General features: G+C 36.0%; 1 protein-coding gene and 1 pseudogene across 2 annotated transcripts in view; one reads left to right on the top strand and one right to left on the bottom strand.

Annotated features, from left to right (window-relative positions):
* Window positions 1-14,764: 14,764 nt before the first annotated feature.
* On the bottom strand, window positions 14,765-58,697 carry LOC143637838 (thyroid receptor-interacting protein 11-like). The gene is made up of 7 exons (XM_077105121.1): window positions 57,987-58,697; window positions 57,069-57,266; window positions 37,815-38,480; window positions 35,838-37,697; window positions 17,561-18,226; window positions 16,568-16,765; window positions 14,765-15,556 (listed from the first exon to the last, which is right to left on the bottom strand). The coding sequence occupies exons 1-7, from the start codon at window positions 58,695-58,697 to the stop codon at window positions 14,765-14,767; spliced, it is 5,091 nt and encodes a 1,696-aa protein (XP_076961236.1).
* A 9,382-nt stretch (window positions 58,698-68,079) lies between these two features.
* The window catches only part of LOC143379575 (aldo-keto reductase family 1 member C4-like), an 18,883-nt pseudogene continuing 14,873 nt past the window's right edge, over window positions 68,080-72,089 (top strand). The window contains exons 1-2 of the transcript XR_013088484.1: window positions 68,080-68,169; window positions 71,751-71,918. The product of XR_013088484.1 is annotated as an aldo-keto reductase family 1 member C4-like (transcript). The remainder of the gene's footprint in view (window positions 68,170-71,750; window positions 71,919-72,089) is intronic.

Genomic DNA, 72,089 nt, shown 5'->3' with positions numbered 1-72,089 from the left:
ATGTAAAATACATAAGATATTTACCATTAAATAAAGTCAAGCATATTGTGAGGAGGGAAATGAACATTCTTTTTTTTTTTTTTTTTTAAGTTTTCAAAGTTGATTCAGAAGAAATTTTTGTCCTTCTAAGAGATGTTTTTGGTAAGAAAACTGGGTTATCACCAAACATTGAAATACTATTATGAAAAGGGTTGACAGCTCTGATAATTCAGAAAAAGATAAATTCCTTAAAAATATTCAGTACTCTGTTGAGATGCTGGTTCTTGTGGATGAGAATCCTAGGTTACTCAAGTGTGGCACCCTAGCCTATCAGTGCTAATTCATCTCTTCAATCAGTATATATTTTTTGAATGATTAACAGGTGTTTTGGTACTACTAAGACAGAAGAAGTAGGCTGGGAAAAGTAAAAAAGCCCCAGATAGCTTAAAAGAAGGCGTTTAAATTGACACAGGAGACTAGAATTTTATTCCCTACCCTGGTAGAAAACTATTATCTATTTGGGGACTGTGTGGTTTGAATGATCATTGTGTAATTGAATTCAAGTGTATTAACTGATTTCTTATTTCGAATACTGAAATCAAATAACTGTTTAAGAGATAAATATATGCAAAGTACACTGAAAGTGCCATTTGCTGATTTTATTTTTTATTGACATTGTTACCTAAATATTCTGCACTTGGTCTGCTTTATAAAATTTCTCCTCAAAAATTAAGGTAATCTCAGATTTACCTCTGAGTCACCCTACCTTTTACATAAAATTTATCCTAAATTTTGGTAGAAGAGGTCTTGAATTATGCATCCTACCCATAGAAAAAGGATCTCAAAGTCCTCTTTTACTTTTGTATTCTCCCAGATTCTTTTAGTCCAAGCTGGTGTGGTTCTTTTAGAAAACTTCAAAAGTTTTGTATGTCAGTTTGTAATAGAATCCTTTATTTAATTCACCCAGAAAACTCTTTAAAATAAATCCTTGTTTCTTGCAATCTTTGTAAGCCTGCAGAAGGAACATCACCTCTAAGATTCTCAGATATCCTACTGTGTAGTCACAGAGGTAGGATAGACATGACCTTAAGATCCTTACAGGGGCTTTTGCCTCTGAAAGGATCTGTGAGATGTCCTTTTTAGTTATTTGGGAGTCTTCATATGAACTTCATCTTTTTTTTCTGTTTAATTATTTATTTATTCTAATTTGTTATACATGATAGCAGAATGCAATTCATTTCATATTACACATACAGAGCACAATTTTTCAAGTCATTGATTGTACACAAAGTATTTTCACACCATTCGTGTCTTCATACATGTGCTTCAGGTAATGATGTCTAACTCATTCCACCATCATTCCTACTACCTTCTCCCCTCCATTTCCCTTCCTCCCCTTTGCCTTATGTAAAGTTCCTCCATTTCTCCCATGCTCCCCCCACATCGTCATTATGAGTTTCATATCAAAGAAATCATTAGGTCTTTGGTTTGGGGGATTGGCTTGCTTCACTTTGCATTATATTTTCCAACTTCATCCATTTATTGGCAAATGCCATTATTTTATATTCAATGTTGAGTAATGTTTATTGTGTGTATATAAACCAATGTTTCCTTATCCATTAATCTCCTGAAGGGCATCTAGGTTGATTCCAGAGCTATTGTGACTTGTGCTGCTATAAATATTGATGTGGCTGTGTCCCTGTAGTATTTTGTTTTTAAGTCCTTTGGGTATAAAGCAAGGAGTGAGATAGCTGGGTTGAATGGTGCACATAAACTTAATCTTTAAACTATGTTTTCCTTCACTATCTGAATTTGATCTTTGTCCAAAGCCATTTCTTAATTTTAGAATCATTTGCTCTCAGAGAAAAAAACCTGAAAAAATTAAAAGTTATTAATTTATTTTAAAACTTACAAGACTTGGCATCTTTAGATTAAATGGTTTATTCCTTATCTTCTTTTTTTCTACAACATAATTATTGTAGACAGCAAGAAGTCAGATGATATTTTCGATACTCCTCCTGTTACTATGATATTCTCATTTATAATGTTAAATTGCATAAGCATGATTCATTTTTTATATTGATCTTTTTGAAAGCACAAAATTTTGATGTTGTTGAACAAGCCTACTTTGTTTTGATTTAATAACATTAATAACCATTTTACTTTTAATTTATCTTGAACTATATCTTATTGTCTTTTTTTCTGAGTTATCTCCCTCAGAGCATTTAGTTAAAAAATTTCAGTGGGAAACCATTTTGTCACACTACTTATTTATTTTAATAGTTTATAAATATAATTCTCCAATTTTGAGATTACCAAAAGAAATTTGTAACTTTTAATTTTTATTGCACTGTTGAGAATGTGATATTTATCAAATGTTTCTTACAAAGAAAACTTCTAGGTACATAAAATACATTTAATAAATTGAAAAACTTGCAGATAAATTACACTGTATTATATTCTAGTCCATATCTTTTTTTAAAGCATTCAAATTTGACAGCTCAGCCAATAATGTTTAATTCTCATTTGAACTTTTTAAAATTGATTTTTAATTAATATATAACAGCAGAATGAATTAGAATTTATACATATAGAGCATAAATTTTTCATATCTATGGTTCTATGCAAAGTTTATTCACTCCAATTCATATTTTCATACATGTACTTTGAATAATAATTACCATCACCTTAATTTCCGTAAAAAAATTACTTGTAAAACTTGTAAAAATATTAATAGTATTTCTTAGGTCAACAAATGTTGCATACAATACAGGATAGTAGTGCAAAGAAAAGGGAGGTCTTAGAAACAAACCGTCTAGTTTTGAATCTTAACTAAGTTATTATTCATAACTTGATCTTGGATAGATTTCTTGATTTTCCTAATCTGAAGTTAATTCATCTGTAGAGCTCAGTGTCATTGTAAAAATTAACTATAGTGAATATAAAATGCCTGGCACTTTATAGCTTGTAGCTCTTATGCTTTTTCTAAGTTCTCACAATAGGTACAGCACTTTAAAATCATGTGTTATATTTACCTGGAATTTAAGCCTCTGGTTCTTTTGCTCTCGTAATGTAGACATAGAATGTGCAACTATATAGGGCCAATATTATTACCTTACTCCAAAAGTATACTTTTAACACTGACAACGTTCTTGGTACTATCTTAGCAAAGGACATTGTGAGGAACAAACAGACATAAGTTCTGTCCAATTAGAAAACTAATTTAGAAGAAAGAAAAATAAGTGAATAACTAGATGAATAAGTACATATTATAAAATACACTCTACTCAAAATGTACAATTACTGCAAGAAAGCAGAACTGAAATGCCTGTGTTGCAATAGATTGTCCAAGAAGAGTCTGAGTCAATGAAATATAATCTGTTTCTTGAAGCATAAGTATGCTTAACACGTACATTAGAAATTATATTAGAATTAGAAATTATATTCTATGTCTGTCTTACTGTAAATCAAGTTCAAAGCAAGAAGTGTCACTTTGATATCCGTAAAACAAATTACTTGTAAAACTTGTAAAAATATTAATAGTATTTCTTAGATCAACAGATGTTGCATACAATACAGGATAGTAGTGCAAAGAAAAGGGAGGTCTTAGAAATAAAACGTCTAGTTTTGAATCTTGACTAAGTTATTATTCATAACTTGATCTTGGGTAGATTTCTTGACTTCCCTAATCTGGAGTTAATTCATCTGTAGAGCTCAGTGTCATTGTAAAAATAACTATAGTAAATATAAAATGCCTGGCACTTTATAGCTTGTAGCTCTTATGCTTTTTCTAAGTTCTCACAATAGGTACAGTGCTTTAAAATCATGTGTTATATTTATCTGGAAAATAAGCCTCATAGTGTTCCTTTGCTCTTCTAAAGTATACATAGAATGTGCAACTATATAGGGCATCTGCTCTCTTATCTATTATGTAAATGCTTAGTATAGTGACATAAATGTTATCTGTTGTTGTTTAAACAGTATAAAGGATACATAAATTTTGGCTTCTATCTCAGAGCTGAGAGTGTTAATCTGTAATCCAAATAGAAAGGTGGACAAAAGACAGGTGAAGGGTACTTGCAGTTGGTGGCCCAGGTGGCTCCACAGAAAGGTGAATTGGATCATGAGGTCTAACCTCATCAGTGGATCAATCCACTGATGGGTTTATAATTTGACAGGATTATTGGGAGTTGGTAAAAACTGTAGGCAGTAGGGCATACATTTGTTACCAACTCCCAATGGGAGGGTAGGTCATTGGATTTGATTCCCTAGAAGGGGATATCTCATTCCTCAGATCTTTCTTTCCCTCACTTTTTTTTTTTTTTTTTTTTTTTTTTTTTTTTTATCTCTATGAGGTAAGCAGCTCTGTTTTGAAGCCAGGCTCCCTGGCTTGTTGATGTTCATTTTCTCCTGGTGTCTTTAAATATTCTTTCCCTTATACACATCTATATTCAAATTTCACCTTATAAGATTTCCAATCCTAGCAAATTAGAAGTCATCCTAATAATCTCGTGTTAATTTAATCCTCTCTTTAAAATGTTTTCTCCAAATACAGATACCTTCAGAGGCACTGGGGATTAGAACCCCAACATATTAATTTGGGGCAGGGACACTCTTCAGCTTATCCCAGAAGAATTTTTCTGTTTATCAAATCTCAAATGGGAAATGAAAAAAAAAAGTACTCTAAAGGTAACTGATAAAACCATTATGTGCAATGTGTGGGGCTGGTTAGTTATTAAGTAACAAAGACATGCAAATACATACATAGAGTACACAATAGATACAACCATTTTCATTAGCCAAAAGCACATCGCCTTATTTAGAGAAAATGATAGAGCAAATGAACAAAATGTCCTGAGTAACTTTTATGTATAGACCATTGCTTTCAACTACTATCTCTCCGTCTTTCTCTTGCTTTCTCTTTTCTAGTCATGAATTTGAATTATCAAGAAAATATTTAAAATAGTTCAGAGAGTTAACCCTTCTGAACCACAGAGATCATTTCTTTTTTTAAAAATTTTTAAGGAAACATTAAGCATTTTACAATTTTGTCTCTGTCTACTCTATTTTAAGTCTCTTAAGAGCATCAAATATATTTTATGTGTCATGGACTCCAAGAGTCTTACACAGTGCTAGCTTAGTAAAGACACATGAGTGCTAGTAAATATTGGTTGGATAAAATGATGAATAATTTCAGATAAGTTAAGTCAGTCATTCAGGAGAATTATCAGGAGATTTCAAAACACAATTTTGATTGCTTTCAGGTGAGCATTTGATTCCCCTACACTGTTTACTTACATTGAATTTTTGAGTCAGTAGTTTTCTTTGTGTTATGAACTAAAAGTGAAAAGGAGAATAAAGAGAAGTCACTTGAACAATTAATCCTATATAAAGACATGTGCTTAGTCATCTTTTCTTACTTTCCGACTATAATTATTATGATATTATTATTATTATTATTATTATTATTATTATTATTATTATTACTGGTGCTGGGCATTGAACCCACGGCCTTGTGCATGATAGGCAAGCACTGTACCAGCTGAGCTATATCCCCAGCCACTTTCTGATTATTATAACCATATTCATTACATGATATTATTCTATACAGATTTACCCAGAAAAAAAAATTATAATCCTTTCCATTGTATTCTACTACAACTATAATCTTACCTATTATTTTAAAATTTGAAAAATGTTATGTAATTGTCTGTTTCACTTTGTTTGAGAAATTTATATTATTTGTATCTTTGGCAATTTGAAAGTGATTCTTAAATTTTACTCATAATCATTAACTATAGAATGGTATATATGCATTGTAATTTTATTCTATACACTTCCTAGGGTATCTTGCTAAAGGGTCCTCTGTAGGAAAACTAACATTTAATTTAAAAATGCTCTTACTACTTGAAGAAATCACTTGGTGCTTGGCAATAGCACTCGGTACCTATGAATATAGTTAAAATAAGAAGACATATAGTTTTTTTGAAGACGATATAAAGATGACTATAACGATCTGAAAAGATGTTGGAAATCATTAGCATTAGGGAGATGCAATCTGAGACCATCTTGAGGCATCATCACACTTCACAGGTTAAACAAAGAAAACCAAAGTGGTAATACCAGATACAGATGATACAGGACGCAGAGAAACTGGATCTCTCATACCTTGCTGGTGAATACTGAGAATGGTACAGCCACTCTGAAAACAGGTCACTAGTTTCTTAAACAAGTAAACCTACCCTTATCACAGGGCCCAGCTCTGACTCTGGTGGATGTTTATTCCAATAAAAAGGAATGAAATGTTCACCCATGCAGCAACTCAGGTGAATCCCAAGGATATCATGCTGCATGGAAAAAGGCCAATCTCAAAAAGTCATATAGTGCATGATTCCATTCATAAAACATTCTTGAGATGACAAAATTATGGAGAGGGAGAAAAAGTTAGTGGATAGTGATGGGGGTGGTGTTGGCAGTGATGTTGTAAAAGGGTAGCAAGAGGGAGGAGAACTGGAGGACATTATATTAAGCAAAACAAGTCAGGCACAGAAAGACAAATACTGCCTGTTCACACTTACATGTGGAAACTAAAGGTGATCTCAAAGAAGTACAAGAAAGAATAGTGGTAACAGAGCCTGGGAGAGGCGTGTGTGGGTGTGTAGGCAGAGGATGATTAACAGGTGCAGGGGTGCAGATGGATGGAATGACTCCTTATTTTGTGTAACATGTAGGATAACTACGGCTCGCAATAAGTAATATTTCAAAACAGCTAATAATGAGAATTTTGAATGTTCCCCACACAAAGAATTGGCATGTCCTCTGTGAGAGATATGCCCATGACATGATTATTATACATTGTATTTATATATTGAAATGCCACTGTATACATATATTACATGCTATGATTACCATATGTAAACTCTACACATACACACAGACATACACACAACAGAAAATAGAAAGTGGAAAGAGAAATTTTAGTGGTAATGGAATAGTTCTCTATCTGGTTTGTATTGGTCACTACACAGATGATACAATGTCATAGAACTACAACACATTGTTCTAACATTGGTTGGTCTTCCTAGTTTTGATATTGCACTACAGTTGTATAAGAAGAAACCATTGGGGAAACCGAGTGGAAGGTACATACTACTGTTCTATACTTCCTTGAACACTTTCTGTGACTCTATAATTTTTCAAAACAACAAAAATCCCTTCACTTATTTCTTCCCATCTTGAATTGAGTTCTAAAAGAGGCAATACACTATTTTCTCTGTCTTTCCTCAATGCAATTTTCCATTATTTTATGTTACCATTGTTACGTTCTGGTGGGTTTCAAAACTCACTAGATTGAGCTTTCTCAGCAATGTTTTCTGCTTTTGTAACAGTAAATACAATGTTATGAAGAAAAAGTTTTGCAATCTCTGTACTCATATAAGGCTAATTAATACACAGAACATAGTATGTTCATTCAGGAAACAGATATGCTTACATAGAAGGAAAATTTATTTTTAAGATAAACATTCAAAATATTGTATCAAATAGCTGAAGTAGTGATAGCTATCTATTTTTAGAAATATATAAATCCTCGCTTTTGACAAGTTGGTTATACTCAAGACATTACCAAATTGTAACTTGCTTTCATATTCTATATCACATATTTAATGTGAACAGAAAAATAAACAGGAATAAATTTTCAATTTATTCCCCAATCAAATGAAACACTATACAATGAAATGCTTTGCATTTTCATTTGTTGCACAGATGTGTCTGGAAGAAACTTGACTTGAAATCTGGGATATCTAGCCATCAATTATTCTCAGTGTGATACAGAGGATATACTTTTTAACTACTATTTTCACTGCTAAAGGATCCTTGAAAGCACTATTCAGGGATGATTGGGAAAATTTTTGAAATAAACAGTGAGATATTTATCCACTAGAGATACTTGGCTTAGGTCACAAGTTTAGAGAATAAACTATCAACTGTATACCAAGAAATCTAATTAATTTATGATTTTTCCTTATAAAGACTAAGGGATCACCTTATTTGTCAAAATTCTTTCAGTCTCTCACAAAAACTAAAAAATCAACATCCCAAGGAGAATTCTGATAGAACACTTAAATTGTTAAACATTTCTGCATATGAACATATGCTCTAAAAATATTTTTATACTTCTCTCTCTGTATAGATTTGTTAAATGACTTTATGAGATAAAATATAAAAAGTGTTCCTGCAAGAAACTTTTTAAAACTTATTAAGGCCCCTTTCTATATAATACAGCAACGTTTATATTATTACTTTTATCATCTTCAATTCTTGGCTATTCTTATGTGCAGAAGTATATATTTTAGCAAAACTATTTCAACAAATACTTTTCCTTTTAGCTTCAAGTGTATTATATACTTTACATGGAGCTTAAAGTGCTGTATTGTTCTTGGAGCTGTTTTTCAGTCTTTCTTTTCCTGATATTATATGCCCCTTAATAAATTCCATGAGAACAAAGCTCCAGAGTCCATAATCCTGAGGATGAAGTGGCCTGTATGGGGGATATTCAAGATGAAGTTGCTATTAATTCTGTACCCAAACCATCAAATTCCTTTAGAGGCATTAATCCTGAATATGAAAGGATAAGAAATGTGTTGCCATGTGACAATACTATTCTTGTAGCCAAGGTGAGCTAAGGTCCTAGGCCAAAGACTACTGTGGTTTAGCCTTCCTTAGTGTGGCTCAGCCTTGCTCACTCTAAGTGCCACCTCCAGCTTCATATGCTCCCTGTGCTCAGCACTGGCCTACTCTTGTATAAAAAAATAAAAGCTGCATTTTGCCCTAAGCCTTACATAAAATAGAAAATGTATTTCTTAACTTAGTGACCCAGATTTCCTTTCAATGGGAAGAAGAATATCATCCCTTTCTTACTGGTTAATGGAAATTGCCAGGTAAAGTATGTATAATCACTCAAAAATCCTGAAGTAATTAAACTACTGAATGGACATTCCACATCTCTCCACCACCACTACTCTTAATCCTCATGCACACACACACATTACCGCCAAAGACCATTAGCTCATGTCTTTATGTAACCAGCCCTAGCTAAGAGCTGAGATTGGCACTGTGAAATAGATAGAAATATTGGTTTGAAGTCCTGTTGCTTTGGCATTTTCCAGAACATCTTAAAATGTCAGTGGTGAATATATGTTCAAATATTGTTGTCTGGCAAGTTGCCCAGAGCTCCAAAAATAAGATAGAATAAGTCCACATTTCATTAGTTACTGTGAAAGTTCCATCAAGCTTATCAGTTGGTTCTTAAGTCCCATTAGTTAAAGTCACCTGACTAGTTTTTCAGTTGTCAACTCTATCATTGTCCTTGCCTGAAGACCACAAGGTGTGTGTCAACACAGATGGACCCAAGGATTCAATGAAGCACTCCCTCTGCTTGTCAATGAGAGGAACTCTCTGTGGCTCCCACACACATCCTCAGGTGGATGGGCACTCCAGGATTCCATACCCTCATTTGCTTATTCATCTTGATCTGATTTTGTTCTGTATACAAATAAATGACTTGGAAACTCTCAGCGTGGCTGCTAGAGAAGTAAATCAAAGGGCTTCCTAAGCCTGAATCCAACTTAGGTCTTTAGAAGCAACAATTGAACCTCTTTCTCTTGCTCTACCAGGATAGGAAGGATACAGCACTATTTCCAACCAGTTCCCTAATTAAAATACCTTCAGAGTTGTCATTGTTTTTTAAAGTAGTTACTAAGCTGACTAAATAAGATTACATAGACTCAGCATCTCTAGGAAACCATAACAGGTAGAATATGGAGTTAGAAATGTTATTTTTAGCCCATATATTACAGCAAGAGATTAGCACTTGTGAAATTAGATTGTTGAAAAACTGCCTCATGAGGTTACTGAATTTCTTTATAGACCTGAAGATACATGAATCTCTGCACATACACAGATGAAAGTCCACACATTTTTTGTCAGGACAGTCATTTTGCATAAGATTCATTGGTATCTAAAACTCAAATTCAAATTCATTATGTGTTTGTGCCACTGGTGATTTGAATGACTTTGTGATCAATCTCAATTGCATAGGTTTAAAAAAGATTGTTTACATGATTTTTGTTTGTTTGTTTAGGTATGGGATTAAACCCAGGGATGCTTAACCACTGAGCCACATTCCCAGTTGTATTTATTATATTTTGTTACAAAGTGTCTGTAAATTGCTGAGGCTGGCTTGGAACCCCTGGAATTAAAGGAATCTGTCACCACACCCTGCTAAGTTTACAAGATTTTTTTTTTTTTTAATCCATGTCCTCATAAGACTAAGCCTTGATAAACAGGTAAAAAGTCCGATAGATAGGCAGAAACTATTTTTAAAATAATTTTCCTAAAGATCAGATTATTTTGAAGTTATAGAAATCATATTATTCTTTTTGTTTCTTTTAGTAACATCATTGTTTGGTGCATTACAATTGTTCAAAATAACGGCCTTTGTTATTACACATTGGTACCTTCACATAACCTCATTTGGGTTATTAGATTTCCCAGTACCTTCTCTTACTCCTCCCTCTCCTCATGTCTGGAAATCACTTATTATCATCCCTGAGAAGGACATGAAAAAAGGAAATAAATTGCTGGATGACAGTTCTTCAGTGCCAAGGATCATTCAAAGTATCACCTACAGTGCATTGCTCCAAAATTGGGGGCAGAGACGAGGAAGCTACTCTGGTTAACTGTTGCAGAGTTTGATCAGTTCAATGGATTTTGGTCTTTGTTATATTTTGCCTGTCCCAAATAAAAGTTTTTCAAATGGACAAGCTAACCAGAAAAGCTGCTCCAGTCCCTTCTGTCCAGTCTAGTCTTTCTTACTCTAAGCAAATCATCCTAATGTTCCTCCCCAGCAACTGAGGAAACAAAGACTTATGATAGACATGAAAGAAAACTCCATTTTTTTATATCATTTGATACTCACTCCATGTCCATAAACTACTAAAGTGTTAGGGTCTGAAAACAAGTCAGGATGGCGCCTGGCATTTTGCCAGAGGGAGTGGTTTGTGAAGGAACGCCAGGGAGCCTTTAAGTGTGGAGATTCCTTATTGGTTGACTGCTGTATCTAGTTTATGTTGATTAAGATAAGCTGTGTGGAATGTATATATACCCCTCCTGTCCTACAATAAACAGCTCCCACTCCTGCTGTATCAATGTACACAAGTTGCTCCTCACACCCCGGTTATTTTGCTGCAGCCGGACTGTGGCACTAAAGGTTTGCAATAAATCATCTCAAATACTATTTCATCTGTGCTCATAAAAAGTAGACACATTTTAATTGTTGGAACCTTTTACCTCTCTTGGGACCGAGGCCATTATTGGTTGGTGGCTGAGGTGGCCTCATGGGTTCTTCCAGAGCATTTCCGTATACATGACCTGGCTGGATTGGTGTTCGCAGGCTTTTAGCCTCTGCATGGGCTTTTGACCTTCGTGCTGCCTAATGGTTGAATCTGAAATCTTCCTAGGCCCCTTAGTGATAGTGACGTACCTGCCCCTTCTTCGTTCTTCCTACTGTCTCTTCCTACTCCCTCCTTCTATCACTATATAAACTTGTCCCTGACAAAATAAAGTTGAGACTGTTGCACCTTCTTGGTTGTCTCCTCTCCCGACTCAGTGTGATTGTGGGCCAGGTTGGGTGTCAGGCCAGGTTGAGATACTTACCCTCTAGCTCAGCCCAGGAGAAGCTAGTGTGCTTCACTACCTCTGTCAGAGGGTGGTTCCCACAGCTGGTGCCTTGGAGAGGACAGGCTGATTCTGCCTGCCTCCCGTGTACCCTTTGTCACAGGGAGCGACATTAATGTGAGACCAAATCAAATCCAGGGATAGACATTAATAGAATATCTCAAATAAGTATTTAATAAAAAGGCTAGCAAATTCAGGGTCTTTAATGAAACTTTAATAAAATTTATGAGACAAGGAAACTGAAAGCACAATATTTTCTTAGGAACTTTTCTGTTTGGTGTTATCTTCTTTACAACATAGAAGCTTTTCCTAAGAATGCAGGGAGTATGAAATTTCTAAGGCTCTCTTGCTGTTTTCTCCATTAAACCCCTGTCTTAAGAATCTTGAATCTATATTAATCTTTGTAATTTTCTGGCTACCTATATAACATGTTTTTCTCAAGCATGCAGTGAGGTCGCTGTTTCCAAGAGCTCTTCAATTCTGAAATATAAGAAGTGTGTTTCCAGGCATTGAAACCCAAAGGCTCACCTAGACACAATGGAGTGAGCAGAATACATAAAAATCTCTCCTGACAAATCTGAACTCTGCTTTTCCCAACCATGTGAAGTCTATTGGAAGAAGATTCCAAGTAATTTGGCACGTCGAAGCAAAATATATACTTTGATATTCTTCTCAGGAGTAAGCCATGTTATGTTGCAGGAAGGCAGATTTTAGTGCTGAATTTCTGATTGTATCCCCCCAGAAGTTGTTCCAGGCATATCATGCAAGAATGTAACCTCCAAAAAATAAATTATAAAGGGAGAAAATTGGACTTCAGAAGGCTGGATAATATTTGCATGTTCATGCATTTTACCACACATCAGACCTTCTTCCTTCTTCCTTGCTCTGATGTGAAGCATGTGCTTCCATTTTTCATTTTGGCCTAACATGTTATCACTTAATAATAATTCAGTAAATTTACTTAGAACAAGAAAGTCACCTAATGACTCATGTCTGAGGGATGGTTTCAAAAAAAATTAATTGTGCATTTTGTACCATAGAGTATTCCCAGTGTTTCCTAGAATTGTTGCAACTGATGCTGGAAGCTTCGAAATAGAGCAGAAGGCATAAGGTCTGTGGCTTGTGACCCTTCCCAAAGTATGTAAGATCGGTAGACATTGAATGCAAACAAAAAACTATGCATCATTGAAGTTTTTCCTGTCACTAAAATGCTAGCAGAGCTCAAGGAATTGTGAGTCCCTTTTTCTATAGTACAGGAAAAATAAGAAATTTCAAGACTTGAGTTACCTACAATTTCTGAGAACGTACCTTGGTACTTAGAAGGTTCTCAACTTAAAAACACAAAAAAAGAAATGTCATCATTTTCCATAGCATTTGGAAACTTTCCATAGGTTGGAAACTTTACTATCAGAGGTCATCAGTTCTCAGATATTTATATGTTTTGAATACTTAGCCAATCTGACTTTGGGATGCATCTTCCAGTTGTTGTCTCAGTGATTTTGTTCATGCCTAACAACTGATGGCATCTTAATTTTGGTAAAATAATGTAAATGTTAAGGTGAAATTTAGAAATAAGAAAGGAAAAGCTGATATGGGTAGCTACTGGGTGTTTTGTCTCCCTTTTTTTTTATTTTTGTAAAGTGAAACAAAAGATAAACCAAAAGTTTCTATCTTAAGTTAGGTAAAATCAAAGAGGAGAAAAAAGAAGATAATATAGCTAATACTTCACTGCCACCTGTAATTTCTAAAACAACTAAGAGCATTTTTATTAAAATTAACTTTGTTGACATGTATATTAAATTATAGAGTAAATATTAAATAATTCAATCTATATTATATTATTTAAATTTACTTTGTTAAATTGTATTAATTTAAATGAAATTTAATGAATTTTTAAATATAAATCATACTATAATTCAAGTTAATAAACAATATCAGTTAATAAAATAAATGTAAATCCAACAATAGTATTAATAAAAGAAATTTAAACAATACTAATTAATAAAGTAAATTTAAATTCGATTAATTTATATTAAATGATAATATAATTTATATTTAAAAATATATTAAATTTAATTTAAATTAATTTTAATAAAAATGTTCTGAGTGGTTTTAGAGACGACAGGTGTCAGAGAAGTATGTGCTATGCAATCTGCTTTTTCTCTTCTCTGATTTCACCTACTTAAGATAGAAACTTTTGATTCATCTTTTACCTTAATTTATCAAAAGTTTGTAACTACTACTATTTTAAGCTTTTCATCTTTCAAAAACTGTTGTTAGCTTATTTCTCTCCCCAACTTGTTTTGATCTACTGTTGTATAAAATGTGTTTATAAGAATTATTGTAGAGCCCCCAATAGTATGTAGATAAACAGTCCAGATATTTAATGATGCATTCTTACTAATTAACTTTTGCATTGGCAATGGATCATGTGATCCCACTTTGGGGTTGACTCATAAAAATACTCTTCCTTCTGGACATATTTAACATCTGGAAAACTGGATTAATGTGAAGTGACTTTTCTGTAGAAGTGGAAATAAGCAAAATGGATAGGGGTCATAGAATTGGGATTCAAAGCATCTTAGAATTTATCCACTAAGCTTCATGTTTAGGTCCTCCCCGTTGGAATTTTCCCTTGGCAGTTGTACAATGTTATCTTGGATAAAATAAATATTCTCAACTTTTTGCAACATTATATTTGGTTTTCATGTACTCTAAATCTGAGACCTCCTTCTTATGGGTTGGATTGTTCTTGTTTCCTGTAATTACATGTATCATTTTTATCTTAATGCCATTAAATTTAAGAAATATTATTCTTTTTTTAAAAAAAGAGGTTGGAACTAATGGTTCAAGAATGCTGCTCTGTACAGTTGCTCACAAAATTACATCAGAATTGATGACTGGTGATGATTAACTGCTACATTGGAACAAAATTCTATAAACAAAAAGTGCTACAAAAAACAAAACAAATTTTTAAAAAAGTACTATGGCAAAAAATCACAACAACAAGAACTCAAAAAATAAAATAAAATGCCTAGTACCTATACACTTACATACACCCGCTTTTTTGCTTTCTCTTACTGACACCACCATGATCTTTATGCAACAACTGCTCCATTTTGTCCTTTGGAATGTCCAGAATGCTCCCCATCAACTGCAATACTTCAAGACGTTTGCCTTTTGGTGCCTTGAAATGACCGATCAAAAGGTTTCTCATGAGGACCTTGTCTAGTTTTCCTTCTGTGCTGTTGACCAAAGTGGACAATTTCTGTTGTGCATGGTCCAACATTTCTTTTCGGAGCTCGTTTTGTTTTTTCAGTTCTTCCATCTCTTCTTCCTTGAGATGTAAGTCTTCTCTCAGTTTGGAAGCAGAATCCAACATAGCATTTGCTTCATGCAAACGTCCCTGCAATGATGATACTTCTCCTTCTAGCTTTTCGGCCTTGTTCTTCCATTCAGCTACCAACTGTTTTTCTTTGGCTAGTTCAGCAGAATGCATAGCTTTCTCTTCTTCTTGGGAGTGCTCTAGGTTACTTGATGACAGGGCACACTGCCTTACTCGTTCCTGGCAGAGCGAAAGCTGCAGTGCATTCTCATCCCTCTGTTGAGAGACCAGACTCAACTGTTCCTGCAGGGACTCTATCTGCACACTGGCTTGATGACTTGCCTTAGAAGATGTAGCTAGCTTCTCCTCCAAGAGTGTGACTTTCTGTCTCAGTTGAATCTCTTTGTCTTCCGCAGCCAATATTTCCTGGGCGTAAGACTCTTCTGATTCCAAGAGCTGGCTGCGTAGCCTTTCTAGCTCCCGGTTTAGGCGTAATTCTTGGTCCTGTAAGTGTTGAACCTCTTTTGTTCTTAGGATTTTTACTTTGGTCTCTTGAAAAATATCAGAATTCAATGTTTGAGCATCTCCTCTTTCTCCAGGCAACTGGGCTTTTATTTTTTCAATAGTTGTCTGCAAGTTCTTAATCTCCTCCTCTTTGTCTAAAAGTAACTGGCTTTGCGCAGCATTCATCTGCTCATATTGGTACTTCAATTCATCCATTTCCTCCTTCTGCTCCTGTAAAGACTGAAGTAGTTGCATTTTACGCTGGTTTTGATTTTCAATTATATTCAGATGGTCTTTAATTTCATCTTCCAGATGATTTTTGACTATATTCAGTTGAGATACCTCCAATTCTAGTTCTGTGATAGCATCAAGAGCTTTAGGCTCAGCCACTGGTACAGCTTGATTTTGCTGTTCCCTAAGTGTTTCCAGTTCGAATTGCAGATAGTTGTTTTCTGCTTTCATGTAGGTAAGATTTCTGTCCTTTCTTTCAATGACTTGCCTTAAAGTTTCATTTTCTCTTAAGGCCTGAGAACACTTATCTAAATCCTTTTGTAGTTCTGAATTTTTTTCTTCGAGTTTTTCAATAAAAACTTCTTTCTCATTTAGGACTTGTTTCAATTGCTCCTCGTCTTCTATATAAGATGCCAAAATTTCCTCCATTTCTTTTTCATCAGCAGTCATTTGCTCAATATTCTTTTTGAGTCCTGCTATTTCAAAGTCCTTCTCTTGATTGAGTTGCACTACACACTCATGTTTCAGCTGTAAGGCAGAGGTATTCAAATGATGTGCATTGGAGAGTTCCTGAATAGTCTGCCTGTGATTATTTGCTTCTTCCAACAGTCTTTTTTCTGCCTGGTGAAGTTTGGCTTCTATCTCTTCTTTGTCTCTTTTTAGAGTCTCCATGATAGTGTCTTTTTCTTGAGAGATTTGATTGTTAGCAGCAATAGATTCTTCCAACTTACGCCTTACATCTTCACGTGCTAAAATCAACATTTCATTTTCTGTTTTGAGATCAATAGCAACTTTCTTTAAATTTTCATTGAGCTGTTCTACTTCAGAAAGATTTTGCCTTAAGTTGCCAATTTCTGCTTCCCGTTCTTTAAGCATGTCATCCTTACAATGACTGTTAGAGTCTTCATTCAGAGAACTTCGGTACTTACTGTTAAATCCAGACAGCTCATCTTCAATTTGTCTAATGGGATCCTTAAGCCCAAGGTTTTCCTGCTGGATGTTTAAACTATTTTTTTGTGACTGATTTAGCTGATCTACTAAATCTTGTACTTTACCTTCAAGCTTCTGCTTGGTTAAATGCAAATCACTGAGGCTCTGTGCATTCCCAGTCAACTTCTCCTTCTGCACATGCAACTCTTGGGATATGTTCATTTGATCATCCTCAAGTTGATGAACTCTCTTTTTTTCATCATCTAGTTCTTGTTCCAACTTCTTGATGACAAGGTCTCCTTCATTTTGTTGTTTGGATAGCTCATCTTTTATCAAAATCATGTGCTTTGTAGCTTCCTGATTCGGATGATCCAGTTCTTCTAACTCAGCTATCAGCATTTTCTCTTCATTGATAGTCTCATTCAGTTCTTCCTCCTTTGCCTTCAAGTGAACTTGTAAGTCTAGTAATCGTACATTCAAATTCATGTCTGTTGAAGCTCTGTTTTTCATGACTTGATGGTCACAGCTCAATTTTGACAGTGACATCTGAAGTTCCTCTTTTTCTTGACTCAATGATGACTTTTCTTTTTCTAAAGCTTCAACATGCATTTTAAGTTTCAGATTGTCTTCAGCAAGACGGTTATCCTGGTTTAAGCCATTTAGTCTCATGATTTCCTTCTCAGCATCAGCCAGGGCTTGTTTTAGCCTGAACACTTCTTCCACTGCTGAACTCTGAGGAAGGATTTTTCCCTTTTCTGCCACAGTAGAACTCTGCTCCAAAACTGACATTTCATGCTGATGATCATCTATGTCTGGACTTTGGTTTGGTTGAAGAGTCTTGATAGCATTTTGTACTTTGCAGATTTCACTTGTGTCAGAATGATATTTTCCCTGAGCCTCAGCAATCTGCCTCGAGTGACCAACTTCAGGTTCATATCTTGCAACTTTAATTGACAATCTGCTTGTTTCTTGTCGTGATAAAATTATGTCACTAAAATCCATGTCATCATCACGGAAGGCGGAAAAATGACTACTGATCCCGGAACCGAATGGAGCCAGAGCAGTTGTTGTTGGTACGCCACCAGCTCCTGAAGGTACCCATTGAGCAGCTGCCTGTAGTTGAAACACTTGATTTTGCAGTACAATCTGTCTTGCTTTAAGATGGCGGCTGATCTCTACCTCTTTCTGTTGCAGTTGATATTGGTAACTTACAGACTGATGGTTTATTTGCAGCTCTGATGCTTCATGCTTTTCTTCCAGATCAGTACAATACTTTTTCAGTCTTTCATTCTCACATCTTAGTGTGGAATCAGTAGTTTCCATTTCCTCTTCCCAGCAATGATGTAATGCTGCTTCTGGGTCTCCTAAGTCATCCAGAAGTATTTCCCTGGTGAAGCTGGAGATATGGCCAGTGAGGGAAGCCAAGCTGCTCCCCACCTGACCCAAGAAGTGGCCCAAGCCTGAGACCAGGCCTCCAAACCAGGACGACATCGCCGCCACTTCAGTGATCCATCGGACCAGCTCCAAACACCGCGTCCATCACCGTCCACTTCTCTGCCCCAAACGTCCTCCAGCGTTGCTAGGGTCAATTATGACCCAAGCGCTCAGAATTCCTCACAGCGCGAGGTTCCTGGGGCTCCACCAATACCAACCATCCCTCCCTGCCTCTAAACTCAGAAGCCAGTCCTGGGCTTTGACCGGGGGCTGGCAGCCAGTAGCACACTCACCCCCTGCAGGGCCTCTGCTTCTTCCCTGCACTTGCCTGTCAGCTATTGGCTCACAGGATTGGGCAGGGTTGGCTGGGAGGAGCTAGAGATACAGGAAAGTGTCCTAGTTTGAGTCCAAAGGCACTCCCACGAAGAATCAATGTTGTAGTTGAAATCCAAAGGTAGTTCACGGGACAGTTCCCTCTTGTCTGGGAGAGGTGGATTTTTTGTTGCTTTCAGTTGCATTCAGTTGACAAGGTGAGGTCTCGCTCCATTACAGAACGCAATCTATTTAATTAAAAGTCCCCGATTCAAAAGTAAATCTCACCCCAAAACACCAGAGTAATTACCAGAGTAATATTTGGCCAAATATGTGAGCATCATAGCTCAGATGGTTAATTTTATTTAACATATAAAATTAACCATCACAAAGTCTTAATCATTCTCAGAATTCAGATTATAATATGGATTAAATGTCACTAAAGAACCATCTTTACCCTTTCCAAAAATAATTTTTTGCTCTTAATCTATAAATGTTTGAGTTCATTTTAACATTATATGGTCCTTGTAAGTTCTGATTGAAGTTCATTTAAGTGCTCAAAAATTCCACTTCAATTGCACTTAAGAAACTTTGTTTTTGAGCCAAAAGGTTGATGTTCACTTAACCTATTGTTGTTTATCAATGCCAAATATAATCCAGGTTTGAACAGTGCAGAGTGAAATAAAAAGTTGAGAAATTTTCTACTATGCAGGAACAATCCTAAATTTAAATCCCATACCTAAAGTTAAGGATCAGAAGGAGTTCAGATAAGGCCCTGCTTTCCAAGGTGTTTAAATTCCAACAAGTTAATGAAGAGGCAGTTTTGTAGAGTTGGGGACAAAGCAAAGAGATGAAGCACATGGGATGTAACAGGCATACCAATTGGGACCAAAGCAATTTTGGAGCTAAACTGACAGAATGCATTTATAAAACCTCTCTCACTTGCAAGAGTTGAAGAGTAAATGAGAACATAGTGTGTAGTTCTCACCTGATGGCTGGTGCAGAGAAAGTGGCCAACAAATAGAGCCTGCTGCCATTTTGTTCATATTTGCTTTTTGTTTTGTTTAGGATCATTTTCCTTATTACCCTTTAGAAGGGGTTTGGGTTTGCTCCCATTACTCACTTCCCAGAGCCCATATTCAGGAGACTCTTTTCCTTGAGCTCTTCTTTCTATATGTGTATTCAGGGAGCAAATACTCAAGGTGGCAGAAATAAAATTTTAAGAAGGAAGAATTTTAGGAAAATTAATGGTTAAATAGATTCTAAGGATTATATTAATCACCTCATAATGTCTCTTGCCTTCAAGATAGAGCAAGTAGACATAATTCCTCAGATTGCTATCAGAAACTAGTGACTGCATTTGTGTCTTGTGCTAGAAAAGGAAATCTTCTTTGTCTTTCTTATTCATCTCCAAATCTGAGAGAGAAATCAGGCCTGTATTAGTCAATCTTTCTTCATAAAAGACTAATATGAAAATTTAAGCCCCTTTCAGCATCTGCTGAAGTTGAGAATCCACGCTATATCCCAGCTGTGTCTACTGTTGAAGAAGCCATCAACAATACCAAGTATCCTTTTCTCCCTTTTGACCATTCCTCCTGTGTGTGCGTGTGTGTGTGGGGGGTTGTGTTTGGGTGTCGGTGTGTGTGTGTGCGTTTTAGAAGGCACTACATAAAAAAAAATAAAGATGTTGTGTCCAATAAAGGCTAAATAATAAATATTTTTTTAAAAAAGAATTTAAAATGTCCATAAATGTTATACAAACTGTGAAATTAGATGCTTTCGCATCTAGGGACTTTTATAACTAGGACAAAGAATTAAATGTAGTTCTGCTGTGTGTAAAATGATCAAAATAAATCACCAATATCATAAAGAAAGTTAAGTCTTGCCTATGTGGAAGCGATTGTTAAAGTCATGAGGATGGAGGATTTCACTGAGAAAAGAAGGCACATGGAGGAAAAGGAAGCTTCAGTTTTTCAATTGCTTATTATGTTTCAGCATTGGTTTGTTCTTTCCTAGACAGTATTTTATTTATTTAGTATAAAAATTTGGGGGGAATATCTAGTAGAAGAACTGGAAGAAAAAAAAAGAGGAGAAGGATTTGAAGAAGAAAGAACATGAGAGGAGAAATGGATAAAGAAAAATCATGATATTGTTTGTGATTAAGGCAAAAGGAAAGAGGATGGGGGCAAAGGTTGGTGTACGTGGTCAGATGCTGCATGAGGGGCACATTGAGGATGAAACCTGAGGAAGTTGGTTATTGATGATCTTTGTGGTTCATGGGGAGTGAAAGTGGGATTTCAAGGTAGTCAGGATGAGCTGCTCCAAGGTTCAAGTCAGCATTCAACAAAGATAGTGCCTTTTCCTTCATATCCCCTTCACGCTACAGAACAAGACCTACTTCCCCTCATACTTTATCTCTTGTAACTTTCTCCTTGTGGTCTTCTGTCTCATTTCCTTCCATGTTTCTCTCTCTGAAAAAGAGGACCCTTGGATCCTGGATCCTCATTAAGCACATATTTATAAAATCCATTCATATACTGAATGCTGAAAAGGGAACAATGAAGTATTTTCCTTTCTAGTAGTTCTGAATATTTTCTTTATGTCAGAGACTCTTCCCTTTTATATATGTATAAATTGGTGATTTTGAAAAAAAAATATGTCATTTAAATTGAATCTGTGAAAAATCACTAGTTCAAGACAAGTGTTAATTCTTACCTTGAGAGTTTTTGTTGATGTACATTAAGGTAGTCAGTAATTGATATATGGTTGGGTTATCTCCTGTTTTGCATTGATTTCATGGGTTTATCATGGAACTTTTTCTTAGGCAGATATACTTTATACTGATGCATTACATTTTCTTTGATTTTTCATTCCTAATATTTATAATCTAGTGGGTGCTAGGTTTTTATATCATTTCTTTCTTGCTTCTATTGCCAAACTGCTTATTAAAATACAGGCTAAAAAAATAATGTTATAATAAGAGTGGAATGAGTCTATTGTTTTTCTGAAAATCTTTCTAAGTTGTTCTCTTGGTTTCTGTTTCAATTTACAGCTACAGAAACTAAACAAACAACACCCCTCTAGGGAAGACAGGGATGTAACACACACAATGCTTATGGCCCTGTGAGACAGATTTAAATTATTAGACAGGTGAAGAAAGGTCTTAAAGGGAAAGGTTGATTTTTTCCCATTTCTGTCTTGCACAGTAAGACAATGACAGCTCTTTGTGTGATTTTATAGTGTACAAATGTTCCAGTAGACTAGTCACCGATTTAATCAATCATCCAGATGTTTAATCAAACATTCAGATATTTTTGTCAACTCTATGTGAAATAATTTAATGCCCCAAAGTGACTTGTTATTATATTGTATAGAAGAATTGAACTATGGAAAGTATTGATTAGAACCCTTCCATACAACCTTAACAAAGAAATAGAAACTAACACACACCCATCAATTCTTATGGTCATGCTTATTTACAGTGATAATTTGAACTCAACAAAATTTGTTTTGTTCACAGAATCTAAGGCTTTAGTATAAGGTGATATTTTGAATATTTCTTCAGTTGTATAAATTGGAAAAATAATGTGAATTAGTAATTATATTTTATGTCTGTCTAACTGTAAATTAAGTTCAAAGCATGAAATGTCACTTTAATTTTTATAAAACAAATTACTTGTAAAACTTGTAAAAATATTAATAGTATTTCTTAGGTCAACAAATGTTTCATACAATACAGGTAGTAGTGCAAAGAATATGGAGGTCTTAGAAACAAACCATCTAGTTTTGAATCTCAACTAAGTTATTATACATAACTTGATCTTGGGTAGATTTCTTGACTTTCCTAATCTGAAGTTAATTCATCTGTAGAGCTCAGTGTCATTGTAAAAATTAACTATAGTGAATATAAAATGCCTGGCACTTTATAGCTTGTAGCTCTTATGCTTTTTCTAAGTTCTCACAATAGGTACAGTGCTTTAAAATCATGTGTTCTATTTATCTGGAAAATAAGCCTCATAGTGTTCCTTTGCTCTCCTAAAGTATACATAGAATGTGCAACTCTATAGGGCCAATATTATTACCTTACTCCAAAAGTATACTTTTAACACCGACAAGGTTCTTGGTACTATCTCAGCAAAGGAATTCGTGAGGAACAAACAGACATAATTTCTGTCCAATTAGAAAACTAATTTAGAAGAAAGAATAAATATGTGAATAACTAGATGAATAAGTACATATTATAAAATACACTCTACTCAAAATGTACAATTACTGCAAGGAAGCAGAACTGAAATGCCTGCTTTGCAATAGATAGTCCAAGAAGAGTCTGAGTCAATGAAATATCATCTGTTTCTTGAAGCATAAGTATGCTTAACACGTACATTAGAAATTATATTATAATTAGAAATTATATTTTATGTCTGTCTTACTGTAAATCAAGTTCAAAGCAAGAAATGTCACTTTAATATCCGTAAAACAAATTACTTGTAAAACTTGTAAAAATATTAATAGTATTTCTTAGATCAACAGATGTTGCATACAATACAGATAGTAGTGCAAAGAAAAGGGAGGTCTTAGAAATAAAACGTCTAGTTTTGAATCTTGACTAAGTTATTATTCATAACTTGATCTTGGGTAGATTTCTTGACTTCCCTAATCTGGAGTTAATTCATCTGTAGAGCTCAGTGTCATTGTAAAAATTAACTATAGTGAATATAAAATGCCTGGCACTTTATAGCTTGTAGCTCTTATGCTTTTTCTAAGTTCTCACAATAGGAACAGTGCTTTAAAATCATGTGTTCTATTTATCTGGAAAATAAGCCTCATAGTGTTCCTTTGCTCTCCTAAAGTATACATAGAATGTGCAACTATATACGGCCAATATTATTACCTCACTCCAAAAGTATACTTTTAACAGTGACAAGGTTCTTGGTACTATCTCAGCAAAGGAATTCATGAGGAACAAACAGACATAAGTTCTGTCCAATTAGAAAACTAATTTAGAAGAAAGAATAAATAAGTGAATAACTAGATGAATAAGTACATATTTTAAAATATACTCTACTCAAAATGTACAATTATTGCAAGAAAGCAGAACTGAAATGCTTGCTTTGCAATAGATTATCCAAAAAGAGTCTGAGTAAATGAAATATCATCTGTTTCTTGCAGCATTAAGTATGCTTAGCAGGTAAATTATGAAGAAATTTACAGTTCTAGGCAAAGAAAACTGATGTGTGAACTGTTTCAGGAAAGAGTTTTTTTCTGCATTGACAAACTGAAACAAGACGGGTAGATTGGAACATCAGAATAAGGGGAGGCAGATCTGAGATCCCAGTGGAGGCTGGGGGAGTGGAAAAGACAAGGCATCAAAGGCATTTAGAGTAGCTTAGGTTTAATGTTTTTTTTTTTTTTTCTGGTATATAGGATTGAACCTAGGGCCATTAAACACTGAGTCACATTCGCAACCCTTTTTTAACTTTTTCTTTTGAGACAGGGTCTTTCTAACTTGTATAAAGACTCACAAAATCGCTGAGGCTTTCTTTGAACTCCTGATGATCCTGTCTCTAAATAAAATACCAAACAGTGAGATCCTGTCTCTAAATAAAATACCAAACAGGGCTGGGGATGTGGGTCCAGAGTTCCTGATTCAATCCCTAATAGCCACTCCCCCCCCCCAAAAAAAAAGACATCTGCTCTCTTATCTATTATGTAAATGCTTAGTATAGTGACATAAATGTTATCTGTTGTTGTTTAAACAGTATAAAGGATACATAAATTTTGGCTTCTATCTCAGAGCTGAGAGTGTTAATCTGTAATCCAAATAGAAAGGTGGACAAAAGACAGGTGAAGGGTAACTTGCAGTTGGTGGCCCAGGTGGCTCCACAGATAGGTGAATTGGATCATGAGGTCAAACCTCATCAGTGGATCAATCCACTGATGGGTTTATAATTTGACAGGATTATTGGGAGTTGGTAAAAACTGTAGGCAGTAGGGCATACATTTGTTACCAACTCCCAATGGGAGGGTAGGTCATTGGAGTTGATTCCCTAGAAGGGGACATCTCATTCCTCAGATCTTTCTTTCCCTCACTGGTGTTTGTTTTTTTTTTTTTTTTTTTTTTTTTTATCTCTATGAGATAAGCAGCTCTGTTTTGAAGCCAGGCTCCCTGGCTTGTTGATGTTCATTTTCTCCTGGTGTCTTTAAATATTCTTTCCCTTATACACATCTATATACAAATTTCACCTTATAAGATTTCCAATCCTAGCAAATTAGAAGTCATCCTAATAATCTCGTGTTAATTTAATCCTCTCTTTAAAATGTTCTCTCCAAATACAGATACCTTCAGAGGCACTGGGGATTAGAACCCCAACATATTAATTTGGGGCAGGGACACTCTTCAGCATATCCCAGAAGAATTTTTCTGATTATCAAATCTCAAATGGGAAAGAAAAAAAAAAGTACTCTAAAGGTAACTGATAAAACCGTTATGTGCAATGTGTGGGGCTGGTTAGTTATTAAGTAACAAAGACATGCAAATACATACATAGAGTACACAATAGATACAACCATTTTCATTAGCCAAAAGCACATCGCCTTATTTAGAGAAAGTGATAGAGCAAATGAACAAAATGTCCTGAGTAACTTTTATGTATAGAACATTGCTTTCAACTACTATCTCTCCGTCTTTCTCTTGCTTTCTCTTTTCTAGTCATGAATTTGAATTATCAAGAAAATATTTAAAATAGTTCAGAGAGTTAACCCTTCTGAACCACAGAGATCATTTCTTTTTTTTTTTAAATTTTTAAGGAAACATTAAGCATTTTACAATTTTGTCTCTGTCTACTCTATTTTAAGTCTCTTAAGAGCATCAAATATATTTTATGTGTCATGGACTCCAAGAGTCTTACACAGTGCTAGCTTAGTAAAGACACATGAGTGCTAGTAAATATTGGTTGGATAAAATGATGAATAATTTCAGATAAGTTAAGTGAGTCATTCAGGAGAATTATCAGGAGATTTCAAAACACAATTTTGATTGCTTTCAGGTGAGCATTTGATTCCCCTACACTGTTTACTTACATTGAATTTTTGAGTCAGTAGTTTTCTTTGTGTTATGAACTAAAAGTGAAAAGGAGAATAAAGAGAAGTCACTTGAACAATTAATCCTATATAAAGACAAGTGCTTAGTCATCTTTTCTTACTTTCCGACTCTAATTCTTATGATATTATTATTATTATTATTATTATTATTATTATTATTATTATTATTACTGGTGCTGGGCATTGAACCCAGGGCCTTGTGCATGATAGGCAAGCACTGTACCAGCTGAGCTATATCCCCAGCCACTTTCTGATTATTATAACCATATTCATTACATGATATTCTTCTATACAGATTTACCCAGAAAAAAAAAAATTATAATCCTTTCCATTGTATTCTACTACAACTATAATCTTACCTATTATTTTAAAATTTGAAAAATGTTATGTAATTGTCTGTTTCACTTTGTTTGAGAAATTTATATTATTTGTATCTTTGGCAATTTGAAAGTGATTCTTAAATTTTACTCATAATCATTAACTATAGAATGGTATATATGCATTGTAATTTTATTCTATACACTTCCTAGGGTATCTTGCTAAAGGGTCCTCTGTAGGAAAACTAACATTTAATTTAAAAATGCTCTTACTACTTGAAGAAATCACTTGGTGCTTGGCAATAGCACTCGGTACCTATGAATATAGTTAAAATAAGAAGACATATAGTTTTTTTGAAGACGATATAAAGATGACTATAACGATCTGAAAAGATGTTGGAAATCATTAGCATTAGGGAGATGCAATCTGAGACCATCTTGAGGCATCATCACACTTCACAGGTTAAACAAAGAAAACCAAAGTGGTAATACCAGATACAGATGATACAGGACGCAGAGAAACTGGATCTCTCATACCTTGCTGGTGAATACTGAGAATGGTACAGCCACTCTGAAAACAGGTCACTAGTTTCTTAAACAAGTAAACCTACCCTTATCACAGGGCCCAGCTCTGACTCTGGTGGATGTTTATTCCAATAAAAAGGAATGAAATGTTCACCCATGCAGCAACTCAAGTGAATCCCAAGGATATCATGCTGCATGGAAAAAGGCCAATCTCAAAAAGTCATATAGTGCATGATTCCATTCATAAAACATTCTTGAGATGACAAAATTATGGAGAGGGAGAAAAAGTTAGTGGATAGTGATGGGGGTGGTGTTGGCAGTGATGTTGTAAAAGGGTAGCAAGAGGGAGGAGAACTGGAGGACATTATATTAAGCAAAACAAGTCAGGCACAGAAAGACAAATACTGCCTGTTCACACTTACATGTGGAAACTAAAGGTGATCTCAAAGAAGTACAAGAAAGAATAGTGGTAACAGAGCCTGGGAGAGGCGTGTGTGGGTGTGTAGGCAGAGAATGATTAATAGGTGCAGGGGTGCAGATGGACGGAATGACTCCTTATTTTGTGTAACATGTAGGATAACTACGGCTCACAATAAGTAATATTTCAAAACAGCTAATAATGAGAATTTTGAATGTTCCCCACACAAAGAATTGGCATGTCCTCTGTGAGAGATATGCCCATGACATGATTATTATACATTGTATTTATATATTGAAATGCCACTGTATACATATATTACATGCTATGATTACCATATGTAAACTCTACACATACACACAGACATACACACAACAGAAAATAGAAAGTGGAAAGAGAAATTTTATTGGTAATGGAATAGTTCTCTATCTGGTTTGTATTGTTCACTACACAGATGATACAATGTCATAGAACTACAACACATTGTTCTAACATTGGTTGGTCTTCCTAGTTTTGATATTGCACTACAGTTGTATAAGAAGAAACCATTGGGGAAACCGAGTGGAAGGTACATACTATTGTTCTATACTTCCTTGAACACTTTCTGTGACTCTATAATTTGTCAAAACAACAAAATCCCTTCACTTATTTCTTCCCATCTTGAATTGAGTTCTAAAAGAGGCAATACACTATTTTCTCTTTCTTTCCTCAATGCAATTTTCCATTATTTTATGTTACCATTGTTACGTTCTGGTGGGTTTCAAAACTCACTAGGATTGAGCTTTCTCAGCAATGTTTTCTGCTTTTGTAACAGTAAATACAATGTTATGAAGAAAAAGTTTTGCAATCTCTGTACTCAAGCATAAGGCTAATTAATACACAGAACATAGTATGTTCATTCAGGAAACAGATATGCTTACATAGAAGGAAAATTTATTTTTAAGATAAACATTCAAAATAATGTATCAAATAGCTGAAGTAGTGATAGCTATCTATTTTTAGAAATATATAAATCCTCGCTTTTGACAAGTTGGTTATACTCAAGACATTACCAAATTGTAACTTGCTTTCATATTCTATATCACATATTTAATGTGAACAGAAAAATAAACAGGAATAAATTTTCAATTTATTCCCCAATCAAATGAAACACTATACAATGAAATGCTTTGCATTTTCATTTGTTGCACAGATGTGTCTGGAAGAAACTTGACTTGAAATCTGGGATATCTAGCCATCAATTATTCTCAGTGTGATACAGAGGATATACTTTTTAACTACTATTTTTACTGCTAAAGAATCCTTGAAAGCACTATTCAGGGATGATTGGGAAAATTTTTGAAATAAACAGTGAGATATTTATCCACTAGAGATACTTGGCTTAGGTCACAAGTTTAGAGAATAAACTATCAACTGTATACCAAGAAATCTAATTAATTTATGATTTTTCCTTATAAAGCCTAAGGGATCACCTTATTTGTCAAAATTCTTTCAGTCTCTCACAAAAACTAAAAAATCAACATCCCAAGGAGAATTCTGATAGAACACTTAAATTGTTAAACATTTCTGCATATGAACATTTGCTCTAAAAATATTTTTATACTTCTCTCTCTGTATATATTTGTTGAATGTCTTTATGAGATAAAATATAAAAAGTGTTCCTGTAAGAAACTTTTTAAAACTTATTAAGGCCCCTTTCTATATAATAAAGCAACGTTTATATTATTACTTTTATCATCTTCAATTCTTGGCTATTCTTATGTGCAGAAGTATATATTTTAGGAAAACTATTTCAACAAATACTTTTCCTTTTAGCTTCAAGTCTATTATATACTTTACATGGAGCTTAAAGTGCTGTATTGTTCTAGGAGCTGTTTTTCAGTCTTTCTTTTCATGATATGATATGCCCCTTAATAAATTCCATGAGAACAAAGCTCCAGAGTCCATAATCCTGAGGATGAAGTGGCCTGTATGGGGGATATTCAAGATGAAGTTGCTATTACTTCTGTATCCAAACCATCAAATTCCTTTAGAAGCATTAATCCTGAATATGAAAGGAGAAGAAATGTGTTGCCATATGACAATACTGTTCTTGTAGCCAAGGTGAGCTAAGGTCCTAGGCCAAAGACTACTGTGGTTTAGCCTTCCTTAGTGTGGCTCAGCCTTGCTCACTGTAAGTGCCACCTCCAGCTTCATATGCTCCCTGTGCTCACCACTGGCCTACTCTTGTATAAAAAAATAAAAGCTGCATTTAGCCCTAAGCCTTACATAAAATAGAAAATGTATTTCTTAACTTAGTGACCCAGATTTCCTTTCAATGGGAAGGAGAATATCATCCCTTTCTTACTGGTTAATGGAAATTGCCAGGTAAAGTATGTATAATCACTCAAAACTCCTAAAGTAATTAAACTACTGAATGGACATTCCACATCTCTCCACCACCACTACTCTTAGTCCTCATGCACACACACACATTACCGCCAAAGACCATTAGCTCATGTCTTTATGTAACCAGCCCTAGCTAAGAGCTGAGATTGGCACTGTGAAATAGATAGAAATATTGGTTGAAGTCCTGTTGCTTTGGCATTTTCCAGAACATCTTAAAATGTCAGTGGTGAATATATGTTCAAATATTGTTGTCTGGCAAGTTGCCCAGAGCTCCAAAAATAAGATAGAATAAGTCCACATTTCATTAGTTACTGTGAAAGTTCCATCAAGCTTATCAGTTGGTTCTTAAGTCCCATTAGTTAAAGTCACCTGACTAGTTTTTCAGTTGTCAACTCTATCATTGTCCTTGCCTGAAGACCACAAGGTGTGTGTCAACACAGATGGACCCAAGGATTCAATGAAGCACTCCCTCTGCTTGTCAATGAGAGGAACTCTATGTGGCTCCCACACACATCCTCAGGTGGATGGGCACTCCAGGATTCCATACCCTCATTTGCTTATTCATCTTGATCTGATTTTGTTCTGTATACACATAAATGACTTGGAAACTCTCAGCGTGGCTGCTAGAGAAGTAAATCAAAGGGCTTCCTAAGCCTGAATCCAACTTAGGTCTTTAGAAGCAACAATTGAACCTCTTTCTCTTGCTCTACCAGGATAGGAAGGATACAGCACTATTTCCAACCAGTTCCCTAATTAAAATACCTTCAGAGTTGTGATTGTTTTTTAAAGTAGTTACTAAGCTGACTAAATAAGATTACATAGACTCAGCATCTCTAGGAAACCATAACAGGTAGAATATGGAGTTAGAAATGTTATTTTTAGCCCATATATTACAGCAAGAGATTAGCACTTGTGAAATTAGATTGTTGAAAAACTGCCTCATGAGGTTACTGAATTTCTTTATAGACCCGAAGATACATGAATCTCTGCACATACACAAATGAAAGTCCACACATTTTTTGTCAGGACAGTCATTTTGCATAAGATTCATTGGTATCTAAAACTCAAATTCAAATTCATTATGTGTTTGTGCCACTGGTGATTTGAATGACTTTGTGATCAATCTCAATTGCATAGGTTTAAAAAAAGATTGTTTATATGATTTTTGTTTGTTTGTTTAGGTATGTGATTAAACCCAGGGATGCTTAACCACTGAGCCACATTCCCAGTTGTATTTATTTTATTTTGTTACAGAGTGTCTGTAAATTGCTGAGGCTGGCTTGGAACCCCTGGAATTAAAGGAATCTGTCACCACACCCTGCTAAGTTTACAAGATTTTTTTTTTTTTTAATCCATGTCCTCATAAGACTAAGCCTTGATAAACAGGTAAAAAGTCCGATAGATAGGCACAAACTATTTTTAAAATAGTTTTCCTAAAGATCAGATTATTTTGAAGTTATAGAAATCATATTATTCTTTTTGTTTCTTTTAGTAACATCATTGTTTGGTGCATTACAATTGTTCAAAATAATGGCCTTTGTTATTACACATTGGTACCTTCACATGACCTAATTTGGGTTATTAGATTTCCCAGTACCTTCTCTTTCTCCTCCCTCTCCTCATGTCTGGAAATCACTTATCATCCCTGAGAAGGACATGAAAAAAGGAAATAAATTGCTGGATGACAGTTCTTCAGTGCCAAGGATCATTCAAAGTATCACCTACAGTGCATTGCTCCAAAATTGGGGCCAGAGACGAGGAAGCTACTCTGGTTAACTGTTGCAGGGTTTGATCAGTTCAATGGATTTTGGTCTTTGTTATATTTTGCCTGTCCCAGATAAAAGTTTTTCAAATGGACAAGCTAACCAGAAAAGCTGCTCCAGTCCCTTCTGTCCAGTCTAGTCTTTCTTACTCTAAGCAAATCATCCTAATGTTCCTCCCCAGCAACTGAGGAAACAAAGACTTATGATAGACATGAAAGAAAACTCCATTTTTTTATATCATTTGATACTCACTCCATGTCCATAAACTACTAAAGTGTTAGGGTCTGTAAACAAGTCAGGATGGCGCCTGGCATTTTGCCAGAGGGAGTGGTTTGTGAAGGAACGCCAGGGAGCCTTTAAGTGTGGAGATTCCTTATTGGTTGACTGCTGTATCTAGTTTATGTTGATTAAGATAAGCTGTGTGGAATGTATATATACCCCTCCTGTCCTACAATAAACAGCTCCCACTCCTGCTGTATCAATGTACACAAGTTGCTCCTCACACCCCGGTTATTTTGCTGCAGCTGGACTGTGGCACTAAAGGTTTGCAATAAATCATCTCAAATACTATTTCATCTGTGCTCATAAAAAGTAGACACATTTTAATTGTTGGAACCTTTTACCTCTCTTGGGACCGAGGCCATTATTGGTTGGTGGCTGAGGTGGCCTCATGGGTTCTTCCAGAGCATTTCCGTATACATGACCTGGCTGGATTGGTGTTCGCAGGCTTTTAGCCTCTGCATGGGCTTTTGACCTTCGTGCTGCCTAATGGTTGAATCTGAAATCTTCCTAGGCCCCTTAGTGATAGTGACGTACCTGCCCCTTCTTCGTTCTTCCTACTGTCTCTTCCTACTCCCTCCTTCTATCACTATATAAACTTGTCCCTGACAAAATAAAGTTGAGACTGTTGCACCTTCTTGGTTGTCTCCTCTCCCGACTCAGTGTGATTGTGGGCCAGGTTGGGTGGCAGGCCAGGTTGAGATACTTACCCTCTAGCTCAGCCCAGGAGAAGCTAGTGTGCTTCACTACCTCTGTCAGAGGGTGGTTCCCACAGCTGGTGCCTTGGAGAGGACAGGCTGATCCTGCCTGCCTCCCGTGTACCCTTTGTCACAGGGAGCGACATTAATGTGAGACCAAATCAAATCCAGGGATAGACATTAATAGAATATCTCAAATAAGTATTTAATAAAAAGGCTAGCAAATTCAGGGTCTTTAATGAAACTTTAATAAAATTTATGAGACAAGGAAACTGAAAGCACAATATTTTCTTAGGAACTTTTCTGTTTGGTGTTATCTTCTTTACAACATAGAAGCTTTTCCTAAGAATGCAGGGAGTATGAAATTTCTAAGGCTCTCTTGCTGTTTTCTCCATTAAACCCCTGTCTTAAAAATCTTGAATCTATATTAATCTTTGTAATTTTCTGGCTACCTATATAACATGTTTTTCTCAAGCATGCAGTGAGGTCGCTGTTTCCAAGAGCTCTTCAATTCTGAAATATAAGAAGTGTGTTTCCAGGCATTGAAACCCAAAGGCTCACCTAGACACAATGGAGTGAGCAGAATACATAAAAATCTCTTCTGACAAATCTGAACTCTGCTTTTCCCAACCATGTGAAGTCTACTGGAAGAAGATTCCAAGTAATTTGGCACGTCGAAGCAAAATATATACTTTGATATTCTTCTCAGGAGTTAGCCATGTTATGTTGCAGGAAGGCAGATTTTAGTGCTGAATTTCTGATTGTATCCCCCCAAAAGTTGTTCCAGGCATATCATGCAAGAATGTAACCTCCAAAAAATAAATTATAAAGGGAGAAAATTAGACTTCAGAAGGCTGGATAATATTTGCATGTTCATGCATTTTACCACACATCAGACCTTCTTCCTTCTTCCTTGCTCTGATGTGAAGCATGTGCTTTCATTTTTCATTTTGGCTTAACATGTTATCATTTAATAATAATTCAGTAAATATACTTAGAACAAGAAAGTCACCTAATGACTCATGTCTTAGGGATGGTTTCAAAAAAAATTAATTGTGCATTTTGTACCATAGAGTATTCCCAGTGTTTCCTAGAATTGTTGCAACTGATGCTGGAAGCTTCGAAATAGAGCAGAAGGCATAAGGTCTGTGGCTTGTGACCCTTCCCAAAGTATGTAAGATCGGTAGACATTGAATGCAAACAAAAAACTATGCATCATTGAAGTTTTTCCTGTCACTAAAATGCTAGCAGAGCTCAAGGAATTGTGAGTCCCTTTTTCTATAGTACAGGAAAAATAAGAAATTTCAAGACTTGAGTTACCTACAATTTCTGAGAACGTACCTTGGTACTTAGAAGGTTCTCAACTTAAAAACACAAAAAAAAGAAATGTCATCATTTTCCATAGCATTTGGAAACTTTCCATAGGTTGGAAACTTTACTCTCAGAGGTCATCAGTTCTCAGATATTTATATGTTTTGAATACTTAGCCAATCTGACTTTGGGATGCATCTTCCAGTTGTTGTCTCAGTGATTTTGTTCATGCCTAACAACTGATGGCATCTTAATTTTGGTAAAATAATGTAAATGTTAAGGTGAAATTTAGAAATAAGAAAGGAAAAGCTGATATGGGTAGCTACTGGGTGTTTTGTCTTCCTTTTTTTTATTTTTGTAAAGTGAAACAAAAGATAAACCAAAAGTTTCTATCTTAAGTTAGGTAAAATCAAAGAGGAGAAAAAAGAAGATAATATAGCTAATACTTCACTGCCACCTGTAATTTCTAAAACAACTAAGAGCATTTTTATTAAAATTAACTTTGTTGACATGTATATTAAATTATAGAGTAAATATTAAATAATTCAATCTATATTATATTATTTAAATTTACTTTGTTAAATTGTATTAATTTAAATGAAATTTAATGAATTTTTAAATATAAATCATACTATAATTCAAGTTAATAAACAATATCAGTTAATAAAATAAATGTAAATCCAACAATAGTATTAATAAAAGAAATTTAAACAATACTAATTAATAAAGTAAATTTAAATTCGATTAATTTATATTAAATGATAATATAATTTATATTTAAAAATATATTAAATTTAATTTAAATTAATTTTAATAAAAATGTTCTGAGTGGTTTTAGAGACGACAGGTGTCAGAGAAGTATGTGCTATGCAATCTGCTTTTTCTCTTCTCTGATTTCACCTACTTAAGATAGAAACTTTTGATTCATCTTTTACCTTAATTTATCAAAAGTTTGTAACTACTACTATTTTAAGCTTTTCATCTTTCAAAAACTGTTGTTAGCTTATTTCTCTCCCCAACTTGTTTTGATCTACTGTTGTATAAAATGTGTTTATAAGAATTATTGTAGAGCCCCCAATAGTATGTAGATAAACAGTCCAGATATTTAATGATGCATTCTTACTAATTAACTTTTGCATTGGCAATGGATCATGTGATCCCACTTTGGGGTTGACTCATAAAAATACTCTTCCTTCTGGACATATTTAACATCTGGAAAACTGGATTAATGTGAAGTGACTTTTCTGTAGAAGTGGAAATAAGCAAAATGGATAGGGGTCATAGAATTGGGATTCAAAGCATCTTAGAATTTATCCACTAAGCTTCATGTTTAGGTCCTCCCCGTTGGAATTTTCCCTTGGTAGTTGTACAATGTTATCTTAGATAAAATAAATATTCTCAACTTTTTGCAACATTATATTTGGTTTTCATGTACTCTAAATCTGAGACCTCCTTCTTATGGGTTGGATTGTTCTTGTTTCCTGTAATTACATGTATCATTTTTATCTTAATGCCATTAAATTTAAGAAATATTATTCTTTTTTTAAAAAAAGAGGTTGGAACTAATGGTTCAAGAATGCTGCTCTGTACAGTTGCTCACAAAATTACATCAGAATTGATGACTGGTGATGATTAACTGCTACATTGGAACAAAATTCTATAAACAAAAAGTGCTACAAAAAACAAAACAAATTTTTAAAAAAGTACTATGGCAAAAAATCACAACAAGAACTCAAAAATAAAATAAAATGCCTAGTACCTATACACTTACATACACCCGCTTTTTTGCTTTCTCTTACTGACACCACCATGATCTTTATGCAACAACTGCTCCATTTTGTCCTTTGGAATGTCCAGAATGCTCCCCATCAACTGCAATACTTCAAGACGTTTGCCTTTTGGTGCCTTGAAATGACCGATCAAAAGGTTTCTCATGAGGACCTTGTCTAGTTTTCCTTCTGTGCTGTTGACCAAAGTGGACAATTTCTGTTGTGCATGGTCCAACATTTCTTTTCGGAGCTCGTTTTGTTTTTTCAGTTCTTCCATCTCTTCTTCCTTGAGATGTAAGTCTTCTCTCAGTTTGGAAGCAGAATCCAACATAGCATTTGCTTCATGCAAACGTCCCTGCAATGATGATACTTCTCCTTCTAGCTTTTCGGCCTTGTTCTTCCATTCAGCTACCAACTGTTTTTCTTTGGCTAGTTCAGCAGAATGCATAGCTTTCTCTTCTTCTTGGGAGTGCTCTAGGTTACTTGATGACAGGGCACACTGCCTTACTCGTTCCTGGCAGAGCGAAAGCTGCAGTGCATTCTCATCCCTCTGTTGAGAGACCAGACTCAACTGTTCCTGCAGGGACTCTATCTGCACACTGGCTTGATGACTTGCCTTAGAAGATGTAGCTAGCTTCTCCTCCAAGAGTGTGACTTTCTGTCTCAGTTGAATCTCTTTGTCTTCCGCAGCCAATATTTCCTGGGCGTAAGACTCTTCTGATTCCAAGAGCTGGCTGCGTAGCCTTTCTAGCTCCCGGTTTAGGCGTAATTCTTGGTCCTGTAAGTGTTGAACCTCTTTTGTTCTTAGGATTTTTACTTTGGTCTCTTGAAAAATATCAGAATTCAATGTTTGAGCATCTCCTCTTTCTCCAGGCAACTGGGCTTTTATTTTTTCAATAGTTGTCTGCAAGTTCTTAATCTCCTCCTCTTTGTCTAAAAGTAACTGGCTTTGCGCAGCATTCATCTGCTCATATTGGTACTTCAATTCATCCATTTCCTCCTTCTGCTCCTGTAAAGACTGAAGTAGTTGCATTTTACGCTGGTTTTGATTTTCAATTATATTCAGATGGTCTTTAATTTCATCTTCCAGATGATTTTTGACTATATTCAGTTGAGATACCTCCAATTCTAGTTCTGTGATAGCATCAAGAGCTTTAGGCTCAGCCACTGGTACAGCTTGATTTTGCTGTTCCCTAAGTGTTTCCAGTTCGAATTGCAGATAGTTGTTTTCTGCTTTCATGTAGGTAAGATTTCTGTCCTTTCTTTCAATGACTTGCCTTAAAGTTTCATTTTCTCTTAAGGCCTGAGAACACTTATCTAAATCCTTTTGTAGTTCTGAATTTTTTTCTTCGAGTTTTTCAATAAAAACTTCTTTCTCATTTAGGACTTGTTTCAATTGCTCCTCGTCTTCTATATAAGATGCCAAAATTTCCTCCATTTCTTTTTCATCAGCAGTCATTTGCTCAATATTCTTTTTGAGTCCTGCTATTTCAAAGTCCTTCTCTTGATTGAGTTGCACTACACACTCATGTTTCAGCTGTAAGGCAGAGGTATTCAAATGATGTGCATTGGAGAGTTCCTGAATAGTCTGCCTGTGATTATTTGCTTCTTCCAACAGTCTTTTTTCTGCCTGGTGAAGTTTGGCTTCTATCTCTTCTTTGTCTCTTTTTAGAGTCTCCATGATAGTGTCTTTTTCTTGAGAGATTTGATTGTTAGCAGCAATAGATTCTTCCAACTTACGCCTTACATCTTCACGTGCTAAAATCAACATTTCATTTTCTGTTTTGAGATCAATAGCAACTTTCTTTAAATTTTCATTGAGCTGTTCTACTTCAGAAAGATTTTGCCTTAAGTTGCCAATTTCTGCTTCCCGTTCTTTAAGCATGTCATCCTTACAATGACTGTTAGAGTCTTCATTCAGAGAACTTCGGTACTTACTGTTAAATCCAGACAGCTCATCTTCAATTTGTCTAATGGGATCCTTAAGCCCAAGGTTTTCCTGCTGGATGTTTAAACTATTTTTTTGTGACTGATTTAGCTGATCTACTAAATCTTGTACTTTACCTTCAAGCTTCTGCTTGGTTAAATGCAAATCACTGAGGCTCTGTGCATTCCCAGTCAACTTCTCCTTCTGCACATGCAACTCTTGGGATATGTTCATTTGATCATCCTCAAGTTGATGAACTCTCTTTTTTTCATCATCTAGTTCTTGTTCCAACTTCTTGATGACAAGGTCTCCTTCATTTTGTTGTTTGGATAGCTCATCTTTTATCAAAATCATGTGCTTTGTAGCTTCCTGATTCGGATGATCCAGTTCTTCTAACTCAGCTATCAGCATTTTCTCTTCATTGATAGTCTCATTCAGTTCTTCCTCCTTTGCCTTCAAGTGAACTTGTAAGTCTAGTAATCGTACATTCAAATTCATGTCTGTTGAAGCTCTGTTTTTCATGACTTGATGGTCACAGCTCAATTTTGACAGTGACATCTGAAGTTCCTCTTTTTCTTGACTCAATGATGACTTTTCTTTTTCTAAAGCTTCAACATGCATTTTAAGTTTCAGATTGTCTTCAGCAAGACGGTTATCCTGGTTTAAGCCATTTAGTCTCATGATTTCCTTCTCAGCATCAGCCAGGGCTTGTTTTAGCCTGAACACTTCTTCCACTGCTGAACTCTGAGGAAGGATTTTTCCCTTTTCTGCCACAGTAGAACTCTGCTCCAAAACTGACATTTCATGCTGATGATCATCTATGTCTGGACTTTGGTTTGGTTGAAGAGTCTTGATAGCATTTTGTACTTTGCAGATTTCACTTGTGTCAGAATGATATTTTCCCTGAGCCTCAGCAATCTGCCTCGAGTGACCAACTTCAGGTTCATATCTTGCAACTTTAATTGACAATCTGCTTGTTTCTTGTCGTGATAAAATTATGTCACTAAAATCCATGTCATCATCACGGAAGGCGGAAAAATGACTACTGATCCCGGAACCGAATGGAGCCAGAGCAGTTGTTGTTGGTACACCACCAGCTCCTGAAGGTACCCATTGAGCAGCTGCCTGTAGTTGAAACACTTGATTTTGCAGTACAATTTGTCTTGCTTTAAGATGGCGGCTGATCTCTACCTCTTTCTGTTGCAGTTGATATTGGTAACTTACAGACTGATGGTTTATTTGCAGATCTGATGCTTCATGCTTTTCTTCCAGATCAGTACAATACTTTTTCAGTCTTTCATTCTCACATCTTAGTGTGGAATCAGTAGTTTCCATTTCCTCTTCCCAGCAATGATGTAATGCTGCTTCTGGGTCTCCTAAGTCATCAAGAAGTATTTCCCTGGTGAAGCTGGAGATATGGCCAGTGAGGGAAGCCAAGCTGCTCCCCACCTGACCCAAGAAGTGGCCCAAGCCTGAGACCAGGCCTCCAAACCAGGACGACATCGCCGCCACTTCAGTGATCCATCGGACCAGCTCCAAACACCGCGTCCATCACCGTCCACTTCTCTGCCCCAAACGTCCTCCAGCGTTGCTAGGGTCAATTATGACCCAAGCGCTCAGAATTCCTCACAGCGCGAGGTTCCTGGGGCTCCACCAATACCAACCATCCCTCCCTGCCTCTAAACTCAGAAGCCAGTCCTGGGCTTTGACCGGGGGCTGGCAGCCAGTAGCACACTCACCCCCTGCAGGGCTCTGCTTCTTCCCTGCACTTGCCTGTCAGCTATTGGCTCACAGGATTGGGCAGGGTTGGCTGGGAGGAGCTAGAGATACAGGAAAGTGTCCTAGTTTGAGTCCAAAGGCACTCCCACGAAGAATCAATGTTGTAGTTGAAATCCAAAGGTAGTTCACGGGACAGTTCCCTCTTGTCTGGGAGAGGTGGATTTTTTGTTGCTTTCAGTTGCATTCAGTTGACAAGGTGAGGTCTCGCTCCATTACAGAACGCAATCTATTTAATTAAAAGTCCCCGATTCAAAAGTAAATCTCACCCCAAAACACCAGAGTAATTACCAGAGTAATATTTGGCCAAATATGTGAGCATCATAGCTCAGATGGTTAATTTTATTTAACATATAAAATTAACCATCACAAAGTCTTAATCATTCTCAGAATTCAGATTATAATATGGATTAAATGTCACTAAAGAACCATCTTTACCCTTTCCAAAAATAATTTTTTGCTCTTAATCTATAAATGTTTGAGTTCATTTTAACATTATATGGTCCTTGTAAGTTCTGATTGAAGTTCATTTAAGTGCTCAAAAATTCCACTTCAATTGCACTTAAGAAACTTTGTTTTTGAGCCAAAAGGTTGATGTTCACTTAACCTATTGTTGTTTATCAATGCCAAATATAATCCAGGTTTGAACAGTGCAGAGTGAAATAAAAAGTTGAGAAATTTTCTACTATGCAGGAACAATCCTAAATTTAAATCCCATACCTAAAGTTAAGGATCAGAAGGAGTTCAGATAAGGCCCTGCTTTCCAAGGTGTTTAAATTCCAACAAGTTAATGAAGAGGCAGTTTTGTAGAGTTGGGGACAAAGCAAAGAGATGAAGCACATGGGATGTAACAGGCATACCAATTGGGACCAAAGCAATTTTGGAGCTAAACTGACAGAATGCATTTATAAAACCTCTCTCACTTGCAAGAGTTGAAGAGTAAATGAGAACATAGTGTGTAGTTCTCACCTGATGGCTGGTGCAGAGAAAGTGGCCAACAAATAGAGCCTGCTGCCATTTTGTTCATATTTGCTTTTTGTTTTGTTTAGGATCATTTTCCTTATTACCCTTTAGAAGGGGTTTGGGTTTGCTCCCATTACTCACTTCCCAGAGCCCATATTCAGGAGACTCTTTTCCTTGAGCTCTTCTTTCTATATGTGTATTCAGGGAGCAAATACTCAAGGTGGCAGAAATAAAATTTTAAAAAGGAAGAATTTTAGGAAAATTAATGGTTAAATAGATTCTAAGGATTATATTAATCACCTCATAATGTCTCTTGCCTTCAAGATAGAGCAAGTAGACATAATTCCTCAGATTGCTATCAGAAACTAGTGACTGCATTTGTGTCTTGTGCTAGAAAAGGAAATCTTCTTTGTCTTTCTTATTCATCTCCAAATCTGAGAGAGAAATCAGGCCTGTATTAGTCAATCTTTCTTCATAAAAGACTAATATGAAAATTTAAGCCCCTTTCAGCATCTGCTGAAGTTGAGAATCCACGCTATATCCCAGCTGTGTCTACTGTTGAAGAAGCCATCAACAATACCAAGTATCCTTTTCTCCCTTTTGACCATTCCTCCTGTGTGTGCGTGTGTGTGTGGGGGGTTGTGTTTGGGTGTCGGTGTGTGTGTGTGCGTTTTAGAAGGCACTACATAAAAAAAAATAAAGATGTTGTGTCCAATAAAGGCTAAATAATAAATATTTTTTTAAAAAAGAATTTAAAATGTCCATAAATGTTATACAAACTGTGAAATTAGATGCTTTCGCATCTAGGGACTTTTATAACTAGGACAAAGAATTAAATGTAGTTCTGCTGTGTGTAAAATGATCAAAATAAATCACCAATATCATAAAGAAAGTTAAGTCTTGCCTATGTGGAAGCGATTGTTAAAGTCATGAGGATGGAGGATTTCACTGAGAAAAGAAGGCACATGGAGGAAAAGGAAGCTTCAGTTTTTCAATTGCTTATTATGTTTCAGCATTGGTTTGTTCTTTCCTAGACAGTATTTTATTTATTTAGTATAAAAATTTGGGGGGAATATCTAGTAGAAGAACTGGAAGAAAAAAAAAGAGGAGAAGGATTTGAAGAAGAAAGAACATGAGAGGAGAAATGGATAAAGAAAAATCATGATATTGTTTGTGATTAAGGCAAAAGGAAAGAGGATGGGGGCAAAGGTTGGTGTACGTGGTCAGATGCTGCATGAGGGGCACATTGAGGATGAAACCTGAGGAAGTTGGTTATTGATGATCTTTGTGGTTCATGGGGAGTGAAAGTGGGATTTCAAGGTAGTCAGGATGAGCTGCTCCAAGGTTCAAGTCAGCATTCAACAAAGATAGTGCCTTTTCCTTCATATCCCCTTCACGCTACAGAACAAGACCTACTTCCCCTCATACTTTATCTCTTGTAACTTTCTCCTTGTGGTCTTCTGTCTCATTTCCTTCCATGTTTCTCTCTCTGAAAAAGAGGACCCTTGGATCCTGGATCCTCATTAAGCACATATTTATAAAATCCATTCATATACTGAATGCTGAAAAGGGAACAATGAAGTATTTTCCTTTCTAGTAGTTCTGAATATTTTCTTTATGTCAGAGACTCTTCCCTTTTATATATGTATAAATTGGTGATTTTGAAAAAAAAATATGTCATTTAAATTGAATCTGTGAAAAATCACTAGTTCAAGACAAGTGTTAATTCTTACCTTGAGAGTTTTTGTTGATGTACATTAAGGTAGTCAGTAATTGATATATGGTTGGGTTATCTCCTGTTTTGCATTGATTTCATGGGTTTATCATGGAACTTTTTCTTAGGCAGATATACTTTATACTGATGCATTACATTTTCTTTGATTTTTCATTCCTAATATTTATAATCTAGTGGGTGCTAGGTTTTTATATCATTTCTTTCTTGCTTCTATTGCCAAACTGCTTATTAAAATACAGGCTAAAAAAATAATGTTATAATAAGAGTGGAATGAGTCTATTGTTTTTCTGAAAATCTTTCTAAGTTGTTCTCTTGGTTTCTGTTTCAATTTACAGCTACAGAAACTAAACAAACAACACCCCTCTAGGGAAGACAGGGATGTAACACACACAATGCTTATGGCCCTGTGAGACAGATTTAAATTATTAGACAGGTGAAGAAAGGTCTTAAAGGGAAAGGTTGATTTTTTCCCATTTCTGTCTTGCACAGTAAGACAATGACAGCTCTTTGTGTGATTTTATAGTGTACAAATGTTCCAGTAGACTAGTCACCGATTTAATCAATCATCCAGATGTTTAATCAAACATTCAGATATTTTTGTCAACTCTATGTGAAATAATTTAATGCCCCAAAGTGACTTGTTATTATATTGTATAGAAGAATTGAACTATGGAAAGTATTGATTAGAACCCTTCCATACAACCTTAACAAAGAAATAGAAACTAACACACACCCATCAATTCTTATGGTCATGCTTATTTACAGTGATAATTTGAACTCAACAAAATTTGTTTTGTTCACAGAATCTAAGGCTTTAGTATAAGGTGATATTTTGAATATTTCTTCAGTTGTATAAATTGGAAAAATAATGTGAATTAGTAATTATATTTTATGTCTGTCTAACTGTAAATTAAGTTCAAAGCATGAAATGTCACTTTAATTTTTATAAAACAAATTACTTGTAAAACTTGTAAAAATATTAATAGTATTTCTTAGGTCAACAAATGTTTCATACAATACAGGTAGTAGTGCAAAGAATATGGAGGTCTTAGAAACAAACCATCTAGTTTTGAATCTCAACTAAGTTATTATACATAACTTGATCTTGGGTAGATTTCTTGACTTTCCTAATCTGAAGTTAATTCATCTGTAGAGCTCAGTGTCATTGTAAAAATTAACTATAGTGAATATAAAATGCCTGGCACTTTATAGCTTGTAGCTCTTATGCTTTTTCTAAGTTCTCACAATAGGTACAGTGCTTTAAAATCATGTGTTCTATTTATCTGGAAAATAAGCCTCATAGTGTTCCTTTGCTCTCCTAAAGTATACATAGAATGTGCAACTCTATAGGGCCAATATTATTACCTTACTCCAAAAGTATACTTTTAACACCGACAAGGTTCTTGGTACTATCTCAGCAAAGGAATTCGTGAGGAACAAACAGACATAATTTCTGTCCAATTAGAAAACTAATTTAGAAGAAAGAATAAATATGTGAATAACTAGATGAATAAGTACATATTATAAAATACACTCTACTCAAAATGTACAATTACTGCAAGGAAGCAGAACTGAAATGCCTGCTTTGCAATAGATAGTCCAAGAAGAGTCTGAGTCAATGAAATATCATCTGTTTCTTGAAGCATAAGTATGCTTAACACGTACATTAGAAATTATATTATAATTAGAAATTATATTTTATGTCTGTCTTACTGTAAATCAAGTTCAAAGCAAGAAATGTCACTTTAATATCCGTAAAACAAATTACTTGTAAAACTTGTAAAAATATTAATAGTATTTCTTAGATCAACAGATGTTGCATACAATACAGATAGTAGTGCAAAGAAAAGGGAGGTCTTAGAAATAAAACGTCTAGTTTTGAATCTTGACTAAGTTATTATTCATAACTTGATCTTGGGTAGATTTCTTGACTTCCCTAATCTGGAGTTAATTCATCTGTAGAGCTCAGTGTCATTGTAAAAATTAACTATAGTGAATATAAAATGCCTGGCACTTTATAGCTTGTAGCTCTTATGCTTTTTCTAAGTTCTCACAATAGGAACAGTGCTTTAAAATCATGTGTTCTATTTATCTGGAAAATAAGCCTCATAGTGTTCCTTTGCTCTCCTAAAGTATACATAGAATGTGCAACTATATACGGCCAATATTATTACCTCACTCCAAAAGTATACTTTTAACAGTGACAAGGTTCTTGGTACTATCTCAGCAAAGGAATTCATGAGGAACAAACAGACATAAGTTCTGTCCAATTAGAAAACTAATTTAGAAGAAAGAATAAATAAGTGAATAACTAGATGAATAAGTACATATTTTAAAATATACTCTACTCAAAATGTACAATTATTGCAAGAAAGCAGAACTGAAATGCTTGCTTTGCAATAGATTATCCAAAAAGAGTCTGAGTAAATGAAATATCATCTGTTTCTTGCAGCATTAAGTATGCTTAGCAGGTAAATTATGAAGAAATTTACAGTTCTAGGCAAAGAAAACTGATGTGTGAACTGTTTCAGGAAAGAGTTTTTTTCTGCATTGACAAACTGAAACAAGACGGGTGGATTGGAACATCAGAATAAGGGGAGGCAGATCTGAGATCCCAGTGGAGGCTGGGGGAGTGGAAAAGACAAGGCATCAAAGGCATTTAGAGTAGCTTAGGTTTAATGTTTTTTTTTTTTTTTCTGGTATATAGGATTGAACCTAGGGCCATTAAACACTGAGTCACATTCGCAACCCTTTTTTAACTTTTTCTTTTGAGACAGGGTCTTTCTAACTTGTATAAAGACTCACAAAATCGCTGGGGCTTTCTTTGAACTCCTGATGATCCTGTCTCTAAATAAAATACCAAACAGTGAGATCCTGTCTCTAAATAAAATACCAAACAGGGCTGGGGATGTGGGTCCAGAGTCCCTGATTCAATCCCTAATAGCCACTCCCCCCCCAAAAAAAAGACATCTGCTCTCTTATCTATTATGTAAATGCTTAGTATAGTGACATAAATGTTATCTGTTGTTGTTTAAACAGTATAAAGGATACATAAATTTTGGCTTCTATCTCAGAGCTGAGAGTGTTAATCTGTAATCCAAATAGAAAGGTGGACAAAAGACAGGTGAAGGGTAACTTGCAGTTGGTGGCCCAGGTGGCTCCACAGAAAGGTGAATTGGATCATGAGGTCAAATGTCATCAGTGGATCAATCCACTGATGGGTTTATAATTTGACAGGATTATTGGGAGTTGGTAAAAACTGTAGGCAGTAGGGCATACATTTGTTACCAACTCCCAATGGGAGGGTAGGTCATTGGAGTTGATTCCCTAGAAGGGGACATCTCATTCCTCAGATCTTTCTTTCCCTCACTGGTTTTTTTTTTTTTTTGTTGTTGTTGTTTTTATCTCTATGAGATATGCAGCTCTGTTTTGAAGCCAGGCTCCCTGGCTTGTTGATGTTCATTTTCTCCTGGTGTCTTTAAATATACTTTCCCTTATACACATCTATATTCAAATTTCACCTTATAAGATTTCCAATCCTAGCAAATTAGAAGTCATCCTAATAATCTCGTGTTAATTTAATCCTCTCTTTAAAATGTTCTCTCCAAATACAGATACCTTCAGAGGCACTGGGGATTAGAACCCCAACATATTAATTTGGGGCAGGGACACTCTTCAGCTTATTCTAGAAGAATTTTTCTGATTATCAAATCTCAAATGGGAAAGAAAAAAAAAAAAGTACTCTAAAGGTAACTGATAAAACCATTATGTGCAATGTGTGGGGCTGGTTAGTTATTAAGTAACAAAGACATGCAAATACATACATAGAGTACACAATAGATACAACCATTTTCATTAGCCAAAAGCACATCGCCTTATTTAGAGAAAATGATAGAGCAAATGAACAAAATGTCCTGAGTAACTTTTATGTATAGACCATTGCTTTCAACTACTATCTCTCCGTCTTTCTCTTGCTTTCTCTTTTCTAGTCATGAATTTGAATTATCAAGAAAATATTTAAAATAGTTCAGAGAGTTAACCCTTCTGAACCACAGAGATCATTTCTTTTTTAAAAAATTTTTAAGGAAACATTAAGCATTTTACAAGTTTGTCTCTGTCTACTCTATTTTAAGTCTCTTAAGAGCATCAAATATATTTTATGTGTCATGGACTCCAAGAGTCTTACACAGTGCTAGCTTAGTAAAGACACATGAGTGCTAGTAAATATTGGTTGGATAAAATGATGAATAATTTCAGATAAGTTAAGTGAGTCATTCAGGAGAATTATCAGGAGATTTCAAAACACAATTTTGATTGCTTTCAGGTGAGCATTTGATTCCCCTACACTGTTTACTTACATTGAATTTTTGAGTCAGTAGTTTTCTTTGTGTTATGAACTAAAAGTGAAAAGGAGAATAAAGAGAAGTCACTTGAACAATTAATCCTATATAAAGACATGTGCTTAGTCATCTTTTCTTACTTTCCAACTATAATTATTATGATATTATTATTATTATTATTATTATTATTATTATTATTATTATTACTGGTGCTGGGCATTGAACCCAGGGCCTTGTGCATGATAGGCAAGCACTGTACCAGCTGAGCTATATCCCCAGCCACTTTCTGATTATTATAACCATATTCATTACATGATATTATTCTATACAGATTTACCCAGAAAAAAAATTATAATCCTTTCCATTGTATTCTACTACAACTATAATCTTACCTAATATTTTAAAATTTGAAAAATGTTATGTAATTGTCTGTTTCACTTTGTTTGAGAAATTTATATTATTTGTATCTTTGGCAATTTGAAAGTGATTCTTAAATTTTACTCATAATCATTAACTATAGAATGGTATATATGCATTGTAATTTTATTCTATACACTTCCTAGGGTATCTTGCTAAAGGGTCCTCTGTAGGAAAACTAACATTTAATTTAAAAATGCTCTTACTACTTGAAGAAATCACTTGGTGCTTGGCAATAGCCTCGGTACCTATGAATATAGTTAAAATAAGAAGACATATAGTTTTTTTGAAGACGATATAAAGATGACTATAACGATCTGAAAAGATGTTGGAAATCATTAGCATTAGGGAGATGCAATCTGAGACCATCTTGAGGCATCATCACACTTCACAGGTTAAACAAAGAAAACCAAAGTGGTAATTCCAGATACAGATGATACAGGACGCAGAGAAACTGGATCTCTCATACCTTGCTGGTGAATACTGAGAATGGTACAGCCACTCTGAAAACAGGTCACTAGATTCTTAAACAAGTAAACCTACCCTTATCACAGGGCCCAGCTCTGACTCTGGTGGATGTTTATTCCAATAAAAAGGAATGAAATGTTCACCCATGCAGCAACTCAGGTGAATCCCAAGGATATCATGCTGCATGGAAAAAGGCCAATCTCAAAAAAGTCATATAGTGCATGATTCCATTCATAAAACATTCTTGAGATGACAAAATTATGGAGAGGGAGAAAAAGTTAGTGGATAGTGATGGGGGTGGTGTTGGCAGTGATGTTGTAAAAAGGTAGCAAGAGGGAGGAGAACTGGAGGACATTATATTAAGCAAAACAAGTCAGGCACAGAAAGACAAATACTGCCTGTTCACACTTACATGTGGAAACTAAAGGTGATCTCAAAGAAGTACAAGAAAGAATAGTGGTAACAGAGCCTGGGAGAGGTGTGTGTGGGTGTGTAGGCAGAGAATGATTAATAGGTGCAGGGGTGCAGATGGATGGAATGACTCCTTATTTTGTGTAACATGTAGGATAACTACGGCTCACAATAAGTAATATTTCAGAACAGCTAATAATGAGAATTTTGAATGTTCCCCACACAAAGAATTGGCATGTCCTCTGTGAGAGATATGCCCATGACATGATTATTATACATTGTATTTATATATTGAAATGCCACTGTATACATATATTACATGCTATGATTACCATATGTAAACTCTACACATACACACAGACATACACACAACAGAAAATAGAAAGTGGAAAGAGAAATTTTAGTGGTAATGGAATAGTTCTCTATCTGGTTTGTATTGGTCACTACACAGATGATACAGTGTCGTAGAACTACAACACATTGTTCTAACATTGGTTGTTCTTCCTAGTTTTGATATTGCACTACAGTTGTATAAGAAGAAACCATTGGGGAAACCGAGTGGAAGGTACATACTACTGTTCTATACTTCCTTGAACACTTTCTGTGACTCTATAATTTTTCAAAACAACAAAATCCCTTCACTTATTTCTTTCCATCTTGAATTGAGTTCTAAAAGAGGCAATACACTATTTTCTCTGTCTTTCCTCAATGCAATTTTCCATTATTTTATGTTACCATTGTTACGTTCTGGTGGGTTTCAAAACTCACTAGATTGAGCTTTCTCAGCAATGTTTTCTGCTTTTGTAACAGTAAATACGATTTTATGAAGAAAAAGTTTTGCAATCTCTGTACTCAAGCATAAAGCTAATTAATACACAGAACATAGTATGTTCATTCAGGAAACAGATATGCTTACATAGAAGGAAAATTTATTTTTAAGATAAACATTCAAAATATTGTATCAAATAGCTGAAGTAGTGATAGCTATCTATTTTTAGAAATATATAAATCTTCGCTTTTGACAAGTTGGTTATACTCAAGACATTACAAAATTGTAACTTGCTTTCATATTCTATATCACATATTTAATGTGAACAGAAAAGTAAACAGGAATAAATTTTCAATTTATTCCCCAATCAAATGAAACACTATACAATGAAATGCTTTGCATTTTCATTTGTTGCACAGATGTGTCTGGAAGAAACTTGACTTGAAATCTGAGATATCTAGCCATCAATTATTCTCAGTGTGATACAGAGGATATACTTTTTAACTACTATTTTTAGTGCTAAAGTATCCTAGAAAGCACTATTCAGGGATGATTGGGAAAATTTTTGAAATAAACAGTGAGATATTTATCCACTAGAGATACTTGGCTTAGGTCACAAGTTTAGAGAATAAACTGTCAACTGTATACCAAGAAATCTAATTAATTTATGATTTTTCCTTATAAAGCCTAAGGGATCACCTTATTTGTCAAAATTCTTTCAGTCTCTCACAAAAACTAAAAAATCAACATCCCAAGGAGAATTCTGATAGAACACTTAAATTGTTATACATTTCTGCATATGAACATTTGCTCTAAAAAGATTTTTATACTTCTCTCTCTGTATATATTTGTTAAATGTCCTTATGAGATAAAATATAAAAAGTGTTCCTGTAAGAAACTTTTTAAAACTTATTAAGGCCCCTTTGTATATAATAAAGCAACGTTTATATTATTACTTTTATCATCTTCAATTCTTGGCTATTCTTATGTGCAGAAGTATATATTTTAGCAAAACTATTTCAACAAATACTTTTCCTTTTAGCTTCAAGTGTATTATGTACTTTACATGGAGCTTAAAGTGCTGTATTGTTCTAGGAGCTGTTTTTCAGTCTTTCTTTTCATGATATGATATGCCCCTTAATAAATTCCATGAGAACAAAGCTCCAGAGTCCATAATCCTGAGGATGAAGTGGCCTGTATGGGGGATATTCAAGATGAAGTTGCTATTAATTCTGTACCCAAACCATCAAATTCCTTTAGAAGCATTAATCCTGAATATGAAAGGAGAAGAAATGTGTTGCCATGTGACAATACTATTCTTGTAGCCAAGGTGAGCTAAGGTCCTAGGCCAAAGACTACTGTGGTTTAGCCTTCCTTAGTGTGGCTCAGCCTTGCTCACTGTAAGTGCCACCTCCAGCTTCATATGCTCCCTGTGCTCAGCACTGGCCTACTCTTGTATAAAAAAATAAAAGCTGCATTTAGCCCTAAGCCTTACATAAAATAGAAAATGTATTTCTTAACTTAGTGACCCAGATTTCCTTTCAATGGGAAGGAGAATATCATCCCTTTCTTACTGGTTAATGGAAATTGCCAGGTAAAGTATGTATAATCACTCAAAAATCCTGAAGTAATTAAACTACTGAATGGACATTCCACATCTCTCCACCACCACTACTCTTAATCCTCATGCACACACACACATTACCGCCAAAGACCATTAGCTCATGTCTTTATGTAACCAGCCCTAGCTAAGAGCTGAGATTGGCACTGTGAAATAGATAGAAATATTGGTTTGAAGTCCTGTTGCTTTGGCATTTTCCAGAACATCTTAAAATGTCAGTGGTGAATATATGTTCAAATATTGTTGTCTGGCAAGTTGCCCAGAGCTCCAAAAATAAGATAGAATAAGTCCACATTTCATTAGTTACTGTGAAAGTTCCATCAAGCTTATCAGTTGGTTCTTAAGTCCCATTAGTTAAAGTCACCTGACTAGTTTTTCAGTTGTCAACTCTATCATTGTCCTTGCCTGAAGACCACAAGGTGTGTGTCAACACAGATGGACCCAAGGATTCAATGAAGCACTCCCTCTGCTTGTCAATGAGAGGAACTCTCTGTGGCTCCCACACACATCCTCAGGTGGATGGGCACTCCAGGATTCCATACCCTCATTTGCTTATTCATCTTGATCTGATTTTGTTCTGTATACACATAAATGACTTGGAAACTCTCAGCGTGGCTGCTAGAGAAGTAAATCAAAGGGCTTCCTAAGCCTGAATCCAACTTAGGTCTTTAGAAGCAACAATTGAACCTCTTTCTCTTGCTCTACCAGGATAGGAAGGATACAGCACTATTTCCAACCAGTTCCCTAATTAAAATACCTTCAGAGTTGTCATTGTTTTTTAAAGTTGTTACTAAGCTGACTAAATAAGATTACATAGACTCAGCATCTCTAGGAAACCATAACAGGTAGAATATGGAGTTAGAAATGTTATTTTTAGCCCATATATTACAGCAAGAGATTAGCACTTGTGAAATTAGATTGTTGAAAAACTGCCTCATGAGGTTACTGAATTTCTTTATAGACCCGAAGATACATGAATCTCTGCACATACACAGATGAAAGTCCACACATTTTTTGTTAGGACAGTCATTTTGCATAAGATTCATTGGTATCTAAAACTCAAATTCAAATTCATTATGTGTTTGTGCCACTGGTGATTTGAATGACTTTGTGATCAATCTCAATTGCATAGGTTTAAAAAAAGATTGTTTATATAATTTTTGTTTGTTTGTTTAGGTATGTGATTAAACCCAGGGATGCTTAACCACTGAGCCACATTCCCAGTTGTATTTATTTTATTTTGTTACAGAGTGTCTGTAAATTGCTGAGGCTGGCTTGGAACCCCTGGAATTAAAGGAATCTGTCACCACACCCTGCTAAGTTTACAAGATTTTTTTTTTTTAATCCATGTCCTCATAAGACTAAGCCTTGATAAACAGGTAAAAAGTCCGATAGATAAGCACAAACTATTTTTAAAATAGTTTTCCTAAAGATCAGATTATTTTGAAGTTATAGAAATCATATTATTCTTTTTGTTTCTTTTAGTAACATCATTGTTTGGTGCATTACAATTGTTCAAAATAACGGCCTTTGTTATTACACATTGGTACCTTCACATAACCTAATTTGGGTTATTAGATTTCCCAGTACCTTCTCTTACTCCTCCCTCTCCTCATGTCTGGAAATCACTTATTATCATCCCTGAGAAGGACATGAAAAAAGGAAATAAATTGCTGGATGACAGTTCTTCAGTGCCAAGGATCATTCAAAGTATCACCTACAGTGCATTGCTCCAAAATTGGGGCCAGAGACGAGGAAGCTACTCTGGTTAACTGTTGCAGGGTTTGATCAGTTCAATGGATTTTGGTCTTTGTTATATTTTGCCTGTCCCAGATAAAAGTTTTTCAAATGGACACGCTAACCAGAAAAGCTGCTCCAGTCCCTTCTGTCCAGTCTAGTCTTTCTTACTCTAAGCAAATCATCCTAATGTTCCTCCCCAGCAACTGAGGAAACAAAGACTTATGATAGACATGAAAGAAAACTCCATTTTTTTATATCATTTGATACTCACTCCATGTCCATAAACTACTAAAGTGTTAGGGTCTGAAAACAAGTCAGGATGGCGCCTGGCATTTTGCCAGAGGGAGTGGTTTGTGAAGGAACGCCAGGGAGCCTTTAAGTGTGGAGATTCCTTATTGGTTGACTGCTGTATCTAGTTTATGTTGATTAAGATAAGCTGTGTGGAATGTATATATACCCCTCCTGTCCTACAATAAACAGCTCCCACTCCTGCTGTATCAATGTACACAAGTTGCTCCTCACACCCCGGTTATTTTGCTGCAGCCGGACTGTGGCACTAAAGGTTTGCAATAAATCATCTCAAATACTATTTCATCTGTGCTCATAAAAAGTAGACACATTTTAATTGTTGGAACCTTTTACCTCTCTTGGGACCGAGGCCATTATTGGTTGGTGGCTGAGGTGGCCTCATGGGTTCTTCCAGAGCATTTCCGTATACATGACCTGGCTGGATTGGTGTTCGCAGGCTTTTAGCCTCTGCATGGGCTTTTGACCTTCGTGCTGCCTAATGGTTGAATCTGAAATCTTCCTAGGCCCCTTAGTGATAGTGACGTACCTGCCCCTTCTTCGTTCTTCCTACTGTCTCTTCCTACTCCCTCCTTCTATCACTATATAAACTTGTCCCTGACAAAATAAAGTTGAGACTGTTGCACCTTCTTGGTTGTCTCCTCTCCCGACTCAGTGTGATTGTGGGCCAGGTTGGGTGGCAGGCCAGGTTGAGATACTTACCCTCTAGCTCAGCCCAGGAGAAGCTAGTGTGCTTCACTACCTCTGTCAGAGGGTGGTTCCCACAGCTGGTGCCTTGGAGAGGACAGGCTGATCCTGCCTGCCTCCCGTGTACCCTTTGTCACAGGGAGCGACATTAATGTGAGACCAAATCAAATCCAGGGATAGACATTAATAGAATATCTCAAATAAGTATTTAATAAAAAGGCTAGCAAATTCAGGGTCTTTAATGAAACTTTAATAAAATTTATGAGACAAGGAAACTGAAAGCACAATATTTTCTTAGGAACTTTTCTGTTTGGTGTTATCTTCTTTACAACATAGAAGCTTTTCCTAAGAATGCAGGGAGTATGAAATTTCTAAGGCTCTCTTGCTGTTTTCTCCATTAAACCCCTGTCTTAAAAATCTTGAATCTATATTAATCTTTGTAATTTTCTGGCTACCTATATAACATGTTTTTCTCAAGCATGCAGTGAGGTCGCTGTTTCCAAGAGCTCTTCAATTCTGAAATATAAGAAGTGTGTTTCCAGGCATTGAAACCCAAAGGCTCACCTAGACACAATGGAGTGAGCAGAATACATAAAAATCTCTTCTGACAAATCTGAACTCTGCTTTTCCCAACCATGTGAAGTCTACTGGAAGAAGATTCCAAGTAATTTGGCACGTCGAAGCAAAATATATACTTTGATATTCTTCTCAGGAGTTAGCCATGTTATGTTGCAGGAAGGCAGATTTTAGTGCTGAATTTCTGATTGTATCCCCCCAAAAGTTGTTCCAGGCATATCATGCAAGAATGTAACCTCCAAAAAATAAATTATAAAGGGAGAAAATTAGACTTCAGAAGGCTGGATAATATTTGCATGTTCATGCATTTTACCACACATCAGACCTTCTTCCTTCTTCCTTGCTCTGATGTGAAGCATGTGCTTTCATTTTTCATTTTGGCTTAACATGTTATCATTTAATAATAATTCAGTAAATATACTTAGAACAAGAAAGTCACCTAATGACTCATGTCTTAGGGATGGTTTCAAAAAAAATTAATTGTGCATTTTGTACCATAGAGTATTCCCAGTGTTTCCTAGAATTGTTGCAACTGATGCTGGAAGCTTCGAAATAGAGCAGAAGGCATAAGGTCTGTGGCTTGTGACCCTTCCCAAAGTATGTAAGATCGGTAGACATTGAATGCAAACAAAAAACTATGCATCATTGAAGTTTTTCCTGTCACTAAAATGCTAGCAGAGCTCAAGGAATTGTGAGTCCCTTTTTCTATAGTACAGGAAAAATAAGAAATTTCAAGACTTGAGTTACCTACAATTTCTGAGAACGTACCTTGGTACTTAGAAGGTTCTCAACTTAAAAACACAAAAAAAAGAAATGTCATCATTTTCCATAGCATTTGGAAACTTTCCATAGGTTGGAAACTTTACTCTCAGAGGTCATCAGTTCTCAGATATTTATATGTTTTGAATACTTAGCCAATCTGACTTTGGGATGCATCTTCCAGTTGTTGTCTCAGTGATTTTGTTCATGCCTAACAACTGATGGCATCTTAATTTTGGTAAAATAATGTAAATGTTAAGGTGAAATTTAGAAATAAGAAAGGAAAAGCTGATATGGGTAGCTACTGGGTGTTTTGTCTTCCTTTTTTTTATTTTTGTAAAGTGAAACAAAAGATAAACCAAAAGTTTCTATCTTAAGTTAGGTAAAATCAAAGAGGAGAAAAAAGAAGATAATATAGCTAATACTTCACTGCCACCTGTAATTTCTAAAACAACTAAGAGCATTTTTATTAAAATTAACTTTGTTGACATGTATATTAAATTATAGAGTAAATATTAAATAATTCAATCTATATTATATTATTTAAATTTACTTTGTTAAATTGTATTAATTTAAATGAAATTTAATGAATTTTTAAATATAAATCATACTATAATTCAAGTTAATAAACAATATCAGTTAATAAAATAAATGTAAATCCAACAATAGTATTAATAAAAGAAATTTAAACAATACTAATTAATAAAGTAAATTTAAATTCGATTAATTTATATTAAATGATAATATAATTTATATTTAAAAATATATTAAATTTAATTTAAATTAATTTTAATAAAAATGTTCTGAGTGGTTTTAGAGACGACAGGTGTCAGAGAAGTATGTGCTATGCAATCTGCTTTTTCTCTTCTCTGATTTCACCTACTTAAGATAGAAACTTTTGATTCATCTTTTACCTTAATTTATCAAAAGTTTGTAACTACTACTATTTTAAGCTTTTCATCTTTCAAAAACTGTTGTTAGCTTATTTCTCTCCCCAACTTGTTTTGATCTACTGTTGTATAAAATGTGTTTATAAGAATTATTGTAGAGCCCCCAATAGTATGTAGATAAACAGTCCAGATATTTAATGATGCATTCTTACTAATTAACTTTTGCATTGGCAATGGATCATGTGATCCCACTTTGGGGTTGACTCATAAAAATACTCTTCCTTCTGGACATATTTAACATCTGGAAAACTGGATTAATGTGAAGTGACTTTTCTGTAGAAGTGGAAATAAGCAAAATGGATAGGGGTCATAGAATTGGGATTCAAAGCATCTTAGAATTTATCCACTAAGCTTCATGTTTAGGTCCTCCCCGTTGGAATTTTCCCTTGGTAGTTGTACAATGTTATCTTAGATAAAATAAATATTCTCAACTTTTTGCAACATTATATTTGGTTTTCATGTACTCTAAATCTGAGACCTCCTTCTTATGGGTTGGATTGTTCTTGTTTCCTGTAATTACATGTATCATTTTTATCTTAATGCCATTAAATTTAAGAAATATTATTCTTTTTTTAAAAAAAGAGGTTGGAACTAATGGTTCAAGAATGCTGCTCTGTACAGTTGCTCACAAAATTACATCAGAATTGATGACTGGTGATGATTAACTGCTACATTGGAACAAAATTCTATAAACAAAAAGTGCTACAAAAAACAAAACAAATTTTTAAAAAAGTACTATGGCAAAAAATCACAACAACAAGAACTCAAAAAATAAAATAAAATGCCTAGTACCTATACACTTACATACACCCGCTTTTTTGCTTTCTCTTACTGACACCACCATGATCTTTATGCAACAACTGCTCCATTTTGTCCTTTGGAATGTCCAGAATGCTCCCCATCAACTGCAATACTTCAAGACGTTTGCCTTTTGGTGCCTTGAAATGACCGATCAAAAGGTTTCTCATGAGGACCTTGTCTAGTTTTCCTTCTGTGCTGTTGACCAAAGTGGACAATTTCTGTTGTGCATGGTCCAACATTTCTTTTCGGAGCTCGTTTTGTTTTTTCAGTTCTTCCATCTCTTCTTCCTTGAGATCTAAGTCTTCTCTCAGTTTGGAAGCAGAATCCAACATAGCATTTGCTTCATGCAAACGTTCCTGCAATGATGATACTTCTCCTTCTAGCTTTTCGGCCTTGTTCTTCCATTCAGCTACCAACTGTTTTTCTTTGGCTAGTTCAGCAGAATGCATAGCTTTCTCTTCTTCTTGGGAGTGCTCTAGGTTACTTGATGACAGGGCACACTGCCTTACTCGTTCCTGGCAGAGCGAAAGCTGCAGTGCATTCTCATCCCTCTGTTGAGAGACCAGACTCAACTGTTCCTGCAGGGACTCTATCTGCACACTGGCTTGATGACTTGCCTTAGAAGATGTAGCTAGCTTCTCCTCCAAGAGTGTGACTTTCTGTCTCAGTTGAATCTCTTTGTCTTCCGCAGCCAATATTTCCTGGGCGTAAGACTCTTCTGATTCCAAGAGCTGGCTGCGTAGCCTTTCTAGCTCCCGGTTTAGGCGTAATTCTTGGTCCTGTAAGTGTTGAACCTCTTTTGTTCTTAGGATTTTTACTTTGGTCTCTTGAAAAATATCAGAATTCAATGTTTGAGCATCTCCTCTTTCTCCAGGCAACTGGGCTTTTATTTTTTCAATAGTTGTCTGCAAGTTCTTAATCTCCTCCTCTTTGTCTAAAAGTAACTGGCTTTGCGCAGCATTCATCTGCTCATATTGGTACTTCAATTCATCCATTTCCTCCTTCTGCTCCTGTAAAGACTGAAGTAGTTGCATTTTACGCTGGTTTTGATTTTCAATTATATTCAGATGGTCTTTAATTTCATCTTCCAGATGATTTTTGACTATATTCAGTTGAGATACCTCCAATTCTAGTTCTGTGATAGCATCAAGAGCTTTAGGCTCAGCCACTGGTACAGCTTGATTTTGCTGTTCCCTAAGTGTTTCCAGTTCGAATTGCAGATAGTTGTTTTCTGCTTTCATGTAGGTAAGATTTCTGTCCTTTCTTTCAATGACTTGCCTTAAAGTTTCATTTTCTCTTAAGGCCTGAGAACACTTATCTAAATCCTTTTGTAGTTCTGAATTTTTTTCTTCGAGTTTTTCAATAAAAACTTCTTTCTCATTTAGGACTTGTTTCAATTGCTCCTCGTCTTCTATATAAGATGCCAAAATTTCCTCCATTTCTTTTTCATCAGCAGTCATTTGCTCAATATTCTTTTTGAGTCCTGCTATTTCAAAGTCCTTCTCTTGATTGAGTTGCACTACACACTCATGTTTCAGCTGTAAGGCAGAGGTATTCAAATGATGTGCATTGGAGAGTTCCTGAATAGTCTGCCTGTGATTATTTGCTTCTTCCAACAGTCTTTTTTCTGCCTGGTGAAGTTTGGCTTCTATCTCTTCTTTGTCTCTTTTTAGAGTCTCCATGATAGTGTCTTTTTCTTGAGAGATTTGATTGTTAGCAGCAATAGATTCTTCCAACTTACGCCTTACATCTTCACGTGCTAAAATCAACATTTCATTTTCTGTTTTGAGATCAATAGCAACTTTCTTTAAATTTTCATTGAGCTGTTCTACTTCAGAAAGATTTTGCCTTAAGTTGCCAATTTCTGCTTCCCGTTCTTTAAGCATGTCATCCTTACAATGACTGTTAGAGTCTTCATTCAGAGAACTTCGGTACTTACTGTTAAATCCAGACAGCTCATCTTCAATTTGTCTAATGGGATCCTTAAGCCCAAGGTTTTCCTGCTGGATGTTTAAACTATTTTTTTGTGACTGATTTAGCTGATCTACTAAATCTTGTACTTTACCTTCAAGCTTCTGCTTGGTTAAATGCAAATCACTGAGGCTCTGTGCATTCCCAGTCAACTTCTCCTTCTGCACATGCAACTCTTGGGATATGTTCATTTGATCATCCTCAAGTTGATGAACTCTCTTTTTTTCATCATCTAGTTCTTGTTCCAACTTCTTGATGACAAGGTCTCCTTCATTTTGTTGTTTGGATAGCTCATCTTTTATCAAAATCATGTGCTTTGTAGCTTCCTGATTCGGATGATCCAGTTCTTCTAACTCAGCTATCAGCATTTTCTCTTCATTGATAGTCTCATTCAGTTCTTCCTCCTTTGCCTTCAAGTGAACTTGTAAGTCTAGTAATCGTACATTCAAATTCATGTCTGTTGAAGCTCTGTTTTTCATGACTTGATGGTCACAGCTCAATTTTGACAGTGACATCTGAAGTTCCTCTTTTTCTTGACTCAATGATGACTTTTCTTTTTCTAAAGCTTCAACATGCATTTTAAGTTTCAGATTGTCTTCAGCAAGACGGTTATCCTGGTTTAAGCCATTTAGTCTCATGATTTCCTTCTCAGCATCAGCCAGGGCTTGTTTTAGCCTGAACACTTCTTCCACTGCTGAACTCTGAGGAAGGATTTTTCCCTTTTCTGCCACAGTAGAACTCTGCTCCAAAACTGACATTTCATGCTGATGATCATCTATGTCTGGACTTTGGTTTGGTTGAAGAGTCTTGATAGCATTTTGTACTTTGCAGATTTCACTTGTGTCAGAATGATATTTTCCCTGAGCCTCAGCAATCTGCCTCGAGTGACCAACTTCAGGTTCATATCTTGCAACTTTAATTGACAATCTGCTTGTTTCTTGTCGTGATAAAATTATGTCACTAAAATCCATGTCATCATCACGGAAGGCGGAAAAATGACTACTGATCCCGGAACCGAATGGAGCCAGAGCAGTTGTTGTTGGTACACCACCAGCTCCTGAAGGTACCCATTGAGCAGCTGCCTGTAGTTGAAACACTTGATTTTGCAGTACAATCTGTCTTGCTTTAAGATGGCGGCTGATCTCTACCTCTTTCTGTTGCAGTTGATATTGGTAACTTACAGACTGATGGTTTATTTGCAGCTCTGATGCTTCATGCTTTTCTTCCAGATCAGTACAATACTTTTTCAGTCTTTCATTCTCACATCTTAGTGTGGAATCAGTAGTTTCCATTTCCTCTTCCCAGCAATGATGTAATGCTGCTTCTGGGTCTCCTAAGTCATCCAGAAGTATTTCCCTGGTGAAGCTGGAGATATGGCCAGTGAGGGAAGCCAAGCTGCTCCCCACCTGACCCAAGAAGTGGCCCAAGCCTGAGACCAGGCCTCCAAACCAGGACGACATCGCCGCCACTTCAGTGATCCATCGGACCAGCTCCAAACACCGCGTCCATCACAGTCCACTTCTCTGCCCCGAACGTCCTCCAGCGTTCTCTCAGTTGGATATATTTTAGATACAGAAGTGTTCTTTAGAATTCAGCATTTGAGAATACATGAGATTTTTATGGATTAATATAATCTCTTTATATGATATGAATATTTATTTATGGCCCTAAGACTTTTTTCCTGTTGTAATCTAATCATTTCTCTTTTTCTGTGATAATTTTTTTTTTTAATTTCTCAACAAACCCTAGGACTCTATAGTAAGTGTAGCTCACTCTAGAAGATGGGTGAGGTTGTTGACTAGTGAGGTGTGGTGGATGTGGGGCAAAGGTATTCTTCTCGGTGTCCAGAATATTCAGGTAGAGCCTTGGGCACATGCTGCGATATTCAAGTAGACCATCTTGAGGCCAGGATCAGTGCAGAGAAATATTCTGTTATTTGTCTGAGAAAGAAGAGAGATGGAGACAATGTTCAGGAATTGAAACTCAAGTAAACTCAGAGATACTATAATCCAAGTTTGTATTTCATGGGTTGGGATTGGCAGAATTTTGACATAAATGGGAAAAAAACAGTGAAGAATGAGTACCCTCAGTGAGGTTTGTGGCAATGAGGAACACAGTTTGAGAGAGAGTTTACAGGACTTGCTTTCTGTCAGGAAATTCCTTCCTATTTAATTTTCAGGGTTAGACGTTTTCATGTTGAATAAGTAAACACTCTTTTTTTAGATTATAAAAGGGAAACATTAATTGTAGAGTTCTGAACAACATGCAGAAGATTTAGAAATCTCTCAGAATCCCACTTTTCAGAAAGACTTCCGTTGTATCTTGTGAAATAATGTTTCTAGACCTGTCAGTCAATCACCCTTCACTAAGCAGCGTGATATAGCATCTTTTATAGTTCACCTTTCTGAGGATTGCACACCCTTCAACAATGAACATTTGATTAAAAGCTAAATGCGAACACTTATAAAGTATATTGCCAATGAGAATGTTATAAAGGCTATTTTTTTAATTTGTTCTAATTTATTGTAGTGTGACTCAGTCATAAACAACTAGTGAAAGGAGATTTTCTTTTCAGTTTTAACCTTTGATGCTTATTGTGAGGGTCAAAATTTAAAATATGCTCAACAATCCTCTTAAATACACTGGTGTGCTTGCTTGTGGGGTAAGATAAATCATTTTATCAAAGACTGTGTGAAAGAAAGGGCTTGATCTCACAAAATCTAAACCACAAGTAAATAGAATTGTGTATAAGGTAGAGCTTTTCAATTGATATAAGAAACATTTTTTCAAATTCTAAAAGTGGCAAAAAAGTGTAGGTGATTAAAAAGCATGTAGGAGATCAATGATAGTCCCACTATGTGGAAAGAATAACTACTTACAGTTTGTAGTTGTCCTTCTGTTTTTAAATCAAGTATCCTTTATGAACATATTATGTTAACATTATAATATATTAAAACTCTTATTTCTCTGTAATAATTTTTATTGGCATATATTCATGTTTGACTCTTAATTGCTTCAAATATTCTATTTCATCAGTGTATTAAAGTTTATATAATGATTCCAAAACTTATAATGATTTAAGATTCTTGTGGTATTTTTCCTTTATGGATAATTTTGAAGAAGAAAATAAATAACACAAAATGTCTTAATTTTCATCTTACATATGGATTAGTTTCTGATTGTAATCTAACAGGTGAGAGCTATCCTAAACTTCAATCTCTGGTTGCCTAGAGTAAAAAGACTTCCCAAAGCTGTAACCATCTGTCTTCCACTGGGCAGAATGTCACAGTGAGTGCAGATGTTACTGCACACTTGTTAGGATTGCATTCTCATGGAACTTGGTAGTCAAATTATAGAAAATATTTTACCAATGAGAAAATTAAGAAGGCTAACTTTTTTAATTCAAACATTTATGTTTCTGAGACTCAAAAAAATGGTCCATAATTTTTAAAAATTCCTTTGTGTTTGTGTATGATTCATCCATTGTTCTAATTTTGTATGAAAAAAAGAGGCTTTATCATGACAAAAACAAAACAAAACAAAACAAGAAAACAAAACCCACAAAGAGCAACATAATACCCCAGTACACAAACCAAAGAACATGCAAAAACAACAACAATAAAAACAAAACAAAACAAAAAAAAACCTAGGGATGTGAGTTTTCCAGCTTAAAAATGGACAATAAGGATTCATAAATGATGGGAAATACTTCCTTTTCACTATGAGGAAGGTTTCAGTAGCTCACAGAAAATGTTAGACCTTGGCTGAGTAGAGTTTTCATGTGCTTTCAACTGCAGGAAATTTAGCTGAATGTATAATATAACATCCTGAGAAGTCAATCAGGAACTTAGGAAGCGTATTTGTCATTTTGGGGTCATTGTTCATGTGGGTTGTATTGACAAATTAAAATCTAAAGTGGAGCGAGTAAAGTTCACTAGACTGGAACTAATTTTGTACTCTGAACATTTAATTGTGTGAAAAGGAATTAGTTTCTTGAACTTTGAATATAGCATTTTTTCTTCTGCATGACTTAAGGAAAAATCTAGAGAGCAATTGTAAGGCATGTGAAAGGACCTGGTTACATTGTAGAGTAAAGTGGCATGAAGGAGACCACTAGGACTTCAGCTGTAGTTGATGTGCCCTTGCACCTGAGAAATAATGCCTAGTATTAGCAGTAGGTGGTAGAGCTGAGCATTGCATTCAGTTTGATTTCATGAAAAGGAAAGCTTCTGAAAATTGTCAAATAGAAAACAGCATGTTTGATTTGCCTTTTTACTCTTGAACAAATGAACTTTCAAAACATCATCCAAATTTTGTAGATAATGCAATTTTTCCCATTTCCCTCTTATTTTAGCTTCCAGAAAGAATGAGCTTTAAGGGCTGATGCTTATGTGAATTATCCCTTATAAGAGGAGTATAATTTCTTTTCTGTCAGTTTATATCCTTTGAGTATATATTTTTTTTCTGGCCACTGTTTAGTTATGTCATACAGAGATAGAGTTGTGGACCAGAGGTGACACAGCACATTGCTGTTTGTTCAACAGCCTATTATCAATCTGCCCCCTGATGGCCTCTGGAAACTTGATTTTTTCACGTTTTTATGACACACAAGGATTCCTGCTGTCCCTAAGTAATCTAAACAGTGGTGCTTATTTATATATTCTGCAGTAATGTTCATAGTCCTGTTGTTCCAGGCCAGTGGCATGAATTGCCAAAAGATCAGAGAAAATACCTGGAGACTGCTTACAAGACACTAGTGCTTATTGAGGAGTCTTTATGGGGAGGGTCCACTAGTGACTGGCTGAACCACAGCACCTGCCTTCCTCACACTGCTTGGCCTAGCAGGGCTTCCTCCTCCTCATGACATTTTGTAATATGAACCCTGGTTAGATGAGTGACACTTATCTTCTTCACAGTACCTTCACTTCTATCCCAGTTACCACAAACAGAAGGTTTTTAACTAAATTTTTTATTTGTTCTTTTTAGTTATACATGACAGTAGAGTGCTTTTTGAGATATTAATAAAAACATGGTGTACATCTTATTTTAATTTGAATCCCAGTCTTTTAAATGTACATGATGTGGACATTCTCTGTGGTATATTCATATATGAACATACAAAAGTTTTTTTTTTAACTTAACTTTTTTTTTAAATTAATTTTTATTGTTGGTTGTTCAAAACATTACGTAGTTCTTGATATATCATATTTCACACTTTGATTCAAGTGGTATATGAACTCCCATTTTTACCCCGTATACAGATTGCAGAATCACATCAGTTGCACATCCATTGATTTTCATATTGCCATACTGGTGTCTGTTGTATTCTGCTGCCTTTCCTATCCTCTACTATACCTCCTCCCCCCCTCCCCTCCCATCTTCTCTCCTACCCCCTCTACTGTAATTCATTTCTCCCCCTTATATTTTTTCCCCTTTCCCCTCACTTCCTCTTGTATGTAATTTTGTATACCCCTGAGGGTCTCCTTCCATTTACATGCATTTTCCCTTCTCTCTCCCTTTCCCTCCCACCTCTCATCCCTGTTTAATGCTCATCTTCTTCTCATGCTCTTCATCCCTACTCTGTTCTTAGTTACTCTCCTTATATCAAAGAAGACATTTGGCATTTGTTTTTAAGGGATTGGCTAGCTTCACTTAGCATAATCTGCTCTAATGCCATCCATTTCCCTCCAAATTCTATGATTTTGTCATTTCTTAATGGAGAGTAATACTCCATTGTGTATAAATGCCACATTTTTTTTTATCCATTCGTCTATTGAAGGGCATCTAGGTTGGTTCCACAGTCTTGCTATTGTGAAGTGTGCTGCTATGAACATGGATGTAGCAGTGTCCCTATAGTGTGCTCTTTTTAGGTCTTTAGGGAATAGTCCGAGTAGGGGAATAGCTGGATCAAATGGTGGTTCCATTCCGAGCTTTCCAGGAAATCTCCATACTGCTTTCCAAATTGGCCGCCCCAATTTGCAGTCCCACCAGCAATGTACAAGAGTACCCTTTTCCCCACATCCTCGCCAGCACTTGTTGTTGTTTGACTTCCTAATGGATGCCAATCTTACTGGAGTGAGATGGTATCTTAGGGTGGTTTTGATTTGCATTTCTCTGACTGCTAGAGATGGTGAGCATTTTTCCATGTACTTGTTGATTGATTGTATGTCCTCCTCTGAGAAATGTCTGTTCAGGTCCTTGGCCCATTTGTTGATTGGGTTATTTGTTATCTTATTGTCTAATTTTTTTAGTTCTTTGTATATTCTGGATATTAGGGCTCTGTCTGAAGTGTGAGGAGTAAAGATTTGTTCCCAGGACGTAGGCTCCCTATTTACCTCTCTTATTGTTTCTTTTGCTGAGAAAAAACTTTTTAGTTTGAGTAAGTCCCATTTGTTGATTCTAGTTATTAACACTTGTGCTATGGGTGTCCTATTGAGGAATTTGGAGCCCGACCCCACAGTATGTAGATCATAGCCAACTTTTCTTCTATCAGACGCCATGTCTCTGATTTGATATCAAGTTCCTTGATCCACTTTGAGTTAACTTTTGTGCATGGCGAGAGAAAGGGATTCAGTTTCATTTTGTTGCATATGGATTTCCAGTTTTCCCAACACCATTTGTTGAAGATGCTATCCTTCCTCCATTGCATGCTTTTAGTCCCTTTATCAAATATAAGATAGTTGTAATTTTGTGGATTTGTTTCTGTGTCCTCTATTCTGTACCATTGGTCCACCCGCCTGTTTTGGTACCAGTACCATGCTGTTTTTGTTACTATTGCTCTGTAGTATACTTTGAAGTCTGGTATAGCTATACTGCCTGATTCACACTTCCTGCTTAGCATTGTTTTTGCTCTTCTGGGTCTTTTATTTTTCCATATGAATTTCATGATTGCTTTCTCTATTTCTACAAGAAATGCCATTGGGATTTTGATTGGCATTGCATTAAACCTATAGAGAACTTTTGGTAATATCGCCATTTTGATGATGTTAGTTCTACCTATCCATGAACAGGGTATATTTTTCCATCTTCTAAGATCTTCTTCTATTTCTCTCTTTAGGGTTCTGTAGTTTTCATTGTATAAGTCTTTCACCTCTTTTGTTAGGTTGATTCCCAAGTATTTTATTTTTTTTGAGGATATTGTGAATGGAGTGGTTGTCCCCATTTCCATTTTAGAGGATTTGTCGCTGATATACAGGAATGCCTTTGATTTATGCGTGTTGATTTTATATCCTGCCACTTTGCTGAATTCATTTATTAGCTCTAATAGTTTCTTTGTAGACCCTTTTGGGTCTGCTAGGTATAGAATCATGTTATCTGCAAATAGTGATAATTTGAGTTCTTCTTTTCCTATTTTTATGCCTTTAATTTCTTTCGTCTGTCTAATTGCTCTGGCCAGTGTTTCGAGAACTATGTTGAACAGAAGTGGTGAGAGAGGGCATCCCTGTCTTGTTCCAAATTTTAGAAGGAATGCCTTCAGTTTTTCTCCATTCAGAATGATGCTAGCCTGAGGCTTAGCATAGATTGCTTTTACAATATTGAGGTATGTTCCTGTTATCCCTAGTTTTTCTAGAGTTTTGAACATAAAGGGATGCTGTACTTTGTCGTATGCTTTTTCCGCATCTATCGAGATGATCATATGGTTCTTATTTTTAAGCCTATTGATGTGGTGAATAACATTTATTGATTTCCGTATATTGAACCAACCTTGCATTTCAGGGATAAATCCTACCTGATCATGGTGCACAATTTTTTTGATATGTTTTTGTATCCAGTTCGTCAGAATTTTATTGAGGATTTTTGCATCTAGGTTCATTAGAGATATTGGTCTATAGTTTTCTTTCTTTGAAGTGTCTTTGTCTGGTTTAGGAATCAGGGTGATGTTGGCCTCATAGAATGAATTTGGAATTTTCCCTCTTTTTCTATTTCCTGAAATAGCTTGAAAAATATTGGTATTAGTTCCTCTTTAAAGGTTTTGTAAAACTCCACTGTATACCCATCCGGTCCTGGGCTTTTCTTAGTTGGTAGTCTTTTGATGGTTTCTTCTATTTCCTTAATTGATATTGGTCTGTTTAGGTTGTCAATATCCTCCTGACTCAATCTGGGCAGATCATATGACTTAAGAAATTTATCGATGCCTTCACTATCTTCTATTTTATTGGAGCATAAGGATTGAAAATAATTTCTGATAATCTTCTGTATTTCTGAAGTGTTTGTTGTGATATTGCCTTTTTCATCCCGTATGCTAGTAATTTGAGTTCTCTCTCTTCTTCTCTTCGTTAGCGTGGCTAAGGGTCTGTTGATTTTATTTATTTTTTCAAAGAACCAACTTTTAGTTTTGTCAATTTTTTCAATTGTTTCTTTTGTTTTGATTTCATTAATTTCAGCTCTGATTTTAATTATTTCTTGCCTTCTACTTCTTTTGCTCTTGTTTTGCTCTTCTTTTTCTAGGATTTTGAGATGAAGTATTAGATCATTTATTTGTTGGTTTTTTCCTTTTTTAAGGAATGAACTCCAAGCAATAAATTTTCCTCTTAGAACTGCTTTCAGTGTGTCCCATAGATTCCCATATGTTGTGTCTGTGTTTTCATTTATCTCTAAGAATTTTTAAATTTCCTCCTTGATGTCTTCTATAACCCATTGATCATTCAGTAATCTATTGTTCATTCTCCAAGTGATGCATGATTTTTCCTTACTTCTTTTATCATTGATTTTCAATTTCATTCCATTATGATCAGATAAGATGCATGGTATTGTCTCTACTCCTTTATATTGTCTAAGAGTTTCCCTGTGACATAATATATGATCTATTTTTGAGAAGGATCCATGTGCTGCTGAGAAAAAAGTGTAACTCCTTGATGTTGGGTGGTATATTCTATATATGTCAATTAAGTCTAGGTTATTAATTATGTTATTGAGTTCTATAGTTTCGTTATTCAACTTTTGTTTGGAAAATCTGTCCAGTGGTGAGATAGGTGTGTTGAAGTCTACCATGATTATTGTATGGTGGTCTATTAGACTCTTGAACTTGAGAAGAGTTTGTTTGTTGAACATAGCTGCACCATTATTTGGGGCATATATATTTATGATTGTCATGTCTTGTTGGTGTATGGTTCCCTTGAGCAGTATGTAGTGTCCCTCTTTATCCCTTTTGATTAACCTTGGATTGAAATCTATTTTATTTGATATGAGTATGGACCCTCCTGCTTGTTTCCGAAGTCCATATGAGTGATATGATTTTTCCCAACCTTTCACCTTCAGTCTATGTATGTCTTTTCCTATCAAATGCGTCTCCTGAAGGCAGCATATCGTTGGGTCTTGTTTTGTGATCTATTCTACTAGCCTGTGTCTCTTAATTGGTGAGTTTAAGCCATTAACATTTAGGGTTATTATTGAGATATGGGTTGTTCTTCCAGCCATAATTTTTTTTGTATGTTACTAAACATGCTTTGTTTTCCTCTTTGATTATTCCCCCCCCCCTTTACTGTACTACCTCCCGCTGTTGGTTTTCATTGATATTTTCCATTTCCTCTTCCTGTGATATTTTGCCGAGGATGTTTTGAAGAGATGGTTTTCTAGCTGCAAATTCTTTTAACTTTTGTTTATCATGGAAGGTTTTAATTTCATCTTCCATCCTGAAGTTTAATTTCGCTGGATACACAATTCTTGGTTGGAACCCATTTTCTTTCAAGTGTTTGAAATATGTTATTCCAGGGTCTTCTAGCTTTCAGAGTCTGTGTTGAAAGATCAGCTGTTATCCTGATTGGTTTACCCCTAAATGTAATCTGCTTCCTTTCTCTTGTAGCTTTTAAAATTCTCTCCTTATTCTGTATGTTGGGCATCTTCATTATAATGTGTCTAGGTGTGGATCTCTTATGATTTTGCACATTCGGCGTCCTGTAGGCTTCTAGGATTTGGGATTCTGTCTCATTCTTCAAGTCTGAGAATTTTTCTCGTATTATTTCATTGAATAGATTGCTCATTCCTTTGGTTTGGACCTCTATACCTTCCTGTATCCCAATGCTCTTAAGTTTGGTCTCTTTATGTTATCCCATGTTTCTTGAATGTTCTGCTCATGGTTTCTTAACAGCTTTGCTGAGCTGTCTATGTTCTTCTCCAGTTGAAATACTTTGTCTTCTTTTTCTGATGTTCTATCTTCTAAGTCTTCTACTCTGCTGGTAGTATTCTCAATTGAGTTTTTAAGTTGGTTTATTGCTTCCTGCATTTCCAGGATTTCTGTTTGTTTGTTTTTTATAACCTCTATCTCCCTGTATAATTGATCTTTTGCTTCTTGGATTTGTTTATGTAATTCATTGTCGAAGTGGTTGAAGTGGTCTTTCATTGTCTGATTTTGCTGTCTAATACCTTCCTTGAGACTCCAGATCATCTGAAGCATGTATATCCTGAATTCTTTATCTGACATTCCATCTTCTGCAGATATTACCTCTTCTAAAGTTGAGTAGACCTGCATTGCTTGTGGTCCTTTCTTTCCTTGTCTTTACATACTGATCGCGTTTATTTCTGCTTGGTGAAACTGTTGTGTTATTGATTTTTCCCCCTATATATTTATATTACTCTTGTATAGTTGCAAAGTCTCCCTCGCAGGCTTTGGCAGTGGTTCTGCCCCTCCTCCAATTGGGGCAATGTGTCTACCACGCCGGCAGGCCGCTGGGCCTGTACTTTCGGTGGGCCTGTTCTTTCGGTGGTGGCAGGTCCGCCTACCTTGCAGGCACGAGCAGCGGCTCTGCCCCTCCGCTGGCCGCTAGGCCTGTTCTGTCTATCGGTTGCAGGTCTGTCTACCTAGCAGGCGCTGGTGGTGGCTCTGCCCATCCCCCAACCGGGGCGATGTGTCTGGGGGGCCAATGGTCCTGTTTTGTCAGTGGTCACGGTTCCGCCTACCTTGCAGGCGCGTGGGGCAGCTGTGCCCCTCCGCAGGTTTCTGGGCCTGACCTGCTGGTGGGTCGCAGGTCCGCCTACCTTGCAGGCTCAGAGGGTGACTCTGCCTCTCAGTGGGTTGCTGGGCCTGATCTGCTGGTGAGTTGCAGGTCTGCCTACCTTGCAGGTGCCCGGCGGCTCTGCCCCTCCCCCAACCGGGGTGGGGCGATGTGTCTGGCCGGCCGCTGGGCCTGTTCTGTTGGTGATCATGGTTCTGCCTACCTAGCAGGTGCGTGGGGCAGCTGTGCCCCTCCTCAGTTTGCTGGGCCTGACCTGCCGGTGGGTGTCAGGTGCACCTACCTTGCAGGCATTGGGGGTGGCTCTGCCGCTCTGCGGATTGCTGTGCTTGTCTGCTGGTGGGTTGCGGGTCTGCCAACCTTGCAGGCGCTCGGCGGCTCTGCCCCTCTCCCAACCGGGGCAATGTGTCTGGTGGGCCACTGGGCCTGTTTTGTCGGTGGTCATGGTTCCACTTACCTTGCAGGCGCGTGGAGCAGCTGTGCCCCTCCTCGGGTTGCTGGGCCTGACCTGCCGGTGGGTGTCAGGTGCGCCTACCTTGCAGGCATGGGGGGTGGCTCAGCTGCTCCGCGGGTCGCTGGGCCTAATCTGCTGGTGAGTTGCAGGTCTGCCTACCTTGCAGGTGCCCGGCGGCTCTGCCCCTCCCTCAACCGGGGCAATTTGTCTGGCCGGCCGCTGGGCCTGTTCTGTTGGTGGTCATGGTTCCGCCTACCTAGCAGGCACGTGGGGCAGTTGTGGCCCTCTGCAGGTTTCTGGGCCTGACCTGCCGGTGGGTCGCAGGTCTGCCTACCTTGCAGGCTCAGGGGGTGACTCTGCCGCTCTGCGGATTGCTGTGCCTGTTCTGCTGGTGGGTCGCGTGTCCAAAAGTTTTTTTGTGTGTGTCTAAGTGTGGTGCTGGTGATCGAACCCAGGGCCTTGTGCATGTGAAGCAAGCACTCTGCCAGCTGAGCTATATCCCCAGCCTGAACATGTGAGAGTTATGTCAGATTTATTCCACTGTATTTCCTATTTTCATTCCCACCTCCTTCTGTCATTCTTCTTTGTCTAAAACTCCAAACTTCTGTTCTTCCCTTCCCTCCCCACTTGCTGTGTGTTAGCATGCATGTATCAGAGAGATGATTCCACCTTTGGTTTTTGTGGGACTGCTTTATTTCATTTATCATGATAATTTCCAGATCCATTCATTGAACTAGCAGATATCATAAAATTATTTTGCTTAATGGCTGAGTTATATTCCATTGTGAATATCTTTCACATTTCATTAATCATTTATTTGTTGAAGTGCACCTAGCTTAGCTATTGTGAATTCCACTGCTTTAAACATTGATGTGGGTGATTCACGCTGATTTTAACTCCTTTGGATACATATAGAGAAATGGGATAACCCAGTCAATTTGTAGTTCCATTCCTATTGTTTTGGAAAATTTCCATAATGGGCTCCAGAATGTATCAATTTGCAATCACCAGCATTTTACAGCGTACCATCTTCTTTACATCTCCCCTCACCAACATTTATTGTCATTGTATTCTTTTTCTTTTTTGGTACCAGAAATTGAACTCATGAGTACTCAACCAACTGAGCCCAATTCCCACCTCTATTTTTTGGTATTTTATTTACAGATAGGGTCTCCCCAAGTTGCTTAGAGCCTTTCCAATACTGAGGCTGGCTTTGAACTTGCCATCCTCCTGTCTCAGCCTCCTGACTCTGGGTTTATAGTTGTAAGTCACTGCCTCAGCTGTTACTGTATTCTTTTTTAAAAATATATTTGTTAGTTGTAGATGGACACAATATCTTTATTTATTTTTATGTGGTGCTAAGGATCCAACCCAGTGCCCAACATGTGAGAAGCAAGCGTTCTACAACTGATCTACAGCCCCCGCGCTGTTACTGTCTTCTGTTTTTTGAGGCTTTTAAATCAGCTTTATTGAAATATAATTGACAGTTTTCCCATTTAAAGTATATTCTTGATAGTTGCCTTTCTGAATGGAGTCAGATGAAATCTCAGTGTAATTTTAATTTGAGTTTTTTTTTAATTTCTAGAGATGTTGAATGTTTTTTCATATACTTGTTGACTGTTTGTTCCTCCTGTTTGAGAGGTGTTGGTTTAATTCCTTTGCTCATTGATTTATTGGGTTTTACTTACTTTCTTTTCTGGGTGTAAGGTTTTTGATTTCTTAGTATAGTCTGTATATTAACACCTTTTCAACACTGTGGATGACAAAGGTTATCTCCAGTTTTGTAGAATCAAGAGAGTTAGGCTGCAGAAGCAGTGACATCATCAACATTCACTTCCTTAATTTGCTTATTTCACCAACATGCCAAGGAGCAACTGTCCTGGCATACAAGAAAAAAAGCATGTTTACACAGGTAGCATTAACTTGCCCTCACATCCAATGTGCAGAAGAAAAAGACAAGGTTCTTAGAGATAATAAATATCTGGGAGAATAAGTCCAGGCTTGCCCTCATTATTTCATAATTTGGCTAGGATTTTGGGAACAGAAAGAGACATTCAGGGAAATAGTGATTTACCCTTTTCTTTAGAACCATATATATGTATATGTATGAACCATATATATGTATATGTACACACAAACACACACACACACACACACACACACACACACACATATCTATCTTTCTTTGGGAGAGTGAAATTGTGTTGTGTCCTAGTATAGAGTGTCAATTTAACCAGAAAAAAAACATCTCTTGATTCTACACAATTGGAGATAAACTTACACTCAAAGTGTAGATACGGCATTAATTTCAACAATACACAAAGAAATAAAATAGCTAATGCCAAGGAAAGAAAGTAAGTAAAATCCAATAAATTAATGGGCAAAGGAATTAAGCAGACAATTCTCAAATAAGATGAACAAACAGTCAACAAGTATATGAAAGTCTTAGAAAATTATCACAGCATCTTTCTTGTAGGAAATATTTTCCAAGTGGTTTCAAAATTCCCATTATTTGGGAATGTGATATAATCTGTGTATCTTTATTTGGAGATGATTCATAGAACCTTGCATAATATTTTTTTTCTATAATCAATCTCGTGCATTCTTTCCCTGTATTAATTTTACATAGTGATTTATCAAATAAATGATAACATGTCTATACCTGTATGCTGGATCCTGTGAGTTCCCCAAGAAACGCAAGGAATCTGAGTCACTCCTAGGGTCCACTGATGCGAGTGTACTAGGATTTCTGTGTCTGAAGGGGCTTGTGGGATGCCAGATTCTTGGATTAACTAGGAAATACCCAAAGTAATTCAGGGACATTACCCTAAATACAGAACAAACACAAGACATGGGCAAAAGTTGAGTTTCAGGAGGTCATTGTTTTGGCCCAAGGTATTCAGTTTGGTACTTTGGCTATTTCCTTAAGTATTATATAAGAAAAAATGGGCATTCAAAGTTCAAGGGACTAGTACCTTATCACATAATTAGGTAGTCTGAAGAAAACATTGGGATATAAAATTCCTTCCAGTCTAGTGACCTGTCCTCTTTGCTCACTAGGAGTTACCTCTCATAATATGACTCTCAAATACTTTTGATTGTTCCTCTAGGTTCCTAATAGTAAGACAACAGAGGCCACCAAAATAGCTATAGAAGCTGGTTTCCGCCATATTGATTGTGCTTATTTATACCAAGTAGAAGAGGAGGTAGGACTGGCCGTTAGAAGCAAGATTGCAGATGGCACTGTGAAGAGAGAAGACATATTCTGTACTTCCAAGGTATTGTGTATACAGTGTAAAAATTACTGAAATAGATATGAAGAAATGAAAATTAGGTGATGAGGTATTGGTCTTGTACCAATATTCACAAATATTGGTACAATCTTCATTCACATATGATATCCAGTTTCAAAATAGAGAAAGGTTATGAATTGCTACTCACAGTCTACA

Source organism: Callospermophilus lateralis, chromosome 13, assembly GCF_048772815.1.
Source record: "Callospermophilus lateralis isolate mCalLat2 chromosome 13, mCalLat2.hap1, whole genome shotgun sequence".
Lineage (NCBI taxonomy): Eukaryota > Metazoa > Chordata > Mammalia > Rodentia > Sciuridae > Callospermophilus > Callospermophilus lateralis.
The sequence above is the reverse complement of the archived record's forward strand: the minus strand, read 5'-3'. Positions and strand labels throughout refer to the sequence as shown.

What these genes read in the sequence shown, in the direction of transcription:
- LOC143637838 (XM_077105121.1), bottom strand. Translation starts at nt 58,697, where the DNA reads ATGTCGTCCTGGTTTGGAGGCCTGGTCTCAGGCTTGGGCCACTTCTTG. An exon ending in TCAATGAAAATTTAAAGAAA is followed by an intron (nt 38,481 to 57,068) that starts GTTGCTATTGAT and finishes CGGTGTTTGGAG; the next exon opens with CTGGTCCGATGGATCACTGA. An exon ending in ACACAAGTGAAATCTGCAAA is followed by an intron (nt 37,698 to 37,814) that starts GTACAAAATGCT and finishes GGAAAAATCCTT; the next exon opens with CCTCAGAGTTCAGCAGTGGA.